This window comes from Ciconia boyciana, chromosome 2 (assembly GCF_034638445.1).
Source record: "Ciconia boyciana chromosome 2, ASM3463844v1, whole genome shotgun sequence".
NCBI lineage: Eukaryota > Metazoa > Chordata > Aves > Ciconiiformes > Ciconiidae > Ciconia > Ciconia boyciana.
This window is the reverse complement of record NC_132935.1, coordinates 108,934,330-109,006,418: the sequence shown is the minus strand read 5'-3', so window position 1 is coordinate 109,006,418 and position 72,089 is coordinate 108,934,330.

The window sequence follows — 72,089 nt, the reverse complement described above, 5'->3', positions numbered from 1 at the left end:
GGCAGTCCCTGTGCCCCGGGGGCCCAGGGGGCTGTCCCTGCCCTTGGTGGCCATGCACTGGGCACAGCTGCTGGGCGTCCCTGACGTGTCCTCTGCCACTTGGCTTCCAAGGACAAACCTAGTGCTGTTACTCTTCTCTCAGGCCACGGCAGAAACTAACCCTGCAGCCCAGAGACCACCCCTATTAGCTGTCCCCTCTCTGTGCCAGAGATAACAGCCATGAGGTCATGCAGCGATGAGGACCAGGAACTTGATCTGGCTGGACACAAACCCTTTTCTGGGGGCGTAAGTGGGGTGATTTCAGCAGCCGCTGCCTGAAGGAAAGCCAAAGTGTAACCAGAGCCATAGGTTAGGATGGACAGTGCCAATAGACCACCATGGAAATAACACAGGCTTTGAAAAACAAGGGAGCGGAGGCTGCACTGGTGTGGTGGAAATTGGTGGTCATTTTCAGACCTAGAACGTTTGGATCAGTGCCCAAAGCACATACAGGCAAACAATGACTCTTCCAAACAGTAAAAATGGCCCATTGCTGCTATCATCCTCACATTCCCTTTTCCCACTGAAACCGAGCTGCGCAGTTGGCCGTGTTTAGATAGGATACAAAATGCACTTCTGCCCCAGGGTAAAATTTTCAGAGCTCGCTGGTGACTTTAACCTTTCTGAGAGTTATTTGCCTACCTCCAGTTGTGGGAAGATGTTCAGATCTTCTCTAAAAGCCTGGCAAATCTCTTTTTCCTTTAGGATTTAGTATTTAGAGTCCTGAAAGAGGAAGGAAGGTACTATTCTTGTATGTATGTCATTTTGTATGTTGGTGCCAAAATTGGTATGTACCTTCAGGCTGTGCAAATAAGGGCATTTCTACCATGTACATTCATTTGGTTGTGGAGATGCCAGAGGTGAAAGGCAGGGTTTTGGTTCCCTCTGGATGAACTCTGCAGAGATGTAGAGAGCATGCATGATTTCCTCACCATTCCTTAGCAATGCACCAAGGGACATTTGCTTCTACGCTGTTTATGGTGAGGCCTTCCTCTTGGAAAGAAGTACTGAATTGCTTTGTGTTCTTGACCACCTTTTTCCTTGCACTTCAGGAAAAGAGCACCTTGCTCTTTTCCTTCTTTGGCCTTCAACTTTACTACCTTTCTGGAAAGTGATGGCAGCCCTCTCAGCCTTTGTCTTGCTCCTTCTAGGTGTCATCTTCTTCCATAGGCCCTTCAAGCCCCTAATTGACTGCTTAGTCTTTGTCTGCCTTCACCCCAGATGGAATTTCTCTTTCTTGAACCTGAGGAATGAGAAATGTCCATAGTGGTACAGGTGAGTTCTCACCAGGGCTTTGCACAATGCTTGCCTTTCCTACAGAAATATCTCGCCTGATGCACAACAAGGCATTTGCCTGTATCATATTGGTGGTTCATAGTCACTCTGTGATCTATTCATGCCTCCAGGAACATTTGCGTGCTCCCATGTTTCCAGACTGGAGCAGAAACTCATGGCACTCCACCTGACGTTGGGTTACTTATTTCTACAGTGCAGTTCTTCATGCATGGTTTCATGATGTAGGGGCTATCTATCTCTTCTGTCAGAGCTTCAGCTGGTATGCAGTATGGGCGCCATAGAAATAGACCATGAGATACAGCTTTTTCTGGTTCACGGATGCCATGAAATCCAGACTATGATGTGGACAATCAGTGTATCTTTTGGAGGAGGCAGGAAGCCTACACATCTTGAACAATGTTTTTCTGCAATCTAAATTCAAAACACCTGACCATGAACTTCACCCTTTCATACATTTGATGACATCAAAGCCTGAAGGGTGGAGCCTGAGAGACGTGTTAAGGAGGCTTTCGCCCATCAGTAGCCTGCTGGAGTCCAGCTCCACGCAGTCACGACCAACAGATCCATCCTTCCACTGGCTGGGTGAGCAACGTGACACATTGTGTGGGTGGACCCTCAACAGGAAGCTGGTGGTATCAGCCTAGTCCCTTTAGAAATGGATGTCTCCTCCTAGGGAAGGAAATTACCACAGCTGGCATTAACTGAGCTTCCATTTTCGAAGTTTCCTTGGAGAAAGTGCCAGACACTGAAAAAACTCTGAGAGAGACGAAACACTGGTGGGTCAATGTGATGCAGTTAGTGGCACTGCAGTCTGTGGTGATTAGCTTTACTCTCCAGGAGTGTGAAGACAGGTCGCCAAACTTTTAAATGAATTCTGCAGGAATTTAGGGAAGAGAAAGGTTGTTGCTGATCATGCTGGTTTGGGTAAGGAGTTGGCTGGCCAGGTGGCCATCCAACACTAAAAGGCAACTGCCTCTCTTTAAGAGACCCTGCGCACCTGCAAGATAGCTGCAAAGAAGGACTGAGGATTTTGCTTTTTATACACCCACTTGAAACCACCTTAGATGGTAGTGTGATGAAATTACTTATGATGTTATTCAGCTACAAAGGAACTTCTTTTTTTTTTTTTTAAATTGATAAAAGAAACTATGAAAAACAATCTTCTAGCACACACTTGGTAATTAGTTTTCAAAACTGGTGCAATTAGTGCAGAAAGCTGCCAGTGTCTGTCCATTCAGTTAAAGAAACTCAACATTTTGATACAAGCTCAAGTGTGAAGAGACAACAGGCCCTTGCATGTGCCAAAACATGGATCTGGTGGATCTATTCTATTCTATTCAAACAAAAGGGACTGAGGAGGAACAAGTGCAGCACAGTTATTCTCTGTAATCCAGGAGCTGATCCAGAAAACAAGGCTGAAGATAGCTGCTCTGAAGTGGAGACTCAGTGATGCTTAACTGAAGCACTAGAAAGTGCTTCCTATGTGCCATTTCTTTATTTTGTAATGAAATAAATGCCATAAAGGGAATACCTTGATTTCCCTGCTGCCATGCAGCTCACTTGCAAATCCTCCAGAACTACTCCTCTCGAGGAGAGGAGTAACATCAGCTGAATCTGTTTTGTACATGAAATACCTGATGAAAAAGAGGGAAAAAAGTGTGCAGGTAACAGAACTTTTCAGGATCAAAGTCAGACAGATAAACTTCTGCTACACTGAACTGAGAAAGAGCTTGATGGTGCTTCACTGTTACCAGTCCCTCACAATCTCTAGTTGCAAAGCCCAGATCCTGCAGGAAGACTGTGACTCTCAGATGAAAAGGCAACAACACATAGACAGTGGCTTTTCAAGAAACTGGGGGTCAAGCTTAAAATAGGTGAGGTAGGATTTAACAATAATTTAACTCCTGTTGAGAGAATGGAAATTTTGCATGATGTATGACTTCAAAAGAGGCACTGCATGTAAACCCCTCTTGATCCCTTCTTGTTACTTTAGTTACTCAGACAACTTTAAAGATCTGGACCTAAATCCACCGGCTGAGGGTAGCGATAGGCACCTGCTCTGTGGGATCAGCTTGATAGGAAATCACAGACAAGGATATGTGTTCACAAATCCTCTTCCCCATTCAAGAAAAATATACTTGGGAAAAACAACAGCATGCTGGATTCATACCTACCTATGTAAAGCAAGTCACTGATTAAGTACCACTTGCCAGTTCAGTAAGTGTGGGGTTCTGTTTCAGAACAGATGTTGTAGCAGGATTTGATCCCTTTGGAGGCTGTGTGTTCAACTTCATTACAAATTAGGACCACATTTTTGCATTACGTACTTTTAGCATCATAAACTATTCATTTCTGCAAGTCTTCTTATTTGCTACTCCTTCATATACTTAAACTTATCAAAAGAAATAGACATAACCTAGAACTAGAGGGTAACAGCATTTTAGAAGGTTTCTCAAGTAATTGTTCTGAGTAATCTATAATTTTTAGTTTGCCTAACAACAAGGCTGCTAGAATACTTCAGGACAACCAGACTTTTTTTTGTGATGGCCACTGACGAATGCTGAGGTAGATACACTTTAAATGACACCATTTTTGCCCAGGGTCTCATGAGGGCAAAAACACAAGCAATCTCATCAGCAGTCTTCCACTACAGGAGAAGACAAGAAAAAAAATACCAAGAAGGATTAAAAATTAAAGCATGCTTTCCTTACTACGTGTATTTTGCAAATATTTCTTCTCTATTTGGGTACAGAGCTGCTTTTAACCTTCCACCTGCTAGATTAAAACCAGTGAACTTGTTATATTACATTTTTTGCCTGTAAATCAGAAAAGATCTTTGATTACCTTAATACTAGCCATCCAGAGTCTGCTATATGAAAGAGAGTGAAATAAATAGACGCTTGCACTTACCTTACCTGAATTTACAACTCATTGCTACTGTTTTCCGTAGTCCCATGATTACTGGAACTCCTTTTACTGAAGGAATCTGTGCGAGAAACCCAAAAGGATTTTATTTACCTCCAGACTATGATGTCTTACTCTGTGGTATGTATAGTTAGGGCTTGGACTGATTTATTCTGCTTTAGATGTAGCCACCTAGGATCTTCTTTGTAAATACTGTATGATAAGCAACAGCCCACTCACAGCCTTTTTAATATATATTTGTCTTTGTATCACTGCTGTAATGCAACTTGGAAGCTGTCACCATTGGTTTTTTACACCACAGGAAAACTGTAAGAGCAGAGGGGAGAGGGGGAAATACAGTAATGGATGTTACAGTAGGTTCATTTTTCCTGTGAGATGGTGTTTCACATCAAACATACTTCTGGAGTTACAGTGATATCTTGGAAAGAAAAGAGTATCTTAATAGTATATCTCTTCTTCCTTCTTAGCTAATTATTTAACAGTTAGTGCTACCCTGAAAGTAATTATCTCTGAAATACTTTCTTACATGAAGGGAAGACCAAGGTATCCCACCAAAACAGGTTGACTTTCAAATTCTGAATGTCAAACTCAAAACAACGTCCTCTTTGAAAAGTCACATATCAAAACATTGTTTTCACTTTTGTTCAGTGAGTAACTTCAATTTACTGTGAATGATGCAGCAAAAAAATGAAAAACATTTTTTTGGGTAATCTGGGAAAATGAATTAATCAGTAATAAAATTAATCATTATTTGATGCTTTTCTAAATATATAGTCATTCTGACATGATGGAGACATTCCTGGAGTTCTCCTCAAAGCTCATCCTTTGAGGACCAGTCTGCCATTCTGACTTATGCTGAGTATTATCTTACTGTTGAATAACATTCTCTTTTAAAATAGCCTCTTTTTTTTTTTTATTCTGCTATGGAACCACAGTGGAATGTCAGGCATATTGTCAGTGTGAAGAAAGTTATCATGCTGCCACTTTGGAGATATGACAACACTGTTACAAAAGATCACAGGATTTTGAGAGATCTACTTATACAGATATTTATTTTGCAGATTAGAGTATACCTGAAGTGGCCCTGACATGCATTCCATGTCATTCATACATCAGTCAGAAATAGTCTATGTAGTACACAGGAGACTTTATTTTTTCAGTATTGCCTGTCTTCTTGATAACTTTTTCAGTACTGAGCAGTTGGGGTTTTTTTTTATGAGCACTGCTTTTGGTGTTATCACATTCAGTCTTGATGTTTTTTGCGATACAGAAAGAGTAGATTCACAGAAAGCTCCTATCAGCTAGGGGACAGCTATCTGGTAAGCATAGTGCAACTTTTACTTTTCCTCAATGTTTTTGTGTGCCATAAAGTTGTCTTTAAAATACACAAAATGTATCTCTGCTTGCTAGGTAATTTTGCACCCTCTTCTGGCCAAGACTTTCCCTTTTTAGGCATAAATCTTCTGATATAGGTGGATTCAACATGAAGTTATTCAGCATTAATACCAACTGTTCACACTGAAAAGTGTATGTTGTATATAGGCAAACTCCTCTTTACCAGAGAAATTCCTAAACCCCAAACCATTCAGATCCTGAAGGTCAGCCACGTTCTGACCTGTTGTATTCAAATGCTTCATAGCTACATCTAAGAAAGAAAAAAGAGTATGTTGAAAAAAATACATTTTCCTGAAACCGTCTTCTTCTAGGTCTTCCAGCAGTCCTCTTATCACCAAGATAAAAGTCTTCCCTTTTCCTATGATGAGGAACAAGGTCCTTCCAAACTAGGCAAGTTTCTACACTGCTTTTTTATCACTACTTATATACCTTCAGCATGTATAGAAAAAAGGGAAAGTGCCATTTAAGAAAGTGAGAAAAAAAACCCCTGTGGTTCTGTAACTTGTGCAAATATTTGAATAAACCAGTATCTGCTCCTATATTTCTGCTTGAGTTCTCCTACACTCACTGTATAAATACGAAAATAGCTGTAGCTCTGATGGCATAAGAGCATAAACAAGCCAAGGTCTGTGGGTACGTACTACCTTGAGCAAAAAATTTTGATTTGAAAACAGATGGACAGTTCGACTACTAGCTCTTAAACATCTGCAGCAGTATCTAAAGAGGCTGATGCTCAACTGTGGGTTTCATGACACCACACTCATTGAACCTCTACCGAATCTTTTTAGCTACAGGCATTTATTTTCCACTTTTGAAAGGCCACCGATATTTTACATTGCTGTCAGCTGAGAGATCTCCAATTTTTGCTTCCAGCTCATTACCTGTAACACTTTTCAAAAGATGCTCAATAATTACAGGTCACATTCAGTGCTAATAGTGGTCCTTCATTTTTCACTTGAAAAAAAAAGATAGTTTGTTAATTTTGGTGTTTTTTTATAGCTCGCACATGGCCTAGGTTGACATTTGTGATTCAGCATGTCCCAAACATACCTTAAACGTATTCTAATTTTGACATTTCTATTTCAATGCTGATTTGTATTTACTAGAGAGTTCATGTTCTTCAACTGTTTTTCTGCTGCACTGCATATGGATGACTTAAAATTACAAACCAAGCAGAACCTTGGAGTCTTCTTATCTAATGGCCTAGAAATACAGAAAATCCTTTGGAAGTATTTGTGGAAATTGCACCCCTGTTTCTTGGACGATCAGGGAGGCATTATTTGCTCTGCTGATTTTGCAGTTGAATTTAACACTAAAAAGGAATTATTCACATGGCCAGTGCACAAGACACAGTAAAAGTAGAAAACACATTCAGAATCCAGGCGAGCACTGTTGGACAGGCATTTGAGAAACTCCACTGGTCATGGCTAAAATATCGCTAAAATTTCTTGAAAGCAAAGCTAGAATTTTTTCTGGCCATTTTCCCCCTTTCTCCAAAGGCAGAAAATGCAGTAGGCACTAAACAGTAATTTTATCCACAGTCAAACCTTTATACCCTAGTAAATTATTTCCTAATTGTTTCCTATTCTTTCTCTAGACTGCAGGTTTTAAAATTAGGGGTCATCCCTAAGAACTTGAACTGAATTGCCACCCTATCTTCCAGCTAGTCCAATGGCCCAAGGTGCTACTCAGCTGGATTAAAACTGGCAGCATCTGGCCTTAATCAGTGGCATCAAATCTGTTGCTGTTTTTCTTTCTGGAAAATCTTAATCTTTGATTAATAGAAATCTTCTCATGGAAGTGTTGAAGCAGGATTCAGGATTTCACAAACTGTGGTTACCTGGGTGGAAAACAATCATAGTACAGTACTGGATTTTAAAATAAGGGGCTTTGTAGATTAAGCTAAGAGAATCTCTAGTCCTCTGATTTATTCTTATCAGGTAGAATTGGTTACCAATGCATGCTTTTAAAGAGAGAGGTTTTTATAGTATTTATACTTTTTAATTTACTATATTTTTATATGGGGAAAATCTATAATAAAATCTGTACTTTTCATTCAAAAGATCTTCATTTTCTTTTTTATTATCAGAAGACATATGTGGCCAACACCACTCCAAGCTCCTGGCTAGCCTGTATTTTAGGTATACTGTAGTTTACTGTTGAATCACTGGGGGTTCTCGCAAAAAGCAGACTGCCTGGGACTACAGCATCCAGAAGTTACAGATGCTTTCCAAAGCCTCTATGAACTTTATACAGCAACTGTTTTTCTGCTATTCTGGATGATGGGGGCAGGGGCTAGAGGCTTGCACAGGATCAAAATGCCATCATTTTCACAACAGTAAATTTCACTGGTTCCAAGCTTGCTGCAGTTCCCTTTTTATTGCAAATACATCAAACTGTCTCTGATATATCTAGCATGTCAAGGCTGAAAAAGGTTCACACATCAGATGCTGACTATGAGGGGGTGTTTAGAGGCAGGGGGGGAAGTTGACATAAGGTACAAGCAGTCTTTCAGATGCACTTAAAACATGCCATTTTTATGATCCTTTTTTTTATTTTTATTTTTTTAACAGACAATGGGGGATAGGATAGCAGTGCCAAGAAAGGTGGCAGTGTGTTCCCCTCACACAGGATCCATTGATTTCAGAGGACCTAGACATCTTTCCCTGAGTGTATATCTTTTTCTTCCATTCCTAATAAGCAGATTCTGTTGCTGGTTAAATCAACTTGTAGTTAATGATTAAATATCCATTACGTGTTACTAATATTTTTAAGTCGGAATTTGATTTTTGCTAAAATTTTTTTTTTCTATTAAATGAAATTGTAGACTCAGCTATGATAGAAACTTTGCCATTTTTTTGAGAAGTCTAACTTTCTCTGTGCAAGGCATGTAGAAAAATGTTCTGTAATTTCATAACATTGCAAATACAAATGGCTTCTTTACCCCTTCAATGTACAGTCCTTTCATTCACTCCTCATTTCTCTTAATTTGTCAACTCTCTCACTCCTCTTAATTTGTCAACCTGACTGCAGGTTTGCTTCAGAAAGAAATATCTAGCAAAAAAATTTTAAATTATAAAAATATAATGACTTGATGATCTGAACCTCTCTTTATCCATTAACTTGTACTCCTGAAATACCTATTGTTTCTGTCTCTTATAGATAAAGCCTGTGCTATGAAATTTATCTGTTAAATTCATCCTCCCTCTTTGTCACACCTAAATAACAATATGTACATTCAAGTAAACCATGAAAAGTAAACTGATGGCTGTGACTCACAGAGAGAAGTCGCCGGCAAGCTGTCATGATAAAATTCTGACTAACACATGGAAAGTTCTTCTGTTTTACTGTAATTCTTTTTGTGAGCTTCCTATATAATCTGATTTACATCTGTCAAAGGATATTGAGAAACCAAGCCCACAAATAGCAATAAAAAGTCACCAGCCTAAAGCTGCTTTGACATAAAGCTAGGACAGACACTTGCATTTGTATTTTCTATATGTAGCTTGTAACAGCACATCTGGAGTTCAGACCTTCAAGGAAAAATATGATTGTTCCACTCTCAGATATGAATCCATCTTTTCTTCACACTGCTTCTCTTTCCTTTTGTAAATAGGAAGATATACCTCCAAAATGAAGGTTTATCTGATGGTACGGGCAAAGCAGTGAACAAAATACAATAATTTTCATGGAAAAACTGCCCTATTAAACACAGATGACATGATCACAACCTTTTTTCCCTCTCTCTCTCTTTGTTAATCTATTAATTAACTATATTCTTCTCCAGAAGGCAATGTCCCTAAAGGGGAGGAAATATTTATGAGAGGTCCATCTGACAATATTAGCAGGTGAATCAGTTAATCATATGTTCTGGGTTAAACAGCATTACTGTTATATAGATGCTAGATCTCTGTTCTGGGGCACATATGCTGAAGAGAAGGAAAAGACAGCACCCCGGAGAAGAATGAAAGGTACCATTATTATAACTTGTATGACAGCACGATCTCATTGATTATTCTCAGTATCTTATTTCAGTTTCTGTTTTAATTTCATTTACTAAAAATGCCAGCATATTTTCTGGGCTGAATGCCACTTACAGGATTTAGTAATAGATGCAGAGTAATACTTAATTACTTCTGACTTCTTGCTATCTATAAATCTGAAGTTCATGAAATTGAATTTTCTAGTGTCTTTTCCCTCTTCTCTACTGTCACTTCTCACCTGTTACCAGCTAGTAACTTTAAAGCTTGGGAGGTCAGATTTCCTATTTTACCTGGGCTGTCTCCACTTAATTAAAGTAACCGGAATGGAATAAGACATTTATTCCATTCCAGTAAAGGCATTTCTAAGTAGAACAGGGGGGCTGAGGAAGGAAAGCAAACATAATGTTGGCTTGATATGAAGGATAGATTAAAAGAGTTTAAGGCCAGAAGGAATCATTTGATGATCCTATATGACTTTATATCTCAGGGCAGTAAATTTCACCCCATTGTCCCTATATTGACCCTATAACTTCTAAGTGCCTAAAACCAACCTTCCAAAATGACAACAAGAAATAGGGTAATCCCATCCCCACTGGTATTCCCTTTCACTGTGCAAACATCTTCACTGTTATTACACTTTATTTCATATACAAATTTGGTGGTGTCATCTTTCAGCCATTAGATAATGCCGCATCCCTTTCTGCTTGATTACAGAGCCTCTTAACACATGCCATTTGTAAGTACAGAAATATATATAAAAATTATAAAGGTAGGCCCTTAGCAACAAAGGCCTAACAGTTAATTAACCAGGCTCCATTTTAGGATCTTTATAGAGCTAACTTCATGCTTGGTTTAAGATAGAGTTCCACAAAATGTCTAAAATTAAACTTGAACAACATAAAGCCTGCTTAGTTTCAGGTCGTACAATAAACTCCTAACTCAGACCAGGTCAGAGTTTCTCATGTAAGCCCAACATCAGGTGAATGGTCATTGGTCTCATTTGTAAAAAGACACCAAAACTGGGGTGCCACATGCTTTCAGAGTTATCACCAAGTAACACTGGACAAGTACATAATTTGCACTTGCATCCTATCATTGTTGAATTAAAAGAACAGGACAAACTCTGTGTATTAGCTTTGTTCATGTTTGTTCTTCTACCACTTAATTTGTGAAATGATACACAATTAAATCCCTGACTTGGAGGCTTGAAGGCCAGAAGCCTCCATTAGATCATGCGGTATGACCTCATATATATCACAGATCATAGATTTCACCTAATTACCACTGTACTAAATGCAGTAATGTATGTTTGACAAATGCATATTTTCCAGAGAAGGAACTAGTCTTGATCTGGAGAAATCAAAAGATGGAAAATCCAGCATTTCCCTTGATAGTTCCAGCTTTTAATAATTTCACTGTTATTAATGCATACCATATTTTTAATTCAAATTTGTCTTCTTTTAGCTTTCATGCATTAGTTTTTGTCATGCTTTTCTTCATTAGGTTAAAGAACTCTTTTATTCGGCATTTTCTCCCTCTCCATCTTATACCCTGGAATCAAGTTACCTCTCAGTTTCTCTTTTGATAAACTAAGTGGACCCAATTTTTAAGTTTCTCAGTGTAAAGTATATTATTCTAATCTCAACAACCTTTTTATTTTTGACGTGAACCTCAAATTCACTTGTCCTTGGTGATCTGTCACTAATACTTTACCACAGCGTTTGTCTCCAACGTGTTTTCTTACAGTAAGCACCACAATGCAGCTGACTTCATCTAGTCCTTTGCAACTGCAATATGCACATTAAATTATGGGGGGGGAAGATATAAACATCTAAGGCATTTTGAAAATTATATGAATGCAAAAATAGGCTACATAATTTTTTTAAAAATAAGTTGGATGTTTATAATTAATTTGCCTCAGCCCGCTCAGTTGCAACAGCCTTCCAGCAGGAAGTGGTTACCTTCCCACTGGCCACAGAATGATGTGAATAGACAGTAAATACAAAGTATTGCCAGGATAGCACATTCGCACTTTATGTACAGAAATCTCTCTACTATGTGGGTGGAATACAACAGTTCCTATCTTTACTGAAAAATCAATTTCAGTATAAGGACCACAGATTTAAGACCCTACTTGTGTACATGATGGGTAACAGAGCTACAAAACGACACAGCCATGAGAAACTTATTAGAGAAAATTCCACCTTCGATTAGACACGAGAGGAAGGAAAACATATTCGAGGCTTTGAAAAGAGCTTTATCTTTGACTGTGAGAACTTGACAAGAGCTCAGATGTAGCATGAGGTTAAGACCCATTTCTTCATAGTGACTCTGTATTTGACCTCCTTGGCAGCCAATCAGTCATATATTTTCCAAAGCTACTTTAGTGCAGTGGATAGCATCAGAATGTTTCAAAATAAAGTTTGTGTCTGAAAATCATTCAGTAGGAACTCAAATGCAGCCAAAATCAGCAGGAGCAGAACTAGAGAATTTCTCCACGTTATGCTTCCATCCTCCTGCAATAGCAGTGACATCAGCTGTCTATGTTATAATGATCACGTGATGCAATACAATGATGTATTTGTTATGTTCTAAGGTCTTCTTCCACAAGCTTCTGAGGAAAAAAAACAAAACCCAGCAGGCTGAACACGCAGAAAACAAGAGATCGGAGGTCTGCATAGTACTAACTAAGCATCCTTAGCTATCACTAATTCACCTGATAAGTGCTGCTAAGCATAACTTCAAAAATCAGGCATCAGCAAAAGAAATACTGGAAAGTCATCACTAGACTCACAACGCTTCACACCAGTTTCCTGCCGGTCTCCTGTTGCATTCATCTGGTTTAAGTCAATGAAGTTACACTGGATTTCCACATTTTTTAAAAAGATCAGTAAGATCAGCTGCCATGTAAAATCACAAGGCCTAGAATGACAAAGAGAGTATCAGAACATTAACCATTGCCAGGTGATAAAATGTTGGCTTGAAATATGGATAACTGTGTACTACCTGTTGTAATACCATATATACTTATTCACATAGGCAATGCCAGTTGATTAAATATGCTCATTCTATGAGAAAAAAAGACTATTAAGAAAGGAGAAAATGAGGTGTTTTGTCAGTTCTAGTTCTCTGGTTTCCTTCTTAACATGGTCAGGTTTATAAAGGCCAATACAATAGATCTATATCTTTATGTGCTAGTTTGACAAAAGAGAAAATTAGGTAGGTAGCTCAGGACTAGATAGGACTCTGCTTTAAGTAACTAAAAAAAAATATTGCATATCTAAAAGAACCAGTCCCAAATTGATAACTTCCTCTCCTCCTCCAGGAAGAAAAAAAAAAAAAAAATCATAATCTCTAATGGTCCCTCATACTGACAATGGAAACTGCAGGTGTTCAGTTTATTTTCTGTGTAAGATATTTATCATAGCAGTAATTTCTAAAGGTAATGATCAGTACATATCCTTTCTACAATGGTCAACAATTCTGGTCTTCAAAATCAACTGGGTTTTTTCCTTATTATCTGCTTTAATCTTTCCAATGGTATTATTTGGGGTTATTTTGGATGATTTTGTCTGCATTACAAAGATTCTACTGCAGCTTGAAATTGTGGAAATAAAGTGTCAAATTCTCCAGAAAAATATGACAAACACATATGTAAATGGATTTAAACAGCCACCCAGAGAAACAGGAGGAGGTACTGTATTTTCTACTAGCTGTATTTCCATTGCTTTCCCCTTGGAAAGCTTTCCATTTTAATGTCTCCAAAGGAAAGGACTAAGAGGTCATACAAGGAATAGAACACAATTAGGTGTCTTGTGACATACTCAAAGCCCCACGCTTGTCCCAAACTCCCATCCATTTACTAACTCCCTTTCCCAACCCAGACAACACAATTTTCCTTACATGAGTTAAATTCACAGTGTTAGCTTCCAAATGCCTTTCCCAAACAGCAGATTTCCACAAGACTGCCAATGTTTGTATTGACAATGAGCAACCACACTGTAAAAGTTACCAGAAAAGAGCTTCTTAACCCACTGATTTCAAGCTTGTAGCTAAATTTTCTTCTCCTGCATTCAAGCTTTATTTCATAAATGTCACATATATTACATTTGTTTGGTGAAATGTATAATTTCTGGAGATTTTGGTCAAAATTATTTAACAAAAATACCAGCGTTTATCTTTTAAAATATGTTTAAAGCATTCATTGGAATTATATTAAATATGTATCTTTTTTTCTATTAGCTATTACAGACCTTCTTCCATAAGGAAGTAACCAAGACAAACCCCAGACCTAATCTAGCTCCAAAACAGTGACCTGTGAGCTGATCTTTAATAATACTACAGGATTTGCCAGAACAGATGAGATTGTCAGGTTGTCCTAGTATTGCCCTTCCTGCAGAAGCAAGTGCCTGTACTGCAGGAGAGGATGAAAATTTTTTTAGGTATTTGACTACTTGTACAGTACTCCCAATGACATGGCTTAATTTTTGATCCCCAAAGGCAAATGTTTGATCTCCTGAAGTGCTGGATTTGATTATCACTAGTTTTGATTATGTAGCCACAAACGTTGTTGGTAGTCAAAACATGATGCAGTCCTTCTCTCCAGTCAGTTCCAGTAAATTGTCTCAGTGACCTCCACTGACAGAAAATACCACGATGACTAAACGCTGCGTAAATAAGTGTTTCCTTTCATTAGCTTTAAATATAACAACCTGTGATGCAAGAATCCAAAAGCAGAGCTGGATGAGCTGCATCACAGAAGAAATGAATGACAAGAAGAGTCAGCAAGAATCCGAAGCAGAGTCCTGTGATTCCTCAACCAAGTTTTCCTTCATATTAAACTGTTGTGTGCTTTTTTCTCTCCTAGCTCTAGAGTGGACCATGAACAGAAACATTACTGTCCTGATAAGATTTTTGTGCCTATCATTAAGAGACTGGAAATTAACAGAGAAGCAGGACACAGTTTTTCTGAGTCTCAGACCCTCTCAATCCTCACTCACCGTTACTAAGGAAATGACACTGAATCATTCCTGCTGTGCTGCTCCCACCAGCAAACCATATAATAAAGAACATTTAATTACACAAAACATATTTGGGGTCTAATGGTTATGTAGCAGAGGAGGCCCATCTATCACATAGTTGTTAAGACTGTAAAGTTACACTGAATAATCAGTTGTTGTTCATTTAAAGGGATGTTGCCCACACAAAAACTAAAACTGAAAAAAAACCCATCCCACCACCCTTGAAAATGTTTGGCATAATGCCTTCAGATTATAACATAAGATTATTAACATACCTGATGTATTTTAGGTGTTTGAGATATATGTTTCTGTTTTGCTACTTCTCTTGGACTCCAAATTGATAAATCCATGTTTAAGAACTTGCCCTGGTGAAGTCCTCAGCTAGATTGGACAATTTTATTAAACTAGGATGGATAGTTTTGCCATCAGGTTTCGGTTTGTTTCACCTTCAGCTTTTCATAAACAACACAACAAAAACAAAAAAAATCACTATGCCTGGATTATTTCCATTTTGGTCAAATGTGTTATTCATTTTTTCCCAACTAATAAATTAGAGAAATATTCATGGAATTGTTCTGTTTATTCCTGCTGGTGTGGAATCCTCTTTTAAAAGCACACTAAACCTGGGACTACAGGGGTATCACAGGATTCCTTTAGCACACAAAATGGGTCTAATAAAACTCAGTGTAATTCTTGGTTACAGTAAATGTCTTCAGGGATACCTTGTTTTAAGAGTTAACATCAGCTATTTATCCCTTTAATAAATGTACTGACCTTTTCCCAATTTCTAAGAAGAAGCAGGCCTGAAGTTTCAAAGTTATTTTAAGAATAAACAGTTAGGTAACCTCTGCAACAGAGGATCTTCACTTTGAAATGTCACAGCAATGGCTAGGTGCAGGCAGAGAACACCCAGGAAAAGAGAACTGTTCTGTGAATTTTACTGCCATCTGAAGTAATGACCTGAGGCATAAACTGAGATTCGATTCTTTCTTTCTTTTCTTTATTTCTTTCTTTCTCTTTCTTTCTCTTTCTTTCTTTCTTTCTTTCTTTCTTTCTTTCTTTCTAACTCAGGATTCTAGAAAACAGGACTTCTGGGCCTCAGTGAAACTTACTTCAGTTCAGCAGGAGAAAAAGTTATTGATTGGTTTAATTTATTTAATTTTATTTCTACAGAGAATCTGGCAAGTTCTATGCAAGTAAAAAAATATGAGGGAACAGTGTTCAGCTTCAAAGAGCATGGAGTTTGGGAGGGTGAAATGCAGTTTACTGTATGGAACCTTTTTTTTTTGTTGTTAATTTGCCTTGATGGAAGTTGACAGCTCAGCCTGTATTTCAGCTCTGTCCATGGGCAGTGAAATGTGTGAGAAACCAATACTCTGAAAATTCTCATATGCATATGAAAAATCATGGTATGAAAAGGGGCCAAGGGATTAGGACAAGATAAATTTATACTAAGCTTTACACATTCCATTGACAAATTTGCTGTTTTTGCGTTGTTGCCTCCGACCTCCTGGTTACCGAGGGGATGACATTAAACTGGGAGAAAATGGCTTATTATGTGTGATAAATTCAAACAAAGATGACGCACTTTACCCACCAAGTATATCTAAGAAATTGTGAGGAAATGTCAAGCATTTCAAAAGAAAGCTGCCGTAAATTCTGATGCTGGAGACTTTAACGAATTTCTGCCAGAGTAGAAAGGTCTCTTTGTTTGGACTCAGCTGACACTCAGCGTGTGGAATATTATGAGCTCGGGGGTCACATTAAAGCTATGGGAGAAAGAAAGAAAACTGTGGATGTGACAAAACTCAGGCACTAGAGGGCTAAGAACAGGCACGAAGACTTTGCATTGACTCAGTGCAGACAGTACATGGGAATCAGCACTCATGCATCAAAAAAGGTTCAAAGCACAAACATCCGTCCCCTTCTGCTCACTCTTGCTCATTCCCACTGGCCCCAATACGTGCACTTGGTCTTTGGGCAAGACTTGATTAGTCCTGATTTTATTTTTCCTTGTGTTACAGTAAAGTTTTAGGAGAGAGGAAAGATTGGGGGAAAAAGGCGGGGGGATCCAGACCCCTGAAAACCTCCTTTCCTGCTGATGTTACATAATTGATGAACAAATGATCACACGTTGTGTCCCTGATTCAGGTCAGGAGGTGGCAGGAGGAGGAAGTGCTGTCAAATGTTTGAAAGAAAAAGGAGGTGGAGGAGTAGCAATGAGACCCCCTGCCACTGTGGCAAATTAGCTATTTCACAGCGATGTTTACACTATATAGTGCTTTTCACATTCTGACCCCTTGGGTACAGGCAAGATGGAAAGGACAAAAATGACAAAAATGATAAGCTAAGGCAGTGAAGAAGAGCAAGTTACATTTGGAGCTCCCTTGCTCCCTTCCTGCTCCCATACGCCCAGCACTACCAGGTGTCATAGAGGAGAGCTGGTAGTAGCCTCCTCACCCCCAAAAACACCTCACCAATGGCCCTTGCATGTGGCTTTGGAGGGGGTTTTGGTAACGTTACCTTTGAGCAGGGGAGCAGCATGACAAGACCCACTTAATCTGAAATGTTTACAGACTGTGTAGCTAAAAAAATCAATAAGTAACTGACAATTCATTATGGAGAGAGGTTGTTTTAAATTTACAACTTTGTTTTAAATTTAAAGTATCCTTCTTATTATTTATTTATTTCAAGGAAAAAAAAAAAGAAGAAAGGGAAAAATAATCCCAACAACAACAGCACCGCGTTTCTGCCTCCTGGATATCCCTCAGTCAGTTCCAGAGATGTACAATACCCTGTGCATCCAGAATAACCCACCTCTGTTTGGAGGTGACATCGTTTTTCCCAGCCTCTCTGACGACAGAGTATTCACTACACCCTGAAAAGGGGACGTATGCACTACGTAGAACAGCAGATTCCACCTCTCCTTGGGATTTAGCCTTATCAACAAAGTAAATAATAAACAGAACAATGCAAATTGCAGCTGACACATTGCCATCCGTAAGATCTTTTGAGACGATCTCTCTTGCTCCAGCCCACAGGTCCCTCTGCCCAGAGAGCTGCATCTGCTGCTTTCCTATCCACAATGTGTCAATAACAATCAGTCAGTGGCTTAACTTGGGCATCTAGCACCTGTCAAGAGAGAGGATCAATGGGAGAGCCTATAGCCCTGTGCCACCCGTGCGTTTTACCCAGCTCTGAATCCTATAGTACAAATCATCTCTAAAAAATGGTATGCAAAATTTAAATAACTTGCATATTGGTCTGGAAAGGCATTTTTAGTCTTTGTGATTACAATGGTTGTTATATACTATTATAAGGGCATTCATACACAATTAGGCTATGCAAATTACACATGACCACATGCTTTATTATAAATAGGTGTATATTCCAGTATTCATGCCTGACACTTTGAGTCTGTGGCTAGTCCTAAAATGGGCATGTGAAAAGGATAAAAAATGGTGGGTCTGAATCATTCTGTCTCCTGCAAAAACAAAGGCAGTCAGTGAGGCCCACTCCAGCTGACAAGCATTGATGACAATGGGAGCATTAGCCCAAGGCTGAAGTGTTTTGATAATCCCACCTATAATGACTGACTGGAAAGTTGCCAGAATTCATGAAAATGTGTTCATAATTTTCTTTTTCTGCTTTATCAGCCTAGCATTTTGATTCATAAACTTACTATATTAATAGCATTAATAAAATAATGAACAGCCATCTTACTGTTTACTTTGACATGAGGTTAAATATAACCCTTCCCTTATAGAAAACCCATTAGCTCTTACAGATATTGCGCATTTTATGTGTGACGGTTTAGCAAAACACAATTTGAATGTTGGGATAGAAAGCCCACGTATCTCCACTTGAACTGACCAATCTTCCAGCTTCATTTGACAGGAACAGAGTCCTGTTCATTTACTGCTTTACTACATTGGCAAACAAATCTCTTAATTCCCTGCTAAAGAAGACTTTATATAAAAGACCACATTCTGTTTGCCAACCTCTCTTTAGGCACTTAAATATTATTTTTAATTCTCCAGTTCAATCCTTCTGCAACGACTGCAAGAGCTGTAACATCTGTCATTTCTCAATCTAGCAATCCCTAAAGAGTCTTGTCCTGAAATAAAGAAACACAAAGGCTGATTTTTATCAGTGTGTTTGGCAAGATGTGACCACACTGTTTTCCGCAAGTCAGAAGCTTTGGTGTTCCTTCAGCAAGTCTCTCTTAAGCCACAAATTGCACCCCTCTGTAGAGCAAGTATCATTGAGAACATTTCCCCGTCTACCTTTACGTAGACACACACATGTATATAGAGAGTATACAGGATCACTTCCAATTTCCTTGTCCAAAGCCTGCAAATTGTTTTCCTAAAACAAGCATTTACTTAATTATTTTTTTTAACTAATAATTAATAATAACAGGGTTCAGAAATCAAAGGTTTGGTTCTTCTTTTAACTCGAGTTTCAGTATGAAAAATACTGGAGCTTGAGAATATTCTAGGCTAGATGAGGAGGATGTACTGCTATCTTGTCCTCATGCAAGAGCAAAAGTCAGCAGTTTATCCTTCCTGATACCCATTGCTGTGCCTTGGGATGGTACTGATAGTAGAAAGACAGACAACTTCTGTATGTGGTTAAGAGCAGTCAGAGCCAAAACAGCAGGGAGATCGTTAGAAAGAATGGACCTGGAATGGCAGTGAGAAGAAAATGAGGACAAAATACTTCTGCAATTTGCCAGTAAGCAAGATAAGTGGCTTAAATGAATTACTTGCTTCTGTGATCCCTTCTTTTATATATGCTTTTGAAGATACATTATTTACATTTAATTTCTTTACATTAGTGTGATAACTCTACAAAGGACCAGTGTTGTGCTCTGGGTGACTGCACCAGAAACTAAAATTCTAATTATATTCATACCTCCCTTGTCCTTCCCCTTCCCAACAGCCTTCCATTAAAAAAGAAAACCAGCAGACCAGGGAAGATGCTGTTCACCTCGCCCTTGCCCTGCTCTCAGTCACAGTCTCCACCTCCCCCTTGCCAGCAACTCATTACAATGTCTCCCCTGACGGTTCCCCTCCAGTTGGGTCTGACTCCCTGATCTACTTTCTCTTTTTGAGTCCGGTGCTCGTTTAGGTCCAGCAACTGGGCAATTGAGGGCACAGGAGAGGCAAGCTCCATCCTCATTTCTACTGCCCAGACCCATTCTCAGCCACAGGAATCAAAACAGCCTTTAGGGCTCTAGTTTTCCTTATACAAATCCTAGACTAATTTTCTTCATCTCCTCTAGAAAAAAGTTCCAGTTTGAGAAAGCATGTATTGACAAGGAGTTTTAGTGCAGAAAGCACAAAATACCCCCTAATAATCAGCAATGCTACCAGACCTACCTATAATATTTTAATTGGAATTACACAAAGGTGGTCGGGCTTTTTTTAATTAAAAAAGAACATTTCTCTCTGACTTTTTTTAGCTAGTATTTTCCATTTTAACTTGTTCTACTCTAAATATCATTGTCAAGTCACAACTGGGTAATGAAATATCCAACAGAAACTGAAGGAGGGTGATATTCTAATTATAAAATGGAAATATGTCTCCAAAAGGGGAACTGGCTTCTGAAAAAAAGAGCCTGCCTTAAAGTTTGGGCATAGAGGAATATCCATGTGACTTGTCATTAATGCATTGGTAAACAGCAATGCAAGTTGCTGTTTACAAATAAATTAAAAGGAGGCCTTCGTTTATTGACCTATCAGTCCCTATATTGTAAAAATTTCCTCAATATAAAGAAGAAAATATAGAAACAAACTATTCAGTGCTTTTAGTGGAAGCAAGAAATGTCAATACATTTATTCTCATCTTTCATAGAAGGAACTGAGGAAGACTAGGGAGGGATAAGACTCATGTTTACTCAGTTGAATTTTATTTAACAAAAGTCCCTGATGTTGTAGAACACCAAGTCGTTGTTTTTGTTAAATAATTAAGGCTTTCTAGGAATCTGTTTCACAAGCCAGGTGCAAAATTAAAAAGTTCCAGGCAAGAAACAGGAGATCACTCTAGTCTTGAAAGCAAGTAGATATCAAGTAAAGATTATGTAGCAGTACTTACTAAAATTTTTAATGCCTTCCAATCAAAGCTGAAGCAATGAAACAAGGCAATTACACAAGAGCGACACAGAACAAGAGATGTCAGTGGTCATGCCCAGCCAATAATATTCTGGGGATGAAGTTAAGGTCCTGATAAGGTGGAATAATTTAGAAAAACTTTAGATCATCATCTGCATAGCTACACTTTCATTTTAAATCAATTCTCTTGAAGTGCCCCTCCTCCCATATCTGACTGTGGCTCACTTTCCACCAACAGACATATGACCAAGATTTATTAGAGGAAAAGTCTTATGAAAGCACATTTCAAAGTCTCCTGGGTGAGCTATCATAGAAGCTTCATTTTCAAGTCTTTCTGCCAGTATGCAATGTGATAAAGAATTTTAATCAAAAGCCTTTAAGTGAAATGCAAATAGTAATTGTGTTCTGGTTGTTTAACAGTGATGCATTAAATAAAAAGATATGATATTCATATACTCAGCACCTACTGAGCGTATTCAGAAATATTGGAGACACTCTCAAGCTACTCCTTGACATCTCCTGAGCAGAACTGAGGCTTCCTATAGAATTAGGTATTCACCTGGAAAATTACAGCTATTCTGGGAGGTATTCTGTAATGAGACGTTTGGTTTCACCTATTGCAGATTCGGTTTCAGTCCTTCTCTTGACTGTAATGTGCATTGTACTTGGCCCTATTTGAATAGCTGTGATTTTATTTAAGTCTTTCCTCAGTTGTAGTTTCATGCTTACTTAAATGTAGCATAAACCTGTACAACCACAAAATGGGATGTCCCTGAGCTACTTCCTTCATGTTGCTGCTATATCCTTTCTGCCATGATGATTAGGAATTACAGAGAAGAGGATATTGATGGGAGACATACTCATCTTCAAATATACCACAGCCTGCCACAATGAGGAATGTAATAAACTGTTCTCCATTTTCACTGGCAATAAGACCACTAGTATGCCTAAACTGCAAGAAGGGGGATTTAAGTTAAGCATTGGGAAAACCTTGCAATGGTAAGATAATGAAGCACTGGGATGGACTGCCTAGGAAGGTAGTGTTTTTTCTGTCATTGCATAGTTTTTAAAAGCAAGTGAGACAAATACTGTCAGGAATGGTTTATGTACTGTTTATTCTGCTTTGGGGCTGAGCGATGGGGCAGGTGACCTCCTGGGGTCTTTTCCAGCCCCTATTTTTTATGATACCATGTGTGTTGAATAGGAAATAAGGATTATATATCAGTATAAATCCAAGTAGCAGCAAATCCACCACAATCTGTACTTTAACATAGATGTGAGTGATGTTTGCTGCTCCTCGCCATAAAGGGAGATGGTAGAGCCATTTATAACTTCCTCTTCTCTGTTTTCCCACCTCTCCCCCCCCACATTGAAGAGGCTGAAATCAGTTGAAGAACTATGGCTTTCTCAGACTTCAAACCATGACTGATATTTGCTCAGACTCAAGACATGGAAGTTACTTCATTTTCCTCATGGACAACTATCCATAATCTAGACTTAGATTTAAAAGCATTAAACGTAGTCAGCCTTTTTTCTTGATTAAAAAAAGGCTGAAAAAAAAAAGAAAAAAAGAGGAAAAAAAAAGAAAACACTAATTCTGCCTTGACATTATTTAATGATTTTTCTATAGGTAAAATTTAAATCAGAATCATCAGTATCTAACTTTTCTGTCACCTCAGAAGGCAATATCCTGAACTCTTCTCATGAACTTTCAATCACATTGTGCAAAACACTATGCTAAACTTGTTGCTAATACATATATCTCACAATTGCAGATTTGTCCTAAGGCTGATAAAATCTTCTGGTCAATCATAACCACCAAAATTATGGTTAGAGTAAATATCATAAACATTTTCATAAATCAATGTCTCTATTTTAAAGCAGATGTACAGATTCATATTTACACAATTTATTAAAAAGGATGAGTAAATCCTGGGATGTTCTTGCATGTCAAGCCGTTAAGATCTACACAGAAAGCATTCAATCTTAATGTTACATCTTCAGTAGCAAGAACAGATTTACAAATAATACAGTTGTACCACTATGGTATATAAATTCTGTAGCTCAAATGAAAGTTCTGAGTAGTTAATTCCATTTAAATGTTTAACTATCCATATATCAGTTTTTTTCCGTAACATTTAAATTTAGTAACTAGTTTCACAAAGAAAATACAATTAATTTGCTACTGTCTGATTAGCAAGTTCAAACATGGCTTCCTACACCCTAATCAGTCAGGGTGTATAATGATTATTGACAGATGCCTAAATGAATTATGGTTCATGTTCTCAAAACTAGATTGTACATCAACATGAAATATGATTTTGCAGTTGATGGTCTTTGAACACAGACTGAAGGGGGATTTTTTTAAAACCTGTCCCTAAAGGCAATTGTTATTAATCCAAACAAAATTTTACTAATATACAGCATATCACTCTTCATACACTGTCTTAATCAACATCATCTGGAAGTTAACAAGCTTTCTTATTAATGTTCCAAGTCCTTTCAGTGATGAATCCTTTCTTAGAATACAGGCTTCCAAGGAAGTTATTTCTACAGTATTCAAATTCTGAAGTATAGGTGACAAAGAACAGAACACTTATAAGCAATGCAACCTGTAACTGAAATTAAATTTGGGCTTTGAATCTTTGTCTCGTTTCCCTCTGCAATTAGGTTTCAAAATTCCATCAAACTTGTATATAACCTTATTAAAATGTTTAGAAAAAGTAAACACTAGTGTGCAGTCATAGTGTTCTTTCAAAATTTCAGTGCCTATTTACGTACAATTTTTTTAAAATGCATTCTACCTACTATCATTTGAAACTCTTTTGATTCTTTTATGTGAATCTCAACTGATTTGACCAGGCTAAAAAATTACTGTATCAACACACAGCTCTCAAAATGAACATGAATATGATGGTGGGTTTGGAAAAGCAAGGAAGACAGAATTCTGCATAGCTTGTTCAAAATTTATAGTAGGAATGTTAGTAAGAAGGAATTGAGGAAGTTTCTGGCAAAAGCTTCTTTTCACAACAAATCAGAAACAGAAGTGCATCATACCGATCCCTAGGAAAGTTCTAATATCTATCAAGATCCAAATTCCATTGCTTACCGTTGCTTAAAATAGATCTCAACTGAAGCCATTTCTAAACAGTCATAATCCCAGCTGACATGCTACAAATCATGTATCTTGCATTATACATTTCTGATAGTCACGCTCTTTTGTGGAGTTTTAATTCACTGGACTCTAGGTGGCTCAAATCCCTTGGTTGCCCCAGGTCATCATGATCAAACTGCCCCTGTTCCCTTGCAAGTTCATCTTCTCCAGTATCATCAAGAGCTAAATCTCCAAAGCCAGACTTCTTAAAAGAAGGCCTATTGTCTTTTCAGCAACAGCCTTTGCTCCTTTCCATGTCATTTTCTCCTCAGGAAGAGGGGTGAACATCACAAGTCTAAGTGATGTTCACCCATGAACATCCCATGACACTTCACCCATAGGCTGGGTAAAGAATTTATCTTTGTGTTTTCTTGTTGTCTTCCATAATGGAGAATAGCTATGAGGGCAATCAATGCCAAAAGCAATGGACCTGATGCGGAGAGAGAAACTGGTTAAAACTTGAGGTTTGAGTGTCTTCGTTAATGTGAAAGTAACAAAGGCCCATCCACTAACTGGAAGAGTTAGTGGGAAAGGTGTTACATTCTGCTGTCAGGCATTATCTGGGGAGATTTTTTTCAAAATGGCAGTCTGCTTGTAGACATTTGATGTTCCTCCAGTACAACAGTTGGATCTTCACTGTCTATAACAGAATTATTGCTGACTTTTTTCCCTAACGGGTTTCATTTTCATAAAGTTTCATTTGTCCTGTAAAATGATTACTTGATTCTCAATTATTTGGTAACAGGACTTTCAAAGAAGAAAATAAAATTACTTTTGAAATATCAAGAACACCACTCTGCTCTTCGACTATTATTGTATGCCAAAGAAAAATCCATAGACACATTTTTGGTAAGCATAAAAAGAGATATAGTAAATCAAATCAATGTTTTAAAACGGGAAATTTGGTTGAGGTTGTGTAGGCTGTGAAAAGGTGTGTGAAAGGTGTGATCCACAGCGGTTGCAATCTCCTTGTGCAACTCAGAGTATCATTGTTGACTCTTCCTTACCCTTCCTGTTAAAGCTAGCAGCCATTTGTCACTTCCAGCTTCCACTTGTTGTATTTATTTTAGTAAAACAAAGCCCATTTTAAAATGTCGTAAGAAATTATCATATTTTCTTCTGTTAATGTTTTGTGAATAATTCATTCCACAGTCAAGACCCTGTGTACCTAGTTTCAGCCTGGGAGGAATTTTTATCAGATGTATAAGCTCTGGAAAATAAGAAGTTTTAGTGGAAATGCTATCTTTAAATTAATTATAGCAGCGCTAGCAGGCACCATTATACTGTAATAGTTTATGAAAATTCCCAGATAGCAGTAGATTACATCAATTGTAATATGACTTTTTATGTTATGTTCTACAAATACTCATAATTTTTAATGGTTTCAATGTGACTTACATAAGAATCAGCACAGAGGACACCAGGAGGCAACTTGCGAGAAAGCATCAGCAGCCACCACAGACTGATTTGGGTTCAGTGGTACTTTCTGAATCCTGCTGCATTTAGTCATGCTTTTTAATTTTTTAAAATTTTTCTTCTCGTCCCACTCCCCCCTCCCCACATGTGACATGCCAGGAAACAATTGTTTCTCTAAAATCCATCTAGTCACAAAGGTAATATCACTGACTGATTACTACTAAATGGCAATTAGTTTTCTCAAAAAAAAAAAAAAGAGACCTTTTTTTGTAGCATAGAAACAAATGTTAAGACTAGACTCGGCTCTCTAGCATAGAATAGAATAATTTAAGTTGTAAGGGACCTTGGGAGATACCTATTCCAACTCCAGCTCAAAGCAGGTTCAATTAGATCAGGTTGCTCAGCTCACTGTCCAGGCAAGTTCTGAGTATCTCCAAGGATGGAGATTCAACAACCGCTCTTGGGCACCTGTGCCAGCATCTGATCACCCTCATGGTGAAGAATTTTTTCTGACAGCTAATCAGAATTTCCCTTGTTGCAACATGTGACCATTGCATCTTGTCCTATCAGTGTGCACCTCCGAGAAGAGTTTATTTCTGTCTTCTCTAGGCCTTCCCATTAAAATGATCCCCCTCAGCCTTCTCTTCCTAACGCTGAACAAACTCATTTCTCTCAGTCTCTTCTCATATGGCATGTCCTCCAGCTTCCTGACCATCTGTATGTCAATGCCTTCCTTGTATTGGGAAGCCTCAAACTGGACACAAATGCTACAGCAAGAAGAAGGATCACTGCCCTCAACCTGCTGGTTGCACTCTTGCTAATACAGCCCACTGTGGAGTTGGCCTTCTTTGCTGCAATGACACACAGCTGACTCACATTCAACCTGTCATATTCAGCCAAGACCTCCAGGTTCTTTTCTGTTATTGTCTGAAAAGCAGCCCTGTCCTGCAGCTTATCAGTCACTTTCCTTAACTAGGTATGGCCCGCAAACTTTAGTTAAACAGTATTGCTTCAGCTTCAATCCTTGACAGATATCACTCTTAACTGGCTAACAGATGGACTTTCTACCACTGATCAAAACCCTTCAACCCCAGTGGTCTAGCCAACTCACCTTAATGTGCACTTATCCAGACCATATGTCACCAATTTGACTATAAGGATATTGTGGAAGACTGTGCATGTGCTTCATGTGTTTGGAAATTACTTTCAAGAGATTCATTCCATAACCTTCACAGCATCCTTCACTATAATAATTTATTCACCTTACAGAGGTGAGGTTCATTTCATTTGAGTCTAGAAGGCACAGCTTAGATGTTTACTTTAGGAAGAGATAAACTGTAGATTAGAAGTTCCAATTTCTCACCATTGGCTGCAGAACTAATTTGCATAAGAACATCTACAAGTGGACAGGTTCTGCCCCATGTACCCTATATTGCCCTGGGTTCCTATTCTTTCTGTGTATAAGCAAGTGTGATTTGGCCTATTTTCTTATGCACAAAACAGAACCATTTTAGAAATATCCAATACATGTAATAAGATTCATATCCTGCTCAAGGTTACTCTTCTTTGGACAAGCTCACTGCTTACACTAGTAGGCATAATCCCAAACATGTACAAATGCTAAGGCAATATCCATGGCTATACCCTTTTCCTGGGTAAAGAGCATTTTCTTCCTGTACCACTGCAACTGACTACTTCAGAAGAGAAATAGGACTTGCTTGGATTTATAGCACAATTAGATGCTCAATATAAAATTCTGACCCAGGGAAAGTCAATGGAAAAAGTCTACCTACTCAGCCCTAACACCTCAGTTTGTCCTTGAGTTTACAGAGCTGAAGGAATGCAGAGAAACTTCTACAGAACTTGATTTCACCCAGACATACATAAAAAATTATCATAATCAACACATAGCTAGGAAAAAACCCTTTACATTCCTTGACTAACTTAAAACAAGTACAGTTAAAGGTTCTAGTTTGTTGAGGTCAGCCCCACAAATTTAAGAAGAATCTCATACAAACATCTTCACAAAAAAGTATAAAGCATTTTAAAATTTGAATATTAATAATAAATATCCCCATCTCTCTCAAATCTTCTGTATGTCTGCTACTCTAAATTTTAATAAGTTAGTGAAAATATATTTGCATAACTTTCTTTTTTCATTATTCCAAAAAGAGAGAGAGAGATGGCTTCAGTATTTGCCAAAAACATTAGCAGTTGTATTACATCTCAGTGTAAAGGTTTGTCAGGGTATGCTTCCCAAAAAAAAGCTCTTTGAAATTCACTTTTTTTCTTTCCCCTTTCAACACATTAGAATAAAAAAATGGTTTAAAGCACCATGACATTATTTTAGAGCTAAACAGTTAAATGTTTTATACAGGAACATCAAAATCATATATGCTTCAAACACCCAGCATTTTTTAAATGGCTTTCAGATAAAACAATTTATTTATGCAATTAACAACAACATGCAATTTCTAATAATTAGCCGATAATAGTTATCCACAAAGTACTTTATAGAATTGCCTTCTGAACTGCATTCATTCTGTAGGGAACCACTGAAAATTAGACTATAAAATTACCAGAAAATGTACTGCATTAACAAGAATTTTCTGTATTTTATTTCCCCTACAGATTTATAGACTTGAATATTTGTAAACATTTTGTTTTCAGGGAAAGACATCAGGTCCAATCACCTCACATTTATACAAAGAAATAAATCCTGCAGCAGTATTTTCTGAAAGATTATATTTAAATTAACTTTTTCAGAAAAAATGTGATAGAGTATCTTCATATTGTTGTTTTGCAAACTACATTTAAAAAAATAGCCATTAGTTTGTTCTCAAATGAGAATAAGTTTGGGCATTTTAATGGCCTTATGACTATTGAGCATTTTGAGTTTGCACTTTTGAGCATTCCCTGACAAAAAAGGTGGCTAGAAACAGTATTTATGTGAAAGTTCAAGCCTGCACCTGATTTGAGACTTCTGGACCTAGAGCTGAAGCACCATGCTAGTTTATGATAAAGCCAAGAAAGCTGGGAGCAGGTTTAAGTGCGACAGCTGGGTGACCTCAGTTCAGAAAGGTTTATACAGCTCCATTTAAAACAATAGTCAAAGGTTCCATTTTACTAAGTCCAAGCACGCAAGCCTACTACAATCTCTCTCCTCTTTTACACATTGGTTACAGAAGAATTAGGCTATTCCTCTGATTTCTACTGGCACAAGGATACTTTTGAAAAAACCAAAAGGTCTTTTTTGTGGTTCTTTTAGGTACGGCTAATGGTCTGAATGAATGCTAGAAGGAAAGAGCCAGAGGGCCATTTTCTGACCTTGATAAGATGATATCATCAAAGCGCAGAAACATTTTGAAATTTACATTGAAGTATTTATCTATATCTGGATAAACAGATTTTGTTTTCTGTGCTCTCAGATATCTACGCCTCTGATCTATCTGGACTTCTGGAACTTGCTTCTAACCAGGGCTCTGGGTCTTGCCTGTTGTACAACTGGGTGTACTGTAGACCAGCCACAACACAGAGGGCAAGTGACAAATAATTGTTCTACCAACATGTTTTCTTGGTATTAAAAGATATGCTAATCCAATAGCATTGCAGACTTTGAAGAACATAGTTTATTTATTTATATTAGTACAAAAGAAAATATTCTTTAAGTGCTTGTGCTGTTGTGCACCTGCCAGCTCAGGAAGGTGGTGAAATACCATCCAGCCCTAGAAAGAACAGCTCAGATAAAGCCAACAAAAGCAGGTTAATAATATAAAATTGAAAGTTAAACTTTACTTTTTGAAAACGACAGGGAACAGTGATAAGCTGGGGCAGCTATTAGGAGCAAGTCCTGAAGTGGTTCCAATTAACGTGAACTTTCTCTTTCTTAGAAGATGTGGCTTCTGACAATATGATGAAGTTTCTCAGAATGGCTGATGTAGAAAGCAGCAACAATTACAAAGTGGGACTTGAGGGCAAAAAGATGGGACAATGAGAAGCATATACATTTAATCAGGAAGACAAAAAAAGGGGAAAAATAAAATTAAAACATTTGAAAAATCATAGTGAGAGCAATTTAAAGTTTAAGAATGAGCTGACAAAAGTAGAGACAAAAAAAAAGGTAAATGGTATTTTAGTTAGTAAAATTATATTTTATAACCATACATGAATTCATCTTGTGGACTATTAATTTTGAAGATATCTTCTTTGTGCATTGAGAATATTCCTGGTTCTTCTGGCAATGATCAGGACTAATCTGGCTTTGAGCAAGGGGAATGAAAGTCAGGATATTCCGAAGAGGAAGTTTCCCCACTACTCTGGGAGTTGCCATCATTTCCTCTCACTTGAACCATATAAACATACTTTGCATGATAACCTTCACATTCTTCCAACAACTGCTCTGTTTTCCTAGTTAATATCACATCTGGGAAAGTCACAATGTGCCTGTGAGTTCTTGGGACTCCCAGCGCCTGTGCAGATTCCTTCTGAAAGTATTTCTGAATAACTCCTGTGTCATTCAAGTGCACTTACTTTTTCATTTTCTAAAAATAAAGGCCAATTATAATACAAAAAGGTACTATTCAAGTTCTCTTTAGACTTAGTTAGGCCAATAACTGACAAACTGAAAGAAGCCCTGAAACCAGAAACCTGTTTGTATGACATGCACCATATTTTGATCCTAGTAAGTATCCTGTCATCTATTACCACTAATCAAACAGGATGAACTAAATGTTCAGGCCTTTTACCTGTGTAGTAAGTCTTCCTTGTGTTGGTAACTCTAAAACACTTCTGGGTACAAATTCTCCCAATTACTGTCATAGAAGGTGGAATTCATACTGATTACTTAGGCGCCTAATTTAAGATCCTTGCTCCTATAAAACATGCCAACAAAATGGTTAGCTCAAGGAGAGTGACTTTCAGCACATAACCAAGGTGCCAGTAGCAGCTCTTTCACAACATATACTTTCCTCATTACCTAAGTAAGGTGTTTAAGATTCTAATTTAGGCATCTGAGTACTTGTCTACATGAGGCAATATAAATATTCTTGAATCATCTATGCAATCACAGTTCTGTCATTGCTCTAAGTTTCAGCAGAAGCTGGGACACCAGATTTTACATTCTTGTATAGTCCAGCCAGGGCAGATGCAAATCAGCTAATTCTATACATCTGAACTTTAGCTTCAAAACTTCCTGTGGAGCCCAAGAGTGAGAGATGAAGTCAAGACCAATGAAGACATTTGGTCCAGTCCAAGTTCACAAGACCCCTCAGTATCAATTTCATTTCCAAAGCTAGTTGGCTTAAAAATCCCCCAAATATGGAAATCACTTAACACCTTGTAAAAAGGTCATTGTGATCATTTATCCCTGCCGCAAATCTATGGTATATTCTCTCTCTGACCTAAATTGGAGATAAGATTACTTGATAAGGCAGAAACAATGTAGCAGAAAAAATGGTGGGACATCTGAGCTCTTTCCTTTCTATTTGCAGACATATGTATGTGTTAGCATAAAGTACTCTCACAAGAAGACAGGAGAGAAGGGTAGTGATGAAGCACAATCCAGATTAATTTGGCTACCACTTATCTTTTCCAGAGCTGTCCCTTTTCTTTCATTAAGAAATATTCAGAGAACATCCCATTTTGCCTAGCCTGGTAAAATAAGCCTTCAACTTTCTTACGGACAGCTTTTAAAAGCATTTATTTAGTTAGTAATTCTTCCTGTTTCTAGTCTCAGATATAAGTATTAAACCACTTTGTTTCTTCTGGTTCTCCTTGAAAAAATAACTAGGCAACTGACCCAATATAAATAGTTTGAGCAGCCAAATACACTGTCCTTTTTGGCAGATATAATAAATGAATGAATGATAATTTTACTCATATACATAATGTTTTCTTCTTCTAAAGTAGATTTTTTCAGACTTTTCCACCTCATATTAACACTGGCACACCTTGAGCAAAAACTAAACATGCCCCTCTTTCCATTCTGAATAATATCTTTCAGCAGGAAGAATTTGTTGATCAAGGTAAAAAATATCTCTCCTGACGGAGCTATCATCGCACAGTGGCATTTCTACCATTCCAAGTTATGCTTGGCCTTATGACAGACCAAGAAGTCAAGCAAGCAGCGATGCTGCTTATCTCTATACTCTGTACCAGAATTCAAGACATAATATAAAGCATTCATTTCTAATGAGTTCAGCAACAGCATCTTTAATCAGACTGAGTAGTATAGCAATTTTTATAGCAACTGCTAGTGGAAGAGCTTATGTGGGTGAAAAATTCTCACTAAATACATGGATCTGCGTTCTTTGTCTTCCCCTTAACACAGTCTTGCACTGAACCCCAATGCTATCAGGTATTAGCTGGAATGTTACACAATATGATAGCAAGATACCTTGCCTGCTTCTGGATTAGTAGACATATCCTAGAATGATGAAAAAGGGTAGAGATTTTCTCTTTGCCCAAATAAGTGCTAATTTCCATTTGTTAGAATCTCTTTACGTTCCCAAACCTGATATTCTTTCATCACAATGCTACATGGTGGAGAATCCAAAAACCTCTACTCTCATCATGCAATTTCCTTATTGATAACTGCTTTGATTCACCTCCTGTGAATTAATCTGCTCTGATTCTAGTTGCTACAGCTCTTTGTTCCTATGTCATCTGAATCCAAATATACGGAAGACAGCAATACCGTTTCTTTCAAAACTCACATACTCTTGAAAACCAACTTCGGTGCTCAGATAACCAGAGTTAGGCAGAATGCTTCACATTAAAATTGTCACTCACGATCAGCAAATTGCAGGTCACGAGCTTTTAGAGGTTCAGTACTGACTTAGGCCCTAACCCTTTTAAACAGATGCACAGAAGTTTGACTTTATGAAAGTGACACACTTCAGCCCTAGTACAAAACTGTTCATGATACCACACTTTGACATTTGAGCCTGGTTTACCAAAACTGAGGTCCAGCAGTGAATAAATAACTGTACAAGTCAGCCTCTTGTATGTAGCACTACTTTGTGAAGCAGCTAATCTTTAATGTACCTGTTGAAGAAATTACATGTGAATATGCTGAAGAACAGCTGATGATCTTAACCATTATATGGAGTTTCTACTATAAAGTGATAAAATTTCCACTTTATGTAAAATAAATAAATTACATCCATAGCTTTAACAGTAAGTACAGTTCACGATAAGAAAATTTAAAACAGCAAATAACTTATGGGTTACTGACTGAGATTTGTAATTAAAAAAAAATAGGGAAAGTAGTAGGTAGAAGTTGGGCTACAAATGCAATTAAACTCTTTTTAATTATGCATTTTCTTTTAATATAATTACAACATTGAAAGTTCCCTTTTATCATCCCCCATAAAGAAAAGCAACTTTTGTCCAAGCCCTGCTCCAGCCAAAATGAAAAATCTTGGACAAATCTGAATGATCAGATTAGTCTTCGGGTATTTCGCTTATGGTAGCCTCAGGCAGGGAGGGAATAGTTTACCCCTTTCTTTAGAGCAATTCTGCCTTCAGAGTGAATATAACTTTGAATTAGCTTTCATGTTGAATTAGCTTCCATTTTGAATTAGCTTCCATGTTACACTGTTCTTCCTGGTTTTTATACACAGTCATGTAAAGTGAGAGCCTATACAGGGAAACAAACTATTACTTCAAGTCTCTGTATCTAGCTCCATTGTACAAGGTAGCTGTAGTTTCATTTCCAAGATGAGCTCTGCAATATCAATCTGATAGCCTTCCATGATGAGAAAAGTGGCTGGGCAGATGAGGGAAGAGTGTGGATGTTTGTCAAAGGATATTGACTTTAGCAAGGCTTTGAACACTGCCTCCCACAACACCCTCATTGACAAACTGATGAATTACAGAGCAGGTAAGTAGGACAGCGAGGTGGACTGCAAATAGGCTGAATTGCTGAGCTTGAAGGATTGTGATCAGTGGCATGAAGTCCAGTTGGAGGCCAGTCACTAGTGGGGTACCCCAGGAGCAGATATTGGGGCCAGTACTATTAACAACTTCATTAATGACCTGAATGATGGGTCTGAGTGCACCCTCAGTACTGGTGATACAAAACTGGAAGGACTGGCTGATATGCCAGAGGGTTGTGCTGCCATTCAGAGGGACTTTGACATGCTGGAGAAATGGGCCAGCATCAATCTCATGAAATTCAACAAAAGGAAATGAAAAGTCTTGCCCCTGGGGAGTAACAACCCCATACACCAGTATATGGCGGGGCCAACAAACTGGAAATCAGCTTTTCAGAGAAGGACCTGGGGACCCTGGTGGACAGCCTGACCATGAGCCAGAAAAGTGCCCTTGCAGGAAAGAAGGCCAAGAGCCTCCTGGGATGCATTAGGAATGTTGCAAGCAGGTTGAAGGAGGTGATCCTTCCCCTCTACTCAGCACTAGTATGAACATCTGGAGTGCTGGGTCCAGTTCTGGGCTCCCCAATACAAGAGAGACATGGACATACTGGAGAAAGTCCAGTGAAGGGCCACTAAGATGATTAAGGGCTCAGAGCACCTGCTACATGAGGAAAGTGTGAGAGAGCTGGGACTGTTTAGACTAGAGAAGGTTCTGGGGGGATCTTATCAATGTCTGTAAATACCTGAAGGGGAAGGGGGAGTGAAGAAGACAGACCCAGGCTCTTCTCAGTGGTGCCTACTGAAAGGACCAGAGGCAATGGGCAAAAATTGAAATATATGAAATTCCGCTTGAACATAAGGGAAAAAACCCCCCGATATTTTTGTTGTGAGAGTGGTCAAACACTGGACCAAGTTGCTCAGAGAGGCTGCAGAAATATCCTTGGATATATTCAACACCTGACTGCACAAGATCCTCTAGCTGACCCTGCTTTGAACTGGAGGGTTGGACTAGACCATCTCTAGAGGTCACTTCCCACTTCAATGATTCCATGATTAGGTATGGGGAGCTAGATATGGTCTTAACTGTACCTTGCTTCTCTGTCATAGGAGACATGCTGATGGACTTTTCTCTTATTTTCAATCACATGAGTTTCAAGTTGTCCTCAGGTACACTTCAGTTATCTTTGGTAGGACTATATTTCATTTTTTCATTAGGCCTGCTTCTAGTTAGAGTTTTCTTCTAGTTTTTTTTTACTTCCTTCCACTGTTCTTTACCTGCCTTTGAAAGTCTAGTACACAATCCTTTTCATTACATTCCTGATAGTTTCTTTTTGGTTTTTTAAATGTTTACATCTAAACTGTATCTTTCTTTTCATTTACATCTGTTTGAAACTGATATCTCTGACCTCTGGTAAACTCACTGCTTGTTAGAAATATCGTATTTTATTACAGTTTTTCTTTTTTATCTCCTCTGTCACTTTTCTCCTTCCCTGCCTTATTCTACTAGATCACTGGTTTTCCTCTATTTATTTTTTAAATTCATGTCCCTTCAATTCTCTGCAGTGCATGATTACAGTCTAAGGAAAATAATTCAAGAAACATCAAAAATTCAGGGAAAAACTTCTTTTTCCTAAGTTTGTAGTTCAAGGACTTGGAATAAGCACTCAGCAGAAGATGGAACTCAGAGTTCTCCAAATCTCTCTGAGAAAGGGCAGAATTTCTTCCTGCTTAAGAAATTACCTCTGTTCCTACCACTCTTGTCAAGACAGGGATCTGACAGACTATAGTCAAGATGTGAAATCAGCAATATAAATTTCAAAAAGCTTCCATACCACTGTAGAGAGGAAGACTACTATGGAGAGGAAGCTTCCTGGCCACCATGAAGCATTAGAAGATTTGCCAGAATTTCTCTTTCAAGTAGCTCCTAAATAAATGATGTCTTTAGATACTAATAGAAATAATAGAAATAATTATTTCTAATAATAGAAATAAAAAACATTATTTCTTCTGCACCTTTTGGTTAGCTTACAAAAATTTGAGGTTTTCAACAATAAAAAATCACTTAAATCAACATAAAAGATAAATAAGCTGAAAGTACAAACTGCTCAAAGTGGGATGAAGGACTTGCCAGACTGGATCAGACTCTTAGAGCAATGTATCTTCTACCTGTTCTTTTCAGATATATTGTTCTGAATTACATGGTTATTTTAGCCTGATGTACACATGCAACCACTGGTGGAGTGCCATGCCCTGAGAGGAATGCTCATGAAGACAGTGTGGATCATGCAAGACTATCTTAAAATCAATTCTCAGTTATTGACACAAATCTGGAGTAAATTAGTTTACTCATAATGTTTCCAAATAATTAAAATTATAGAATATATTGAAGACTTACTTCTTGCTGGCGCCTTCAGATACACAGCACGAATCATCATCTAGTAGCAGATTTTTAAATATGCACTGAGATGAGCACTATGAGTAAAGGATAGAAATCTGTCCCTTACTGTTCCTGCATTATTACTGTCTTTGTTGGATTTCATGAAAAAGCCAGTAAATAATGCTGCAAGTGCAATTACTTCCTTGTTCAGCTCATCTTTGACGTTAGAAAAATTAGTTAGAGGGCTTTGTTCTTTATCTTCTACCACAGCTGCTTTTGTTTATGCCTTGTAATGTCATGGTGTACTTAAGCACTTTTGGGCCTGACAGAAATATGGAAGAAGAAACACAATGTAATATGCTACTGTTACTTTAACAACTGCACTTAACATGATGTTTCTTTTAGAAAGGGATATTCACCTTTATAAAAGACAAGGGAAAATCTCTGACTTTGCAAAAACATTTGGAGTAAAGAAAACACTCACAGAAAATGCAGCATTTCACAAAACACAGGTGGAAAATTACATACAACCCACAATACCTTTATAAGAAACCACAATAGACTGTGTAAGGAATAGATATTTAAGGCTCCAATCATTATCCTGATGACACACTAATGAACGCCATAGAAATGGAGTTCAAATAGGGTCATTTGGATGGCTGGCATTGTATATACTGGACTGCAAAACTAGGATTCAAGAATACCTGGGTGAATTCTCAATATGGCCACTAAGTGCTCATCTATGTAATATCACTCAGCCTCTGCCCCAGTTACCTACTCTGAATATGAAAAGTGAAAAAAGTATAATTCAGTCTTGTTGACTGTCAGTCAGATTCAATAAGATTAGGTTGTTTGTATTTGGCAAAATTGAAAATTCCTCACCGCAATCAAAAAAGCCATTTTCTAAGGGCATTGAACACTATATCTGAAAAGAACTATATTTGTGCAGGTGTTACCTGAGGGCTGCACTCAACCGAGGCTCTACTGGGAACAAAACTGGAAGATCTCAGAGGACCAACTTGTAGAAATGCACGACTGAGCATGCAGCATTTTTCCATGTTCTATCACCATCCTGTCTGAGTTTCTCCTTTCCAGCAGGATAGGCAATGCTTTTAGCAAAGTAGAAAGTGGAGGTAAATGCTGGCTTTTCATCAATGTGGAAATTAGCCTCTTTGAGAAAGAAAAAGGGGTCAACTAAGGATGGAATGTGGGAAAATGCAAAAATGTAATGTGCCATAAAACTACTTAGTACAGAGTTGAGTTATACATTTGTTTCCAGATTTTTTTAAAGGATCAGGGCTAAGAAGTAAGAAATAGAGCAGTCATATCATGAAAAATGTTCTCTCACTAGTAACGTGTTCTTTCTGCCCTTACCAGTTGCCTATGGGAGTTTATTTTAGTGCATAAGGGATGTTTGATTTCTCTCACTTGAAATAACAGGTTTGTCACCTTCAATTCTCACTGTGCACATCTTTAAAAAGATCATGTTTGAATGGTATTAATATACCATCAATTAATATACCTTCAATGTTTAAGGAGTCAGACTAGGAGTTAGGCTCCTAAATACATTTGTAGAACATGCCCTAATTTCTTAAAATAAACCAAAGACAATTTATTGATAAAGCAATGGTGGTAATGATGATGAAGATGATGATAATAATAATGATGATGATGATAACAACAACAACAATAATAATAATAATATAGTTAATGTCAAAGAACAGTGTAAACATTGTTTTCTAATGTAACCTGAGGAAACAAAGTTACATTAGAAAATATGGTTGTTCATTTTGATTTTTTAAAAATTTATTTAATCAAAGCTGCCAGAATAGAAAATTTAAATAATAAAGGAAAAGATGATTCTTAGGTAATCTATTAATTACCTATTAAATATTTTTTCTGATGTCCATTTCGCTGCACAGTTAGTCAGCCTGCAACATAGAAAACTTTGCTACTGAAGCTTGCATCTTTCTGCTACCTGTTGGTATAATATTAAGGGATCACTATCAAAGGGACATTTAAGCCCACTGTTCATGAGTTATAAATGTTCAGCTTGGATGACAAAAACTATCAAGCATCTGGAAATAATGCCCAGGGTCTTCTGGAGAAAGAGCTATGACTTCTGAAACTATCTTTCTTGATTCTTGGGCATTCATGATGCAATATCAAGCGTTCTGTGTCAGATTATCCTTCCTCTTCTGATAAGTTTCTTTATCCACTCTCTCTTCTTCAGAAAAAAAAAAGAAATTGCAGTTTTTCATTTAGTTCCCTTACGTAAAATTAACCTGCCACAATATAAAATATAAAATGAAAAAAAAGTAGTTTGTATAATATTACACCTTACTAGCACATCTAAAATAATGGTATAAAAGAGAATAATAAACACTAAAATCTATCAGTTATACCTGTTTGCTCTCATGAAAGAAATGAAATTGTATAGATATGCACATCTCAGAAAAGCAAATCTGTCCTTTCACAAGCCTAGCAAGAATATATCAGACAGAACTAAAATGGTTTTATATTACCATATTTTCCTGTATATAGCCTGCTACTCAGATAACCCACAGCTCTTTTTGAAAATAAATTCTCATACAACCCACACCCTCAGATAACTTACAATTGTCTCCTCCGTCTCCTTCCAAGGCATCTATGTATCTAGTAAATTCCCCTGGAGGCTTCCTGTTGTTTTGGAAAGAAAACAGGGAAGGAAAGTAATAGAGGTAAAGAAGATGATGGGTTTTAAAAGGAAAAACAATAATTTGTGGTGAATCAGAGGCTTAGGGAGGACTGGCAAAGAAGGAACTCTGAAAATAGTTTTTCATATTACCAGCACTTATGGACAACCCTAATTCTGAAAATGACAACTGGGACTTTTGTTGTGTTATTATTTTTAACATCTTATCCATGGGTTCTAGCACTTGAAAATACAGAACTTGTTTTCCAGCTACACTGCATTTCAAACTTCAGTCACAATTTCAAACTTGAAGGTGAAACTGACCATCTAGGTACACCATCATATTTCCTAAAGCAAAATCAAATAAAAATCCTACTATAATTAGTCAAAGAAAATATTAAAGCCAAACACTGAAAGAAGACACCACCATCTTCTGTTGGTAGTGGAGCTCACAGGTGTAAAGTAGACCATGGGTTAACACTGATTTCTTCATTATGTAGAGCACACATGAGGTCCAGTCCTATGACAACATGCAAAGCTGGAGGCAGAGGGATTTTCTTACCAAGCAAAATTGCTAATACCTGGGGTAATGGGGAGGTGTGGAGAAAAGAAAAGGAGAGAAAGTGGAAAGATAGAAAGAAAGAAGTTCAATGAAACCATCAGGGCATAAAATAAAACTAAGACATCCAGCAATGTTCTTTCCCATAACCTTTTTCCTGTCCCTATGCACCCCCCATTATGTGCTCTTCATGGTATCACTAGGCTGCAAGCAAGTAAGATCTTTCAGTTTATTCTATGCTTGTAAATATATATAATAATAAGACATAAACGCAACGATGAACTGATAAACAGAATAACCATAAGAAAAACCGGCTGCAGCTTCTACCACAAGCTCTCAAAACTAGCGGGCACATCTTAGTCTCTCCAAACTCAACTGAAGGTATTTGCTATGTGGCTGAAGTTAAGCATTGTTTATGTACTGCCTATGTCTTATGTCAGCCTTACTTTACAGTCTTACTGGTAAGTAAATGATTGCTGTGTGAGCCATACAACTATTTATCTTTCAGACACTAAATTAAATGGTGCACTCTTCTATACTAATTTTCATAAGTTCTAACCCCAGTAAAAGCAATGAGCTGACTTTTGTAGGAGGACAGAGTTTGGCCTCTTCTTTTCTTTTGTTTCCAGTTCAAAAGAGAGAGTCGCATGGCCTTCCTAGTGCAGCAATGGTTTCGGGCATGTTGCTAGTCTACTAGTTTCATCTCAGGTACAGCAGAAATGCTTCCCTCAAACTTGAAGCCAGTGTGTTAATAATCTCAAATATCTTAATAATAAATGGATTCCAGAATTTAATCTATAACATCTACAACATATATATTGGTGTGGAGGACTCTAAGTGGTTCAAATAAGGCTAACAGAAATCACATTTCAGTTCTGCTCAGAAAAGTGACAACAGTTGCTTGTAGACACTCAAGACCTCTCATATATGGTCAGTTCACAACCACAATGTTGTACTTTCTGACTATCAACACTTCAGTCTGAATTTCCACATTTTCACACCCTCACAAACAAAGCTTCCAGATGCCAAACCGGGTCTCTTGTTCCAGCTGTGCAAATCCATCAGCTACACTTGGGCAACTTAAATTGCCATTAATGGCAGTGTAATGTAAACAATTATATTGCCAATGAACGAGAACAAAGAAAAAAAAAAACAAAAACAAAAAAAACACACCAAGCCCAATGTCTCTTAAGCACATAGGCTGTGTGTGGGTTAAATATTTTTCTTACTGATGCCAGAAGAGATGAATAAGTAAATGGGGAATAGAAAGATTTCACTTTGATATCACATATCACATTAACTTTCTATAGAAAAGAACCAAATGAAATTAAACTACATTGGTTTTACAATATAGCACTGAATTTCATTCTCATTATAAATAGCCCACTTATTACATTATGTAGTATTTCCTCAGTATGTCTGCTGAAGAATCTCCAGCCAGAATCTCCACGAATCTCCATTTGTTATCTCCGTACAGATAATGAATCTGTACACTTCAGGATACAAGAGGGTTTATGTCTAAGCTAACGAGAAGCCATGCATTATCCATTTAGTAACTGGCAACACATTTTAAATTATTATTTTGTAGTGTTGTATTCATTGTGATGGAAAATGTTGCTTTTTCTATAATAATGGAAAGGTTTGGGCTGTGTATGTATGATAATTACATTATTCCACTGTAATTTATCATTAGTTCAATGAACAGCATTACTGTCTTTACACTCACTATTTGGATTTTATTGTTCAAGAATGTGTCCATGTGGATATGAGAATGACAGAAGACTTTGATTTTATTGTATTGTCCTGGGAATACACCTACAAAAACTGTAGGTGTTTTTCTGCCTTGTGGTATCAGCAGCCCTGAACTAGGCATCTAAAAATTTAAAAAAATTCCCTCCCAGACAGGAATCCATAACCTTTGGGTCCCCTACCCAGGGTGAGTACTCTGAATTGTGATAATACATTGTATGTGTGGAGGATAAACAGGAGAGGGAAGGCTAAATACAGTAATAGCAACTACCAGATTTCTTCAATGCCTAGTAACTTGACTAGTAAAAGCTTTAATGCTGAAAAATTTTAGAAAATGCAGGTGCTGACCAAGAAGCCATGAAACTCTACATTTGGAATTTGCATGTCTTCCAAGCTAACTTCTTAATTACCTATTGCAGTGTCAATACCTAAGCCCCTTCTGGATCTAGCTCTAGGATCGACACCTACAAAGTGACTTGGCTACTCCAAGACTCCATGTCACGATACCTGAGGGGATATCACAACGCTAAGTAAAAAATCCCTTGACTATACCTGCGCATGTCCTAATGGATATTTCTTCAACCTGTTCTTAAGCAAGTAAAGTTCTGAAGATTCATATATCAAGTATGAGGCAAATTCACAGTGGAATTCATAAAAGGTAGGGTAATGAAGAAGGAACCATCAGAGACAGCAAGTAGTAAATTCTGAGAACAAGTATGTGACTTAGCACACTGTCACTCTAGTCAATGCCTCACTCCTTTTGAGTTTCCTAGATGTTGTTCTTTTCCCTGGAGGCAGATAACTAAAACATGAAAGCATTTCTTTCCAAAACTGAGTGGGAATAATTTGTTTCTTTTAAACTAGTGCTACTGTAAAATACATAATAGAAAATAGAGCTAATGTCCACTGTGGCACAAGGCAGAATAACGTGAGCCTACAGCATCCCTCACTCCTCTGTCACCTCATGAGAATTTATCACAGCTATCCTTAAAAGATCAAGACAAAAATTTCGTACTAACCTAAATCTCATAGCACTGAATTTTACACCTGTTGTTTCATTTCTATCCATGTGTGCAAAAAGGTTTTTTACATAATCAAGGATTGCTGACAGTTTTCCCTCTGCTCTTTTTTCCTTGAGATGAAACAAGCCAAAAGCTTTCTATATTTTCTCAAAGTACAAATTTCCTAGCAATTGAGACAATCTTGTTGCAAACTAGTTTGTCTAGTCTGATTTTGCCTAGTCTGTGCATGTCTTTTGTGCAATACTTGAAACTACACACATGATATCAGCTAAGGCTTTTTTTTCCAGTTCTGAGAAGGGTGAAGGGACTACTCCACATCACGTTTTTTAGAAGCTAGTATTATATTTGTTTTTCTGCAACTATATGACACTGATGAGTTACATTCAGTTTCTTATCTTTATTTGATCCCTCGACTCTTTTGCCAGTGCTACTCATTAACCAGTCCTCCTCTATTCTGTCATTTCTGCTGCAGATTATCCCACAATGCATTACTTCCCTTGAATCCCTTTTGAACTGTTTTTTTCTGTCACGCAATTTTGCAAAACCAATTTTTAATTCTAACACCATTCTCCAATGTACTTAAGAATGTATAGGAGATTGACTTCAATTTCATGTTTAACAAGTACTTTTCATAGCAGCAGACATTATAGAGGCACTAGTTATTACATGAAATACAGTAACCCAGGTGATGCCATATGCAGATTAAATACAGTATCACAAGTCTATCATATGGACAGGAAGTCCTCTTCCACTTGTTTTTTGAAGGAGCTGCAGTGGTAATTATTTTGTTTATTGTGATAATTTGTGCAGAGTCCAATGTGATCTTTAGGTGACACAAATGGAGGTGGGATTAGAGTCTAGGCCACTGCCAGAGTGAGATACTTACGAGCAGAGGTTCAGACCTTTCACCACCTGCAAAACCTAGGCTTTGAAAGTCTATGTGTCTACTCTCCTTCCTCACCCCTGACCAGAGAATTTGCCTTTTTACTTAAGTACTTCTCCTTGTACTTTGATGTCTGTGTCCTGCAGTTATAGTATTTTCTGTAGATGTCAGTTATCTTGAGGAGAAAAAAAAAGCAAGGGTATCTAGTTTAATTATGAGTAGACGGGTAATTTATTTGGCCAGATATGCTGCACACCATTAATTATGTTATCGTTGTGTACAAATCCATGTTATTAAATATTCATTACTTCTAACAATTTACAGTGTGCCAAACTTCATATTTTGGTATAACTCTTCAACTGAACAATAAGAACTTGCTTACTTTAAGCTACAAACACAATTTATATAAATAGATACAATCATGAGGATTAATTAATAGAATAAGAGTTTCTGAACCATGTGAAAATAAATCATAGCTGTTTCATGAATGTAGCACCTGATGTGGAAGTATTCATGACTTTGTGAGGCTGCGTACTAAGCTGAAATTCCATTAATTTTTAAATAACAGGGTCAAATTATTTCCTGACTCCACTGAAGTCAATGGAGCTAACTGTATATATCTGAATGTGGCAGAATTTGACTCCATTTGATGAAGAAATTTGTATAAACACAGATTCTTTAGTGCTAGTCCAATATCATCATGGCAAATTCTTCACTGGTACTTTTTATAGTTAGAAGAAATTAACACTGATAAGCAGTAATGCAGGTTTGATATGCCCAATATACAACATAAACATCGGTTTGAACAAAGTGCAGTGTGAGAGTCTGCCACAGCTGGAAGTTTTCCTTTGATGGTAAGTTCTTAAAATAAACACAAGAAAAGAAGCAGGTTTTTACTGTGACTGATAATGTATTTTTTCTGGATGCACTGGTAAATATAGCAATTGGAGTTAATGGGTAACTCATACTCATCCCCTCTAGTGCTAATTATCAATGGAGGAAAGAAAATATGTAATTTAGGCTAGTGTATTTGTCTTACTAACCATTCCTGATAGAACAAAGACACCTAATTCAAAGAATTTTATGAAATAGCTGATGCCACACTCACCTCCATGTTTTCTAAATACAATGGCAAAGAAATATAGTATATATTAATATGAACACTATGTAAATAGTAAATATGAACATTATGCAAATCATAATATTGTAATGATAAATGTTGATTACTTGATCCCACACAATAGCAGTAGCAGTGCCTTAGAAGCTATAGTAACAAAATGTTGCAAATAAGTGACCAAATCAGTTGCAATATGATTGATTTTAAGGTGAGACCTGGATATGAGATATTAATTAAGGTAAACCCCCAAGTACCAGCTGAGATTCTTGTTTTGCCAACAGGAACAAAATGTAAGCAGCCAAAGCCTTGTTCTATGACCTCTGCATACACATGTTACACAGTCATTACACCGTTACCTAAGTATGAACTTAGCAGCTACAAATACCCTAGCAATTCTGCAATTATTGTAAATGAGGAAACCCTCGATAAATTCAACAGGCACTTAAACCACATGCTAATTCAGTTCACTTCTATAAAAAAAAAATCCTTCATAGCTCAGTATCTCTGTATCACATTGCAGTGAAGCTGGTAAGGCTAAATATCAAACAGAAATAAGAGTGTTCTGTAACTGGTATTAATTTATTCAGGATAATCTGGTATTGTGCTCTTCCCTCAGGTGGATTTTGTCTTGGGAACATCCTGATGGAGTTACATGAAGCAGGGAAGGTTTAGCTGCCGCACCCCAATAACCTCATATACTCTAATGAAACCTACAGAAAAGCAGGCTTTAGGTTCACAGGAAAAGGTAGTTTTAGAGAGCTGAAAAGTAAAATGGGAGGAGAAATCCATTTCTCTAATAAGATTTATTATCATGCCAAATATTAGGATCAGGTAAAAAAAGTCTCTTCATGATCTCTGACATGACACCTTTTGAAGTACATCTTATTTTATAAATAGCTTACCTGATTCAGTTCAGCTTCAGTTCAGTTCATGGGTGTTTTCTTTTTCCACTAGAAACATAGGGTCTAGGATGGAAAACAGTCTTTGAGTCATCACATCCAGTCATTTGCCATGGCCATCAACATAAAATATTTACAAATTTTTAAAAATTTTACATAAAAATTTTACAAAATTAAAAAAAAATTACATAAAAAATTTACGTAGCTCCCTCTCAAAATCAGTTTGATTTCTTTATCTCACTGCCCAAGCTAGAAATAATGCTACTGTCTTATGGTTAGAATCTCCTTTCTTATTTCTGGACTGTATTTATTTATGAGCATTCTACATCCCATACCTATTTTGTGACATGATCGTACTTTTGCTTAAATAACTCTTCTCCCTTCTTTGCATTGACTGACACAAAATATTTATAGATGACAGTCTGTATCTTTTCAACCTCCTTATTACTAGGTGGAATGTCTTTTAGTTTATGTAGATTGTGCTTCTCATGACAATGCTAGTAGTAGCTTATCTACACTTTTTCAGTTTGAATTCTTTTTCCTGAGCATGAATAATCACAGCTTTAAGCATTATTGCAGATGAGGTTGTATCCAAGCTTTGTTGCATGATGTTAACATTTCTCCATCTTGAATGGATAAACTTCGACTTGTGTGTTTTAAAGTAATACTTGTCTTTTTTGCAACCACATTATGATTAGCTCATATCCAGAACATCCGGAAAATGAAGTTTAATTTTGTGTTGCTGAAAATCACCTCATTTTGACTATTCAGTTCCTGCCCCCCCGGCTTTTTCCACGTAATCTTCTTTGAGATTGACAGTGTCTCACAGAATTTTGCTCTCTGCAGGCTTGATTAGTACAATCTCAGTATTTTCTCTATGTCACACATGAAAATATTAAATAAATTCAGCCCCAACATCAATCCAGGGAATCCTTTCTTTTCATAGTTGTCCATTTAGGACAACTCCTGGTAGACTTTCCTGTAACCAGATCCTTAGCTATTTTACATTTCTTGTATTTCCCATCTTCTCCAGCTCTACTGTTATTTTCCCACATAGTTCTGCTTTTTTTTTCTGGTCTTTTAAAAGGTCCAAAAGGTTCACTAGGCTCCTCTCTGCTAAATATGACTTATTTTATCAAAAATGTTAGTTTTGGAAAATCTGTCTTTGATGAATCAGTGTTTTATTTTATTCTGTTCTAATTTCTTTTGAAATCCATAGTTCAACTCACTATTCCTTAAAATTTCTTACAATTGTACACTTTCTGACAGTAAGAATCTCAGAACCAGCATTGCAAAGCTCTCCTCCAGCCAAAGGATAACATAAACAAGAACTTAGAAGACTATCTTTCTCCTTTAAACCTTTCCCTAATTTTTTTCCTGCGAAACATAATTGATCTTTCTATTCCATGAATTCTTTCTTTTTGCAAGATAGGCCATGATGTTGTTGATGTGCAATATTAACACAACACTTATTTGTATCATTTCTGAACAAAGTGTGCCCTTGCATATCCCTGTACCAGCTATGTCTGCTAATCCATTATGCTTACATTACTTGTATTATAACATTTCAGGTTCTGAACAATTTTTCTCATTTCTCTGTAGTGGTTCTTTTTTTCTCTCTCTCTTTTTTTTATTGTGCCCTACAAACATCTTTTTGACCTACTGAAATATGAAAGATTAACTTGTCAGAAATAAAAATAACAAAGAGACATAATTTGGAAGTAAATTCAGATTAACACATATCATTTCTTACTGCAGCCTTCATCTGAGATGGAAAACAATGAGTTTCTGCAATCTACTGTATCCAAAAGGTATAATATTTTATATAGGACCAGATGAGTATTTTTGGCATATTTAGTAACTGCTCCGTCATACCAAGCTTCCCACTCAGGCTTAGAATTTATCAATATTTTCTTTTCCTCCTCCAAGAAATTCCTAGCAGAAGCAAACCCTAGACCTGTTGCTATGACTCAGTGCTGATCCATAACTCTGAAGGATTTCCCATGACAGTTTGTCAATGAAAATATATCAAAGCTTGGCTGTGTTGTCCATAAAGTATGGTCAGAAATTATAGCAAAAGGAATTTTATTTACTTTGTAAAGAATAAACATTTTAATATACTTACTATACTTGAGTGATATAATATCTGGATCAGAGAGAACACTTTAATTAAAAGTAAAAGACATTATTATTATTATTATTATTATTATTATTATTATTATTATTATTATTATTGATGTTGCTAATTGTTACAGAAACTACACACACATACAGAATGTTATGCAAAAGTTCTATTACTCTCATCGTTGTTTGAACTGTATAACAATGTTTCAAGAGAGAATCATCTCAGTATAGTCTTATTTCATGAAAGTACTTCAATTTTCATTGGTAGATCAAATCTATTTTCTTTCTATTATTAAAATTTTTAAATTGATAAGCAAGTCTGGCCATAGTCAAGCTTTCTAATCTACAGCAATAGTCACAATCATTAGTATCTAGCACTTCATAAATATCCCTTTAAGATACTATTTGATATCCCATATAGTCTTGTGGGAAACAATCAGGATACTACTGCTTCAAAAACAGCTAAATGTATTACAATAAATTTGCTTTCTCTGGAATGCTGAATTGGAAACCTATGAGATGTTGAATAAGAAAACTGATACCACTGCTTATCTGTCCAAAAGCTAGTGGTGTTAGGAAGCCCAGTAATTGAAAAATGGATAGCACTGATATTTGAACCTTTTTATATAACCTTTGAAGTGTAAGCCTTTTGGGGAATAAATTGCTTTTTGTAACAAGAACAATGTCAGATCCCATATTTAGAAACCATGCACTTAATTCATTTTCAGACAGAGAAACTCATGTTGTCTTGTTGGGAAAAACATTGCAAAATGGATTAAGGTTCACCCTGGAGAGATGATAACCTAATATAAATAACTGCAGGCTGATCTTTATTAGTTACTGAAAAAATATTGCCAAATAGGACAGGCGACCTTCAATGATGATTGATCTAGGATAAGTCATCAACAGCCTTGTCTCCAGAGAGTAACTTTGGGGCATTTTGGAATTGTACTGCTCTTCTTATTTCAGGGTTGGCAGTAACACTGAGTAAGAGTAACTACATCTTATTTAATAGCAAGGTCTAAAGCTAATACGGTGGCAGAGTAATGACAACTTATTCTACAGTGGGCAACTGCTAAGTATCTGCTAGAACTAATCAAACAGGATTGGGTCTTTGTTGGAGACCTGAATCAGCCACAGCTTCCCATGTTCACGGGTGACAGCCTAAACCCTGCTTTTTAGAACCACTATGAGTGTGAATGATTTTTTTTTTAAATTGACACTAGATGAATAAAGTATTATTATCTAAATGTCTACATATCCTAGTGCACCAGAATTAGCATCACATGAACTGAAATACTATCGATTCATTTTGTAACTATTCTTTCCTCAGAGTTTTGCTATTCTTTGCTCAGATTTTTCTTTTTACCCAGAAAGTAAAATTTCCTGGGTTTGAAAGTTAAGCCTTGGATATAACTGTAGCCGTATTGATTTGAAAAGCTATTGCGTTCCAGTGAGGATCTGTAAGAAGTACCATTTACAAACAATCTTTAATTATATTTGCTGTAATAATAATAACTGATAAACAATATTGATACTATGAAGAAGTAACACAAAACACTACTTGAGAACTCATACTGAAGAGCTATACTGATTGTGTATGAAGATGACTGAAAACAATGAAAAGAGTAAACAGCTACCAGTGGAATTGTGGAGCATATAGCATGTGCTATACACAGATTCAAATCAAAAGAACAAATCTTGAGTATTAGCTACACAAAGACAGAGAATACTGGGTTATTGGATTTATCACACACGAGTACTTTCAATATTTGCACAAATAAACTATGCACAGCTTATCTGTGCAAAAGACATTTTGAAACCTGATGATCCCTGGTCAGCTGATGCATTACTAGACAACCTTCAATAGACTGTGGTTTCCTATATACCGAGGATTAATATAAAGGCTTTATTAATATAAAGTTATATTCCTAGGAATCCTTGCTTATGGGAGTGAGATTTGATAGTTGGAAGAAGGAAAAATTAGAATTATTAGCTCTAATTACAAAGTGCCTCTGTATAAAAATAACACATCCCTGTATTGTTGAAGTGCTCTCTGCTTGCACAGCACTAGACATGTTCACAGTTTTGTGCAGCTAGAGAGTAGCAGCAAAAAAATTGTTTTCCAGAAAGTAGTACAGTACTGATCTGGGAACCTTTATGCTATCTTCTCTTCTAATTTGAATGCTTTGATTTTGTTTCAGTGAGTAAAAAGCAATTTTGGTTCCTTCTGTCATCAACACTTGCAGGCTCATTTCTTTTCATCAGTTATCCTCTTAATATTTTTCTACCTTGCTCAAGTCATAAAACTTTTTCTCTGTGATTTTTTTTTCTCCTTTATAAAACAATTATTTTTCTTTTTACATTTTAAAAGTGACAGAACAAGGCTTTAGTTGTCGCTGTTTTAAAAATCTAATTGTTTCTTCATACTCTGATATGAAATACAGTGAAAGAACCTTCAGTAATGTTTCTCTCATGTAAAGTACGAATTATCCACAGAAGATGGAACACTAGAAAGACAAGATTATTTGCCTGGTGGTAATAAATATTTCCAGTAGAAGTTATTACTTTTAATGTAAAAAAACCCCCTAGGAATTAGGAATTATGAAGTAAATAGCTTAATAATACCTTTTCCAGTGCCAAATTCATGCCTGGTGTTATTCCACCAATTAATTTATTAACTTCTACATGACAACTATGACTAAAACTATTTCCTAAGTTAAAGAAGCAGTTTGGGGTTTTTTGCATATCTTTCTGGTATATTTGTTTAGCAAGAGACCTTTAAAATCTCCAAATCTCTTTACTTAATTTCTCCTCCATCCAGTATTTTGTCAATGTCTTCCTTTATAAATATTCAGCCCACTGATTTTGATTAGTATCCTTTTTTTCCTTTTACGTGCACTGCTTTATATTCCGTGTTGTCTTTTATGTACTAGTACCATCAATGCTCTTCTACATTCTCTTCGTGCTTTAGACATGAGTATGCCATACAAATCCCCCACTGTGTTTGCTTGCTTCTTCAAGAACTGTTATTGTGAAGTTAGTGAAAAAGGTCAGGGTGATTATTTAGTGGGAAAAATTGAATCTGCTGGAACTTTATTGCTTTCCTCTAAGAAATCTGACTTATTTATGACATAAGGCATTTTAGGGCACCTGATAGGACTTACTTCTTTTTTTATGATACTTCTGCCTTTGTGTAAAATTGTGCTATAAATGATATTGACAGTGTCATACAGTACAACTGTATTGTTTTTAAGTTGCATTGTTTCAGCAATTTATAGTCAAACAAACCAAAGTTGTGACTGTCTGCCCTACTTGCAAAGTTGCAGGGACTTGTCTTAAATTTTTCAGTATACGTTAGAGAAACTTTTAGCAAAGGAAAGTTTAGCATAGCTCAAGGAAAGTTGCACTTTTTCTTCTGGCTTGAATCCATAGTTCTTAAAATAGATGTAATATAGACAGGTGTATAACTGCATAGGGATAATCTTATGATTGGGATATTTTTCTTAATAGACTTAGACAAGCCCATTGGCCACACTACCCTAAAGAGTTGCCTGACAAGCGCAATAAACTAGACACACTTCTCAAAAAAGAGAGATGAGAACATCTGAATTGTTGACTCCGTAAGAGATACTAGATAAAAAGTAGAGGCTGGTTCTCTGACCCCAAAAGAAATAATCAGGTAACAGCTACTCAGAGGTTACTGGAAAGGATAATTTGTAGTGCCTCTGGAGACAGTAATGAGGTAAAAGGGTCCTTTAAGGCTCTGTTGGTCAGAATTATCTTCAGATTCTCTTCTCAAGCAGGATTTTTTTTTAACCTGTAATACTGAAATTCATGAAGATCCTTTTCTCTGCATCCCTCAAAGCTAGACAAGTCAGCTTTCCCCCCTTGACATTTGCACCTGACAAACTTCCCCCCAAAAGCCTTTCATTGTACAACCCCAGGTTTTTAAACCGCATAACAGATCCTTAAGCAAACTGTCCAGAGGTTTCATGAGTTCTCTTGTGCTCTTGATGGTTACTGGTGTTCAATAGTACACACTCTGAGAACTTCCTTAGGTTACAGTTCATCATACTGTTGAATGCCCTGTACCTCTAGATCTGGAAAAAAAACTCCGCCAAGTTTTACAAAACTGGGGAAGGATTTCATGCCCCGAAAGAACCATGCAGGTTACTTGCAGCATAACTGAGTGATCCCTTTTAAGCACTCCTCAGAGCTGATTGCTTAGAGAATTATTTTTGATATGCTGGTCTTCTGGTTATATCCAAGTGACTCTACCATCATTGTTTAAATCAAGATAAACATATTTTCAAAGGCATATAATTTTTGCATAAGTGAGAATAAGACTTTTAAATATTTTTTTAAGTTCCTAGGCTTCCTTCAGATTTTTAAGGGATTGAAAATATATTATGCATTCCACGTTTACTGCTATTCAATATCTTCCAGATAAAATTAGTTACATTTTCCCCATAAGCAGTTGGGGACTTTTCAACTGCCAAGCCTACAGACAGAGCTTGTGATCCAAGCGTTAAGCTGGTTGTTCTGCATATAATAACTGATACTCACTTTTTGGCAAATCAGACAGCCTTTGGCTATGCAAAGGTGTGGGCTCACTGGGACAACTGTAGCCTTTACAGTAGCAACCTTGGGTGCACGCTGTGTACGATGTGACGAGGAAGATACTACACTATTTAGCAATTTGCTCATTTGCACATCACCACTGCAGCTATATCCAGTCCCATATCCTTTTTTTAGTGATGCTGCACTGGATTATATAGAGCTTATTTGTCTCAAAATTTCCTCCTGGCTAATGTTATTACAAGTGGAATCCAAGAACAAACAAGCCTAACCACTATTCTTTTACCATTGCATTTTTAGGTCTCTTCTAACAAGTGCTAGAGCAAGCTGTGGCTTCAGGAGTAGTTGAGAAAAACATGCAAGATACTTCTGCTAGATACAAAACCTATTTTGAAGAGGTTGTAAGGAAAAAAAAACAAAAAACAAAAAAACCCCAAACCAACCAAAAATTGGCCAGGCAATTGTTAGGTAGCTGTCAGTTGTGTGCAGAAAATACAGTGCACTAAGCTCTAACTCCTATAGCCATTTCCAAGATAGTACAGCTGGATTTCAGATTCTGAAAATTGCCACACACTGTAAAGTTATGAGAGAATGGGGATTCACAGCACCCAAAAGGAGAACCTCAGATCCTGATGGGATTACACCCTACAAGTTAGCTATGCTATGCTGGATGCAGCTTTTTATATAGGCTTCTAACCTGAATGTTATGGCTTTTCTGTAAAATTGCTGGTTTCATAATTCAGTTTTTTTTAAAAGATGGGAGAGATTCAGTTATTTATTATTAAAAACTAGTTTCTCTGCATGCTAAGCTTAATTGACTCAGTACTCATTATTATAACTGGATTATCATTGGTTCAATGATGATTTTTGTAGGGGTAGCTGCATAAATGCTTGATCATCTTTTCAAGCCATTAAACACTCTGGGCATCAGCCTCTTAACAGTAATTCTGACATGTTTATCTCAGCTGGGTTTGTAATTCTTCTTTGTTCAGGGTTTGTGATCTGTATATACAGTAGATTTGGAAAAAAAAAAAAAACAAAACAGCAAAACATGGTATCACCTTCCAAAGGAAGAAATAAAGAAAGAAAGGCAGACAGACAGACTTTTGCATCACAAGATAATCCTCAGTGACTAAGAAATAAAATATTCTCCTTAAAGAGCAATTATGCTTTTGTCCATTAAGTCTGGACACCCAGAGTAAATACTTGTTTCACATTTGCAGGCACCTTATTACATTTATTTTAAAAGGTTAGATAAGACAGTTACTCTTGGTTACCCTTTGTAGAATTAACCTCAGTTTACTTCCAAGCTTGATTTTTAAAGAAAGTATCTTACGCAGCCCACATCATGAAAAACACTAATAAATAAGGGCACTCTTTTCATTGTGTCTTTAGGTGAACAAACAGAACGCAACATCAGATTTATAGATCGCCACCAAATTCTGTGAATAAGTTTTAAAATTCCAAATGACAATTACCTATGAATGCTTCTGGACCGCAGAAACCTACTGAATTGTCCTCAGCTCCTTTTGGTTTCATTTTTTTTTAAGATTCCACATACTTATTCCCTCGATAAGCAGTTAAACAACAGCTATGATTTGATCATTTACGCCTAAACCCACCAGGATAAATTCACGCTGAACTTTTTCTCTCCCCCCCCCCCCGCCTTCCTGAAGAGATCGCGTGGAGCGATCGGACCTCCCGTCTCCACTCAACGGGACGATAAGGAAGCAATATTTCCCGAGGCAGTGGGAAGTACTTGTTCTAGAGCCGGGCTTGCTGCTCTCCCCCCGCGCTCCCGAGGAAAAAGTTCAGCTTTCCTTCCCGGCGGTGCCGCCTCCCTCCCCGCCTCCCCCGGGGCGGGAGGCAGCCCGGCCGGCGTTGCCCAGCCCGCCGCTGAGGGATGCCAGCCGGGCGTTCCGGCGCTGCGCCGAGCCGAGCAGCGCCGAGCCGAGCCAGCAGTGGCATAATCTACTAATGGCTTCTTTTCATTTCAGCCCTCCCTGAGAGACTCAGTGGCAGATTGTAGACTCAATTACTCTCATGTCAGGTGATTATCCTAGGTCTTAATGTAATCTTCCATTCACACATACCATATTTCAATTACGGCAGCTATGAAACAAGCTGTGTATTCAAATCACCAATCACCTTATCACTGCTGAACAATGTCAACTGTAAAAAACGCCAGCTGAAGGCAATTACACATGTGTTGAGAACCGATTATGATTACTCTCTGTGGTATTTGTGATGAGCTGGGGAATGTTCTGAAAATTTAATTTAATGACAATATGCTTGCTGTACAATCCATAATACCTCCTGAATCCAGCATGGGGCTATTAAAACTGATAGGAGCATATTATCACCGAACTGAAAAGCTGGGTTGGGATGGTTGCTGGATGTCTCTACAGGGAATGATAGGTAATTTCTCCACATATTTCTAACGGCTGAGGCAGACAGCTTCCAGTTCCAGCTGCACTCTGAAGGTGGTCCCTTCCCCTCCCTCCTCCCTCCCAGAGCTGAGTTAAGGTGTTTTACTGTACCCACTGCAGAGGGACGGCGAGGCGAGGGGGCGAGTCGGGGAAGGGTGCCGGGGTGAGGGGATGGCCAGGCCGGGTCGTTGCCTCAAGGACTCCAGGGCACAGTGCCGATTCTCCTGGGGGGCTTTCCTGACCTCATTAAATCCTTTCAATTTTTTTTTTTTTTTTTTTTTTCCTTACACTCGTTTTGACGCCCTCTCCTCTGCGGGGACTTCGCAGAGACAAGGAGATTTAACCGGAGGAGGCTGAACAGTCCGTTTCCAGAAGGACGGGGATCAAGGGCCGCTGGCGGCACCCGCCCCGCCGGTTCTGTGAGGGGAGCGGCACCTCCCGCCCTGCCCTGCGGGGTAGCCTGTTGCCAGGCAGCAACCCCAGACAGCGCAGCTTACACCGATTTACTCAGCTGTGGCCCGCGCTTGCCTCCGGGCAGCCAGGGGAACGCTTATCCCAGAATACCCCAAATGTGTATATGTACATAATGACGGTGAAATTCTAATTGTTGTGCCGCTCCCTGGCCTGTCGGGCATTGCCCTTGCTTCCAACAGGTAGCTAGCCTGGCGGGCACCGGCCCACACGCGGGAGCACCGCGATCCCCTCTCGGCACGTGCCGTACAGCGCTGCTGGCCCAGGATGAGGAAGAAATACACATCGCTGTGTGCGTCTCTGTGTGTGGACGGGGGGCTGGGGGAGGGAGCTGGTGCGCAAAGCTAATGCTATTTATTGATCTGAATTAGTGCGATTCTAGATTAAACTTGCAATTCATTTCAGAAAGCTGACGATCTCCGCTGCCTGGGCAAAACACAAAGGTCTCCTGCTCTTTTAAGGCTACGGCCGATAACGCTGTGCTGGGGGCTACTTCTGCGAGCTCCGTGGCTTCAGCGTATTGTCTAGCCCTTTTTCAAGGGCTGCGTTACGAACTCGTGAGCCTTCAAACAAAACAAATCATCGCCAGTGTTAAATCAAAAATCCCATTCAACTTGAAGCATGTGATGCCACTCACCTACATATAAGAAAAAATAGTTTTTAACGCGTATACACTGAAGAGATTTGTTTATCTGCACTCACATTTCATATACAGAGCATTTATTTTTGTAAACAGGTTTATTTTTTCAACAGATCAGCCGATTGTGGTAACTTGCTTTTCATTGTATATCGGAATTTTATTGTGGATTTATTACCCTGAAAGCGTGGAAGTTGAATTCTGCGGCACACGTGCTTTTTAAGCCCGGAAATCAAATAGTTCTCAGTCCCCAACATGTATGTTACAGGAATGAGGATTACCTGATTTTCATTTTTTAAAGTCGCTGTTCCACACAGTGCCAAGTATCCTGTCTCAATTCTCTTTTGCCTGAGTCAGCTGTACAGTCACTAGGACAAAAACATCTGACCAGATGTGGCAGGGATAAGATAACTGTAACCCACAACCTGTAGTATTGCTTTTCTTTTGGGTACACTTGTCTCGCAGGCATGTAAAACACAAGGCCAGACAATAAATAAATAATGTTGATAAAAATGACATAAATTAGAAAAGCCAGAGCGAGCAACTAGAAACATTTAAACAGTATACTTAAATTATTTGAATCTATTCTGAAAAACAGCTTCTGTTGATAAAGAGGTTTTAACAGTATAACCTACTTTTTAAAAAGGCAATTCTAAAAAATAAACAAGTTATAAATAGGGCTGATTGAGAAAATACTAAATCACAGGAGAAAAATATGCTAACAAAATAAACAAAGGTTTAGGAAACTTAAGTCACACCAGCTTTTGGGTACAGGAAAGGAAACTGTCTACTAGAAACTGTCTACAGCAATTTTCTTCATTTGCAGTATTTACATGATGTTCATGTAACACAATGTGATGATTAGTATTATTATAACAACAGTAGTAATAACAATGACAATATTAACAGCAATGATAGTAATAACAAAGAAAATGGCAAAACCAAACCAGAAACAAATGGAGCAAATGAATAAGGAACCTTTAGTCTTAAGATGCAAAACAGCTGTTTCTCTAAAGGAATGAAATGGTGCATCTTCATTTTGGATTAGCCTACAGCTAAGGAATCACTGACCTGTGAGCAGTCTGAATCTGAATTCCAGCTAGAAGCAGAGAGTTCAGGGCACCTCTGCTCTTTGCTATGGGCATACAGAATTTGCAAGATCACATGCATCTGGCACTTGCAAGGAAAGCTTTCTTTTTACGTGTAGTAGAAAGGCAGCATGCAAGCTGATTTGTGACATTATTCTTCATATCTCAAAGCGAAGAGAAAGCCAAGAAATAAAGAAAAAACCCTCAAGTCTCCTGTTAATCATGAAAGTTGATAGTGTTACTGGCATGTTTCTTGCATGAAGGCAACAATATTCTATAAATTAAGGGAGCTACAGCACAATGGCATAGCTCCAAACTTTTTTCCAATTACTGGATCACTGTCTGACTTACATTTCATATAGAGAACAGTATCCCAGCATCTGTATTATGATGAAATTAAAGATTTTTTCCTTAATCAGGTTGATTTTTGTTTGTTTGTTTCTTAATTTGGTTGCACTTTTTCTCTTTTTTTCTAGGAAAGCTGTTGAAACTCCATAAGGAAACAACTCCATCCACCTTACACATACTGTGTGTACATATATTAACTATAACCACAAGAAGGCACACACTAATGATAGAATCACACTAAGAAAGAACTAAAAAATTACCATTCTGCCCAAAATCTGTCATTTAGGGCAACTGAAATTTCCCCTTAAATTGAAGGAAGCATCACCTGAGCAAAGATGCCATGACAGACATCATTCAGGTTAACATCGTTTTTTGGTTCAGTAGGTAAGCCTGTGTTATTTAGAAAGCTTTTTTTTTTTTAAATCTCTCTAAACACATTTTAAAAAATATTTTGAGAGTTTACAATTAAAATGCTATTAGGTAAATACCCAACACAATGAAGGGCTTTATTGATTTTTCAGAAAAATGAAGCTACTGTACTTATTTTAAAGATCAATTTTATCACCTGAGCTCAGGCATGCTGGACTTCAAACAAAGAAAGAAAGAAAACAATCCTTCATAACCACCTCCATAACCCTAAACAGCCAGAAAATCAAATGGCCAACCCATTTTGTTGGCTGAATTACATTTATTCTTTCCCTCTTTGATTCCTCTTAATATATAATTCTCTGCCAAAAAAGTAAGCTATCTGATTACAAATTGTGCTACTTTTATTGCCCAAGGCAGTTGCTAATTTTTGCCATAGGTCAGACAGGATAGAGCTCTAAAGAATCAAGAGCTTCTTAATTGCATGGTATACCACTAGCTGTTGCCACATCTCAGAGGAGTTATTGCACCTTGCAGATAATGCCCTTTTCCCCTGCAAGCGGTGAAATAGGTTCTCCCTACATTGATGTATTAATTAGATTTCAAGACTGTTTCAAAAATTATAGCTGAAGCTGCAGTTCAAATATTTCAGAAGTTATTAGAAAGATTGTCTGTTGTTTGGGGTTTTTTAATTGAAAAAGAGGAGGAACTAACCTTGAAGACTCTCTTTTCTTTTTTTTTTTTTTTTTCTTTAAGGGTAAGGTGGGTGAAGAAGCCCAACCTGTAAACCTTGTCACATTAAAAGAATATATAAGTTTTGATAGAATTACAGGTTAAGTTTGTCAATTCTGATGTTGTAAAAAGTGAATGAATTGGCACAACCTGTAGAAATCTCAGGAAATGTTTGAAATTTCTTCAGCTGTGTGTATATCAAGCATACAGTGAAAAAAGGAAATAGAAGGAAAGTAGAAAAGAAGGGCAAAAGGCGAAATGGTTTGTGTCCATTTAAGAAAAAATCAATAATAGTATAAAATTGATTTAGTGCTTGTCATAAAACATAAGTAAGTGCTGGAAAATAGAGAAAATTGAGTCTCAATTTAATCTGCACAAAAGCCACACTGTACTGATGAAGTGATCTGAGGAGAGAGCTACATAAAACCTAAAGACAGATACTTAATTGTCATATTAAAGACTCTCTTTTCTGCCTGCTGGAGTCAAGGGGTAGGACCCATTAATCATGTGGATAAGGGGCATTGAAATCAAATCTCAATTAAAATCTGTTCAATAATGTCTCTAATATGTTTTTCAAGCATTAATTTTTTCCCATCGATTCTACACCCCATAAATCAGATATGGTGCAGTTTATGGAGGAGAGGATTATGGTTTTATGAAGTTAATGCAGCAGAACCATTTAATTTACACAGGCTAAAGTTTTATGTCAGTTGATCATTACTATTGTTTTCTGTAGGTAAAAATTCTTTGATATATAAACCTAAAACATTTTTTTTCCATTTTTCTCTATGTGTGTGTGTGTGTCTGTATACAAGCATACTCACACAAAATATCATTGTATACCTATGCCCTGGCTTACGTGGCCCTATTTGCAAAGATGGTTGCTGAAGAAGATACACTCTTTTTTTTATTAAAGACTGTGGTTTTGGAGGGTGAAGATAACAATCTCTCAGGAAAAAAGACGACCATCTTTTGTACTATTACACTATGCAATGTCTGGTGAAACACAGACAATAGCACGGACATCGGCAACTCAACTTTTGGCTTTTAAATGAATCAAATATACTTTCAAGCTGTGATCATGAGAAGTTTTGTATGAGATGTAAAATTAGTTTGTGACCAGTTTAGGATGGAAAAGGTCTTAGTCTTTTTACACTTGGAGAAGTGTTAACCCTTGCTAAATTCTCCTTTCAGCAACTATATTCTTCACCTGCATTTCCTGACAGGTACAATTGGCTATATCCTTCTTCATTTCCTGTCATAAGGTCTTGTGTGGGTGTTGGTGTATACTGTTCCAAAGCTGACAAGTTCTGCCTAAGAGTCAGCTGCATTTTGCTGGCTGGGTGAATATTGTTTCATGACCAAATCTACTCTTACTGAAACAAAAATCAAAACTAATTTTTATTTCAGTGATTCAGTATTTAGGTCACAGTTCATAAACACTTTTTGAGACTGCTGGACATGCAAGCAGTCCAATATATTTCATCTTAAAGAAATATGAGGTGCAACTTCTCATAATCTTTTTAAATACTCTTGGTGAGTAGTTTATTCCAGCTAACTGAAGCTGGCTGAAAGTTGCACAAGAGCTAAGACGGCTAAATTCCTGACATCTGGATGCTGTCTTTGCTGAACGTACGTCCAGAACTAGTGAAGGCTAGGACCGCTGGTGAGGACTAATAGGTGTCACTAGGGGCCATCCTTTGGCCTTACCAGGCCCTTACTTGTCTTAGCAGGGACAGTGAGAGGGACAGTTACCTCACCAACACAGTCCTAAATTATTTTCCTCACACTAATAATTCCTCTGGCTGAACAACTAGGTTCAAAACTTCTGATCAAACAAACATCAAGCAAATGTTCATAATTTTATAAGACATGGTCATATTTAGTGCATTTATAACTTCTTCAATTTTACCTTTTCCGTTTTAAGGATGCCTTTAATTGCAAACACTGGGCTAATGATGACTGTGTCATGTATTTAATTCCATTCATCACAAGCCCCACTTCTGAACTGTCACACAATCAGTGGCAAAAAATCCTGTGAGTTTCAGTGAGTTTTGGCTCAAGACTGTCAGTTCAGAATAGTTAAAGTGTTTGATGGAGATTTGGTGCAAGGTGCAATTCACGGTAAGACAAAAATGGCATTAAACTCTGTCCCTCCAACATGCTGAGTCAGGACCTCTGGATCACTTAGAGGCACCACAAAGACAACTATTTGCTATAAAGTTACCATATGACCCAAAATAGTCATGGAATTGCATTTTAGTAACATTACTGTCTCCTGATGCCTTTTCCTGCCCTAAACCATTCCTGCACCAGGAGCTGTGATGAGATGAAAAGCCATATAAAGCCTGTCTGCTGTCTTACACCCATTCAGGATCTCTCTCCATACAGAATACTTAATAACCCAAGAGTCAATTCATAGTTAATGACCCAGGAGCCATAGTGCAGGCGGTGTTGGGGGCTATGGGCAACGCATTGTTTAAAAATTAAAACAATTTCATTTTAATAAAAATTTGTGTCTTCTCTGTTGGTTGTGTGGTTACACAAAAAAGGGAAACACACTAATGCTGAAAGATGAAGTCAAAAACAATGAGACAGAAAATTAAATTGCGAACATGCTACCCCACTCAATCCTAATAATACATTTCTCTTATACAAATATAGGAAAAAAGACACTTCTAAATTACACAGTTAGGCACACTGTTTTACTGCACATGCTACTGTTTATTGCTACTGTTAAATACATTTTTTATTATGTTTACCAAATCACTATATTATATAAGAAAAGGAGATGGGATACTAGTTTGTGTTATAAAGTTTCACCAGCATAGCTGTGTCAGAAGAGAGTATGAAAACTTGATGAAGGTTCCCCAGCAAAACAAATTAATTGACACACAGTTCTACTAGGGAAAATTCCTTTAGTTGATACTACCTGTGTCACCTCTTCAAGTTTTCGTAACATAATTCCTACAGGTTATCTTTACAGGCAAACACTTTTTGGTGTAAACACAACTATAATTTAAAAATATTTGAATTTTAGAGAGAATGGGATTTCCTCCTTACCAATTTTAGTAACAGAAGACCAAAATGTTGAGTTTCAAATGTGCTTTGTATATCTAGTAAAGGATGTATTTTAACATGGTACAAAATTATCCTGTGGAACTCATTGCTACAAAATGACAATGAATTGAAAAGGCTAAAAAGAAGACTGTAGATTTATCTCAATCATAAAAAGCTTCCACAGTTGCATCAGATAGGATAAAACATTTTTAAAGGGGATATAAACCCTCGTGCTTCAGGTCACAAACAACAGAGAAGATTTAGAAATACACCTACAGCCTATGAGCAGATTATTCTAAGGTGTGCCGTACCTTTTCCTGAAAAGTCTGATGCTGGCCATGCTCAGAATACTGTATCTCTTGTGCACCACAGTCCTATGGCATATCTGTATGGATGCTTGAAACCTTTGGTTACCCTCACAGTTCAGGCAGTTTCCCAAGTGTTTTGCCTGCCAAAATTTTCTGGCTAATCCTTCTAGTGGTTAATCCACTAGATGTCTCTTCCAAGCTGACACCCTGTATTATCAACTTTCGTTTTCTCCGTGCAGCTTCCTGGGAAAGCTACTTCTTGAGACTTCATCTGGGCTGTTGAGCGTGATGAAAATGGTACCACTGGTCTGCAAGCCACAGTTCTCCTGGGTGTAGAATGTCTCTTTGCCAGCCACCTCAGTGCTATTTTTAACACTAGCCACATGTAGGAGTAAGAATTAAAAAAATATTTTCCCTGTAATTCAAAGAACAGGAAAAAAACCCACCTGTTAATGCTCAAAGATGGACTAAACAAAGCTGTATTATATCTTAATATAACTTAGTATTATATTATATCTTCATTCAATTCTAACAGACACTGTTTCCTCCAGCTAAAAAGCTGTCAGGAATCCTACACAGCTGGGAAGATTAGCATAGGTTGGATCACAACTCAGAGTCCAGGATGTTCTCAGTTACTCCCTGAAATTCCATTCAGATCCATAACTTTGCCCTGGTACTTTCCAGCAATTCTAGAACCCAATTCTTAATTAAGATGTCAAATTTTAGCAGTTTTCCCAAAGGATTAGTGGCTGTCCCCTGCTAATTTTAGAAATATTGATGTCCCTGGGGCATAGCTATGTGAAACTGTCTCTTGCTAGACAGTAAAAAAACATTAGTAATGAATAGCGCACTACTTAGGTAAATGCAGTGTTTATCCGTTCTTTCAACTGGCAGGCAGGGATCAAACCCCAATATCTAGCTCTTTTTACATTAAAAATACAGTCCCTGCAAACATGTAAATGGATTCTATACTAATATACAAAGGAGTACAATGGATTTAGACCATTTCTGATTGTTCACTGAAATTAAACTATAATCACACAATTTGGGGAAGTTGACTTGGGATAAGTGATTCCTAATCTGGTTTTGAAGGACACCATAACAATAGGATAGCTTTTTCTATTATCACATTACACAGTTCCAGAGACCACAGTATGTATTATTAAATAGAAACAATAGTTTCTATGTCAATACACAAATATAACAAATAAGGATAGTTCCTCTGTTTCGTGTTTCACTAGTTCTTCTTACACCTTGGTCCTTTTATCTTTCTTGCATCTGACATTTTCAAGAGGAAACAGAAAATTTGCTGAAAGATCAGCAGCATCTTGTGAGGAGTGAGGAAAAGTGTTGTTAAAGGGGTAGGAGCCACTGGGATCAGGTATATGGCTGGAAGAAGGTGGCTGAGGCAGGAATGGTGATGGACAAAGATGAGGATAGAGCTAACTAAGCATACTCTAGTCAAGCTAGAAATTGAGGGGAAAATAAGCAACTAAAGCTTATGTCATACCAATCTTCTTCTCTGTCCCAGCATTGACCTCAGGACTTCTCAGCTGTGGTGGTTCATTTGGTTATTCCCTCCTTCCCAGGCAGTACTGCATGTATGGTAGGAGTGGCTGAACTCAGTCTTAAGTCCTCCTGATAATTAGAGGTGAAAGCAGAATGGTCTGAAGGGCTTTTAGCAGCCACAAGCTTAATTTTTTTTCTACTCTCTCATCAGCCCAGCTCCTTCCCCCTTCTCTGAACAGCTATTTCAGCACTGTGCCTGGCTGTCTACCCAGCACTTCTCCGATGACAAAGCTCAGGATGCATCCTTTGCTCCAATTTAAATCTCCAGCCCCCTTTAAGTGAAAGTGAAAGATTAGAGAACTGCTGGTCACAGTAACTGAATCAGAAGGCAGGACAGTGCTACAGGTGCTTTTCAACAACAGGTCACTATGCCTGTTTTACTAAGGTCTGAGAAGGCTCAAAGACTCACCAAAGGTTACCTAACAGTAACCTTGGCTATGCCACGAATAGCATCCCTGTGCCCAAAAAGGACATGTCAGTCACTGGCCACATCACTTCTTTTTCATGGCAGCTTAACTACCAGGTTGTAGCTCTGCTCTTATTATGTCCTAGTTTTTAGCTGCCCTTGTAATTTGTGCTGCCTTTTTTCTTGATTCCCAACCAGGGAAATGTTTAAACTGAGTAATACACAGAAAGAGGGAATAAGGAGAAAGGTCTTTCAAAAATGCATTTTATCTGTTGCTTTATTCCAAAGGCAAAGCATTTGCCTTTTGGAAACATCATTATAAAATACTGATGAGAGAAGGAGCCCTTTGACGGTGACAGAAAAAAGGGGGCTGTACTTCACCAGAGATGCCAATTTCTTTTTGATTCATGGTTTTGCTATTCAAAATAAAGATTACGACCTTTAAATTTGTTTGAATTTGAACAGTCCTAGAATTAGTAAGTGGATTGATACTTTCTATCCCTGAAAGGACTTCCAGCTTTCCAGTATAGTTGTCGCACTTTCTCTCTCTGAACTCGAGATTTTCCATTTCCTTCAGTGATCTGTACAGTTGGAATACTTAAATGTGTCAGAATTAAGCACCCTTTCTATCAGTGAGAAATATTCCCCACACACCCTTTCTATCAGTGAGAAGTATTTCCCCACATGAAATACTTCTTGACGCTAACTGTCAAAATGGAACAGCCTTTTTAAGTACAGACACCCTAGATCATCCTGTGAACCCAGGCAGAAAGATTCAGCAGTCTGGGTTTCTGAAACCAGCACCACTACATGCTGTGACAAAAAAAAAAAAAAAAAAAAAAAAGAGAGAAAAGTGAGTATTGCTCCCCTTACTGCTTCCCTTCAATAAAATCTCATTGGCATTCACTGCAATAAAACCAATCACAATGGAATCATTTTATATGTGTGTGACTCTCAAATATAGTTCCCCAAGCCACTGTTCTAAATTAACAACAGTTAGGCACCCATTGATAGAGACTTAAAATAAATCGTTACCCAGTGGACTCCCCTGTAGTCACCACATATCACTCAGAAGGTGCAGAGAGTTCCATGGGAGCTGCAGCAGAGTTTATGCATTTAGTTGTGTTTAGGTTATGAAGAAATACTCATTCTGAACATAATGATCTCTTTTACAATGGCTTCTCAATACCAGAAGATTGCAGTATCAAACATAGGCCTCTCTTTAACCTGACTCTTAAAAACTTTTGATGAATATATTGTTTAAGATTTTTCGCAATAAGTCACAGAAGCCTTAATTAAATGCAAACTGATTCCTTCAAATCTTTCCTGTGACAATGCAGGCATGAATGGAACACGTCTGAGAGCTCACACAGCTCTAGTTTTCATGCAAAAGACTCAAGTCCCATGAGTGAGCCAATTACAAATTATAGTGTAGGTGAACTCGTTCTTTCCCATTCACTGGGGCTGATTCTGTGTCATTAATGCTGATATCTTAGAAAGGAAGAAAAGGCTTTTCATATATCATTAACATTACAGAGAATAAATGAAATGAATCATATGATAGATGAGAGCTACGTATATGCAACTAGTTCAGTTGCCTACATTTTAATAATTCTTTACAGAAAGCCGGAGCCCTATCCACCCCCAAAAGGCTCGCTAATCCTCTGTGGTGTCTTGCACTGACCTCATTGGCACAGACTTGTTATTGGCTAAGGTTCCACCACAGTTAGGCTTAAATCAGCTAGTGTGAAATTTTAGCTGAGTGTTAACTGTGCCAAAATCCATCTTTAGAGCTATCAACCTTTCACCACCCAAATGCTGAACAGTGGCACCAGGACAGCAGAATGTGGCTTGTGTTACGAATCTATGAAGGTGGAGGCTTAGATCTATATAAAAGGGCCATAATTTACAGGAAACATACTGTGAAGGAAATGTTAGTCTCTCATATCTATTTACAGTTGCACATGCAGTAAAAGAGTCACCAAATCTTGTCTGGATAATGTTCAGAGACAGAAAAATCATATTTTTTCTTAAAAACCTACGTATCGTCAAACTTGGAAGCTGGCCATATCTGTCCTTGATACATTTACTGTAGAAAGTTATACCACTATATAAGTGGTATCTAAATCCAACTGCCACAAACACATTTATCTACTGCTACTCCTCTTTTGGCCTAGACTAACACAGGCACACGTGTAAATAAACTTAAGTATATGCCGCATGTGCCAGAGGCAGTAAAGCAAATACCATTCAACATTGATGATGTAGTGATACTCAGAATTACTCTTTGCCACGTCCATTTCCTGTTTGGTGGTGTTTTGTTTTTGTTTTTTTTTTAATTCAGTCTGCCTATTAATGCAGAGCCTTGTGTAACAGGAGCGACCCTGAGGCTGTTCTAGACTATATTCAAATCCAAAGTCTGATGAGTTCTAGCAGCCTGTAATTGTGGTTCAGGTGAATTGCAAATATCTTTTTCTCCACCAGACACGTCCCCTACATCAGCATGTTGTGACACAGGAGGCAAAAGACCAGAAAAACTACTTATTATCAAGGACAGGAATAAAAAAACTACATAGTTTTAAATTATAGATGTTTAACATTGGCATTTTCACTGCAGCATTCTTTGTCTCTTAAAAAAGCTCTAAGAAGACATTTTATAACTTTGCCTCATTAAAAACCCATTCATCATGGAATGCCTCAGTAAAAAATAGATGTTTTGTGCATGATTCCATTAAGAGTCCATATCATAAATACATCTTGCTTATAACACTTGTTAAGGTGTACTTACTGAAGACTGAGTTACTTAACAATAGCTGAGTTCAGGATGTCTACAACAAAGCCTTCATAATTAATCAATAAATTAATTAAAATTATGTGATTTAATTATTTTTTCCTCTTTTTTTTTTCCAAACTATTTGCTTTTCTTTCTGAAAATGTTAAAAACTGCAAGCCCCCAAAAACAGAATACCACCATACAGTGGGACTGTTTCAGTCAGTAATGGGGTTGTTAATTTTGTTTTGTAGGCATTATTGATAGTCTTTCTGAAAATACAACACTCTGTTATGACTTCTGACTTGTACTACCAGAAAATTTCTCCCACTCAAAGCAGTGACACAAACTGCTGATTTGGCAAAACTCAGAGGGGGACACTCTCTAGAGCAGGATAAGGGCAGGAAGAAAATGTATGACTTGGAAGAGAGAGGGACAGAGCATCTTAGAAAGAAAATTTAAAAAACTACTATTAGTAGTGAAAATTAGTATTTATAATTCAGTGGGAAAACAAAGAGACAAGTTTGCAAGGATACACCCACAGAATTCCTCCTACTTTGTGCCACAAGGAGCATTTGATCCGACACCCAGATCGTCCAAGAATTAACAGATTCAGAGAGATTATAATTTTTGTTAAGTCAAACATAATTCACCCTATTTACTGGGGAAAAAAAAAGGCAAGGTAAAAGCGAGGATCATCTCACAGTGGATTACATAATTATTTCCAGAATTGCCACACTTGCTCTCTGATTCTGTGATCTTTAGCTTTTTGGGGCTGATTTAGAAAGATGCTGAAGCACCTAACTTCCTCTTGTATCTGGCCCCAAAGTGAATGTTAGGCACCTAAATACCTTTGTGGGTCTGACCTGTAGCCCACAGTCCTAAACAAGAGGGATCACTGTAGCACAGTAGCAACCACGAACTGATGGCATGAGTAAAACTGCTGACTGTTTCTGCAAGTAAAAGCAAAAGACACCAACAGGCTTTAATGGCCCTGACCATCCTCAGCTGGGACCTCCACCCACATTCTCTACCCAGGGCTCCAGGAGCTCCAGTGAAGCTTAGCCTCCCCCCCACCTCTGGTCCTTGGTAGCCCAGTCCTTGGCCATGGCCTCTGGATGGACCTTGGACCCATGTTATAGGCAGCCCCATTTCTGCTCATGTTTCTTGCCATTGTGCATTGCTGACTGGGTGTCATGGACAGCCCCAGGTGTGCTTTGTCACCTCGCCCAGTCTGTTGATAGAAGCTTGCATGGCCACCAGGCCTGTAGTGCTTGGGGCCTGCACCCTGGCCAGGGAGGTCACTGCTCTTCCTGCCTGTGCTGTGGCCACATGCCACCCTGGCTTGTCTTTCCCTGTGGTGCAGCTTCATTTTTGGTGTGCTTTGGCAAGTGGGGCCTTATGCATGTTAGATAATACACAAGTGATCCCATAAAGTGTATTTCTAAATTTTTGCACATGCTGCCAACTCTCTGTTATCCAGGATATTGTAGGGATGGAGATGAGAACTGAGATATTCCAAATGATGGAAAAACGGTACGACAGAAGATACAAGTGGGTGTGCAGAAACTGCATGAATTGAGTCAGCTCAAGTATACTGGTACTTATTAGCTCCATCTTAATAATTGTCTTTGCAAAGCCACTGGAGCATCTTGGTACTCATGGTATGAATAGCATTCAGCGTGGCTAATGTTTTGATAGCTGATAGTATACCAAACATATGTGCATATATATTTACATCCATATCAATTATAAACACATGCAGCTTTTGAATGTACATATTTGCATAGAAATTTTGCCAGTATTATGTAAAACATGAACAATGCATATTTTACAAGTTATTTGAAGATGAAGGTACTTTATAAATTTGCACTATTGTACTGTTACACTACAGTAATATTTTTCTTGTTTTGCCATTGTTCTTCTGTATCTCTGCAAAGTCATACTGTAGGTGAGAGCATCCAGTGACTTTGTGATGTGTCTCATGTATTGTCTGTTATTATTGAGCACTTGGGAAAAGGTGTCCTAATGTCCAAAGCTGAAGATGTTGGAGTACGATTATAAATATTTACATATAACCATTGCTAAGTGTCAAGTACAGCAGCTCTATAGGCTCTTTAGTTTCGTATATCCCCATTGAGCAGCTGATGTTTGAGAAAAGTCGGTGGCTCTATTTCTTTCCAACTTGTGTGGATGTCAGCTTTCAGCTGAATCCAGCAGAAACAGAGCTAAGAAATTCTATACAAAACCTCACTGAGCTGTTTGTTCCAAGTAGAAGACATGCTTTTTTTGTTTTATGCTACAGGAATGCTTTATCAAGATAAACATATCTTACAAATCTGAAAAAAAACCCCCATTCTCCACAAAGCAGACTGTAAAGCAGTTGTTTTCCAGAACTTCATCCTTTTATAGTGGTTCTTTTTTGCAGGACTCAGCTCTGCTAAGCTCCCTGCTACAATATCTCAGCTTGTTCTATTTGACGGCTGTTCCCCTGTCATCACTCATTTTCAGTGGGCAAGGGGGAGCAATTGCTGGGCATCAAATCATCACCAAGTAAACCAGCCTTGACACTAGTTAAAAAGGGAGATGGATGGTCAGTTGGCTTCTACAGAAAATATTCTCCTAAGTATCCTAGCAGGGTCCCTTGATACCAGAATAGTGCTTTTCTTTCTTTCTTTTCCTTTCTTTTTTTTTTTTTTTTTTTTTAAACGGGAGCAGAGCAATCACCCATATTTCTTCTGGGTCATCATTTGGTGGCAGGTTTTCTCAGGGGAGGAGCACAGAGGTTAGGTGAGTAGGCTCCACATTCAACAATTAAACAGCAGAAATACAAGCTGTGAAGGAAACAGCTTCCTTGCACTTGCTTCCCTTGCCTGTAATGGGCAATGAAAACCTCCCCACACTTGTGTAACTTCAGGAATGCCAAACACATTACAGTGCACTGGCCATTGCTCATCTGTCTGTTACCTCCTCTTCCCGTAACTGGCTTTAAACACATCTTTCAATTCAGAATAAAAAGTTCACAAATAGCCTCAAAATTAAAATTAATTACAGAGACCATTTCCAGTTAAATAATATTAAAAGTTCTGGGCCACTGTGGTTCTTTACATGCTTTAGGAGCGCTGGGCTCTGCTCCTCGGAGTAAGCTGAGAATAAGGAAATCACCAAGTTATGGACTTGCCACAACTTCTCAATGATTTTGGCACTTACCTGGAAAGTAACTCTGTGTGAGCTGTCCCCTTCACTCATTCTAGACCCTTTTGGATGCTGCAGGTTTTGCTGAAGGCAAAGGTGGCTGTGCCTGGAAATGACTTGTATGATTAAGGCCTAAAATACCAGTAAAAAAGCCCAAACAACTTATCACCGAGCATGGAGGAATAAAACATTTTTTTGCTCAAAGTTTCCACATATTAAAAAAAAGCTTTCAGAGTAGAAGCTGCCAAAACTTCTTACATCTTAGAAATATGTTCAACATGCTTCAGAAACAACTAAATGCCCTTTTACTGCTCAGATGACTGGTTATACTGAAGACAGTTTGTGCAATTGGACTGTAAAGGAGATGGTATTGGTCCCTTAGATTGTTGCATAAAATTATAGGGAAAATAACTCCACAATTTGCTCATTTGTAGAATGAATAAATAAATCATAAATAACAGCAACTGTTATTAAAGTTTTGAAATGATACAACTGTCAGAGAAATAGCAAGAGGTATGACTTAGTTATATGTCTTTTGGGTAGTACATTTATATTGCACTTTGTACCACACTAGGGCCACCTTTGGAGTCTTGCTGTACTTGTACTGATATAGGAGACATCATGTCTCTAACACCGAGGAGACAGCACAAATGTCTTCCTAAGGCATTAATCTTTTGTTAAAACTAAAATATACAGATGAGCCCTTTGGAGTAAAGGTCTATAACTTTGAAGGCACTTTTGCTCCTCTCATTAGCTTTGTGTCTGAAAGCCTGACAAAAAAAAAAAGAAAGAAAAAAAAAAAGAAAGAAAAAGAAAAGAAAAAATAATGCCAAACTGTCAGAATTTGGAATTGGAAAAAATAAAACAAAAGCATTGTACATGCAGTGAATATCTCTGAGTAGGATTTTTGGTGCTATCACAATATTATTACTACAATACGGGAAAAGCAATTTTGATAATAATTTTACAAGAGTGGTACAGAAGTTCCCAAAAGCATAACCCTTCTCAGATTTATCTGCCTACTGAGCTCTCGTTAAAGTCAATGGGAATTTGGAGACTCTCTAATGGAGGAAAAGCCAGTACAAATCATAAATGTTCAGACAGTGCCTCGAGGTCCTTACTCCAGCAAAATTCTCATGTAAATCAGTGAAAATTTTGTCTTGGGGTGGGGGAGGGGTGGGGGGGATCAGAAATTAGCCTCATTTTGTTTGTAGAGACTGAAATATTTAAAATGTTAAACCAGCAATAATTGTTACTATGCTCTTAGCGTAATTGTTTAATAAAACATGTAGGGGTCAATCCTGCAAAATCCTGACATCTCTGGGAGTTTTTGTAAGCTGAAGAAAGCTCTCAGTGCTCAGCAAAGGGGAAGAGAGCTCAGCACTCCTGTGCCCATGCCTCCTGAACATAGCACGGTCCCAGCTGAGGCAGGATGAGGAGCTGAGACCAGCCAGTGACAGCTTGATTGAGGAAGAGGAATAATGTAGTTGAGTGCCTTCTGATTTTAATTCACATGATGCTCTTTATTACCCTTAGGGATAAGAGGTACTATTTTAAATTCCTTTTAGCACTATTTATTTAAAACATATTTTACTGTGATATGACCTGCATTTAAACAAGCCATATAATGTAATGTCCCGGGAGAGTCCTGGCATTATGTATTCATGGAAAATAAAAATACAGAAGAATATTAATAATTAAGCAGCATTTAGGCTTGCAAATATTTCTTAGCATGTAAAATGCAAATCTTTTAATTCCTATTAAGGAATTAATGTATCATATGTAAGTAACATATAAACAATTAGTTTATAATTAAGTCATTATATTATTGACTAGAATTGTATCTCTCTTCAGTGTTGTATGGGATTGGATTTTCCAGAAATGCCAACTTACAGTCTGTGTATTCACTGGAAATGTGAATGCCTACATAGTAAAAATAAATATATTAGTTTTTAGCAAACAAGTGCTTTTCTATTGATACTAGAGTCAGAGTTTACAGGTAGAAATACACTATTTCCTGTTTTCTTGATTCATGTCCATGATAATTGTGCAGTTATCTGTACTACACTTTCAGAGGTCTTGCTCTTTTCATTCACTGTAGAGGAAGTAACATGGACAAGGATTATTCTTAATGGATTTTTTTTTTTTTTTGCATGGTAGAAGTAAAATGCAAAAGCAAATTCAGATATTCTGAGATTTTGTGAAGTCTGCACACTGATTCAGGGAACTTACATGATCTCTATCAAAAAGAGATATACTATCACAGGGTAGAATTGGTCCTCATTAAAATTAAAAATAGTATTATATTTGCGATTTTTCATGTTTTAAGATTTATAACTAAACTCTATATTATTACTGAAAAAAAGCTTTTTGTGTATTCTGACAAGGCAACAAGTCTTCAGATGTATGAGCCATCAAGTAGCATTGCAAAGAAGAGAGTAATGGACAACTGTGAGAATAATGGACAACTATGTTACCTCGTCTCTTCTGTATATCTGCAGATTACCTGGTGGGGCATTTTAAAGTCTTCTGTATCAAGGCCTACTTGCTTGAGCTACTTGAGGGTGTTTCAAACTCAGCAATTTATCTAAGCTTAAAAAGTCTGTGTAATTGCTCCTTTTTGGGTGTGATTCCACAAATTTTCAGGCAGCCTGGCTGGTTTGAAGGATGGCTGGTCTTTATTGCGGATTCCCGTCCACCGCTGCACTTTCACTTCCACTCTTCAAACATGGGCACACTGTCAGCAGTGCCAGTATGTGTAGCCATACTCTAAACCTGCCCTTTGAAATTGCCTGATTTTTAAAAAGCCTTCCAAAAATGTTTTTTAACAAAATTGTTGTGTAGGTCTGAATTAGAGCATGGCCATTCAAACAGATGAAGCAGTACAGCTCAGGGGTGAATAGCCATGAGCAGAGAGCAAAACTGAGCAACAGGAGGGCCAGCAGCAGAGGGAATTAGCTTTTCAGCTGAAGGATTACTGGAATCAAATCATATCCTTGGTGGAAACTGACTCAACCAAAAGACATCAAAACATCCTTCATTGCTGGGTCTGGACTGGTCACAAGTGCTTCATTTTAGTTCTGCTTACCAGAAGAACTGTATGTGCCTACAGTAGCAAAGCCAGGGTAGTTCTTTATGGGAACAATCATGTTTTTGTTCTGTGTTAATATAGACCTAACAGCAACAGACCCTATGCACTGACTGATGGATGCTACAAGAAGAGACATATACATTACAGCAGTGTGATATTGGAATTCGTGTGGCCTGCAGATGTTTCAGTCAGACTCAGGACTCAATAGTACTTAATAATTAATTAATATGAGAAAAGAAATAAAGTTCAAGAGATTTTTATAAAATATTTCTTTCTATTTTTATTACCATAAAAGATAAATGCAAGTTTGATGATTGTTAATAGTTGTTCAACCTAATCAATGCTACTTAATTTAAATATTTTAAAATATTGATGCAAGAGAAATAAGCTTTATTTGTCAGTTATTTATCTCATA